The sequence below is a fragment of the Bombus impatiens genome, unplaced genomic scaffold (assembly GCF_000188095.3).
Source record: "Bombus impatiens unplaced genomic scaffold, BIMP_2.2 scf_3474, whole genome shotgun sequence".
NCBI classification, from domain to species: domain Eukaryota; kingdom Metazoa; phylum Arthropoda; class Insecta; order Hymenoptera; family Apidae; genus Bombus; species Bombus impatiens.
Window position 1 is genome coordinate 1,378,620 of NT_179893.1, and position 70,389 is coordinate 1,449,008.

The following is a 70,389-nucleotide window of genomic DNA, read 5'->3' on the forward strand; positions in this document are numbered from 1 at the left end:
CAACTCTTTCACGATTATGACTAATTTTTCTATGTTATGTATTTTTCTGTATGATTTTGATAAAACAAATTAAAAATTAATATTTAGTCGGTGTTCAATTTTGTTACCAGACCAATTTGGGCGACTAATTATTTATCTATATTCATATTCAGTGATACTCATATGGCGTTTATTTGAATTTTCAAATAAATTTAAGAGAGTTTTAGCGAATCTAATTTTATGAAGATTTCAATGTTATTAATTGTGTAAATAATACATATAGTCCTGTGTAATTTATAAGCCGTCCGTGAAACATTGACATGATAAATAAAATGTTATGCCATTAAATACCTACGTATCCATAGTAACCAATTCGAATTTTACGGATTCCATTAATTTTCATTAAATATTTGCTCACTTTATACTAATTATTTTTATTTATTATATTATGATGCAATGGAGGAATTAGCAAATTCTGATGTTCGAGTTGTACTGAATATAAAAGAAGGTAAATCAACAAGGATTACTTGTTAACCTTTTATTTATAAAATCTTTCTTGTGCGAAATAATGTAACATAAAATAATATACAAATATAGTAGAAAAACTAATTGTTTAATATATTTACTTAAGAATGACTTGTAGTGGATAAAATTCTATAATTTCGCATTATATATCTGCTTTTTTAATATTAATAAATGTATTTCTCTCTGAATTTCAACTTTGTTTTAATTTCAATAATTCCATGATATGACCTAAGCATGTTGCTTAATAAAAGTTAGAAGAACTTAACGTTTAATGTTAATAATCTTAGGTAAAGGTTTTGAACAAATTCTGCTACCTACATTAATTGTTGCAACTCTAAATGGACATTCCTTGGAAACTGATATAATAGAGCCAAATTCAAATCCTGAATATGATCATGATTTAGTTTGGGAAGTAGATAAAAACAGACTACGAAAGTATGTATCATATATGATGTTTATTACAAAATACTTTGTAATGTTTGTTATTAAAACAATTTTTAACTTTATAGGATGAGGTCAGGACAAGTTCCATTAAAAATAGAATGCTTTGCTGTTAAAAGTAATAATATCAAAGAAAAATTAGGGTATCTTCTACTTAGTTTAAGATCTGCCCAAGTTTTTGCTAAAAGTGGTATTGATAATGTAAAAGCTAATTGGCATAAACTATTAGGATTAAAAAGTGAACTCAAAATACATAAACCTGAGTTACTTCTTGCTTTAAGTATCCACGATCTAGAAGCTACATCAGTAAATGCTCAATTAGAGGTAAATCATTTGTTACTTTTAAATAAATGCTTAATAATGATAATACAAAAATTATGGTATGAAATTACAGTTAAAAAATTTGGAAGAATGTCAGCAAGCAAATGTTCAATTTAATAAAGTAACACCAATTTTGTTACGTGATGAACGTCTTATACAATTAGGTCCATTAGATATTTGTCATGAATTCTTTTTAATGAATATCACTGCTATATCTGCAGCATATGTAGATTCTTTGCTACCAATGAGATATTATACAGATATGAAAAACAATTTATATTTTTGGTGTAAGATATTAGAAAATGATGTATATTTTAATCAAAGTAAAAAAGAGTATGGAGATATTTGGACACTTAATGAAAAAATTGTTATAAGGATCAGAAGTTCATTAAAAGTTTTCAAAGAATATTTACAACTAAAGCCATTTCTGTTTATATATTTAAAATATAAAGATCATATATTAGGTCAATCGGAAGTAAATTTGCAACCATTAATCCCTACTGATAATATTGAAGAATTTCTTAAAATCACTGAAAATAATAGTAGTATTTTAAATCAGCGGTGTTGTTTATGTAAAGCAGATTTCAATGAAAATAATAAAGTAGAATGTAGAGACTCGTATCTCGATTTACAGCTAAAATTGCAATATGTAGGTAAAACAAGTGTAGCAATGGATACTTCAAATGTAATGATCAATGATTTCATCACTCCTAATTCTGTGGAATTAAAGAATATCTTAAGACAAGTAGTAAGCTTTGTTTGGAATAGATGGTAAAGTAGCAACATTTAGAACTAATATTCATTGTATTTAATTGTAATTTTCAGAATTATAGTGAAATAGATTGTCATAGAAATCCTGCTGGAGATTTTAGAAAATATGGAATTCAAATGTTCAATCCCCCAAATGGATGCAATAATATAAATAAACACACTTTAAATTCTGATCTTGTAAGAGATCAACTTGTTAAGGCTACTTATTCACATTCAGTTGACACACTGCTGTGTCAGTCTAATATTGATAATTCCTCTAAAAGTGTAGAGGCTTATCACTGTTATTATTTAAATATTTTGTTAATAGCAATAAAGGCAATATCTTCAAAATTAATTATTCCAAATATGGAAATTCGGTACTAATTACTAATTACTAATGTAACAGTTAAAATTAATATTTTATACTATGAAGGGGATTTTTTTATTTAAATATATATCTTTTCTTTAATATAGGTTCCATCATCCAAAAACTGAAGTTACTTCTGCATTTCATCCAAAAATACTAGCTTCATTAGGAGAAAAAGTAAAATTACAAAATATAGGGTGCAAATTACAATTTATATCAGCAACAGATGAAATTAAACAATTATTGCTAAATTTCCCACCAAAAATTAGTATATATAAAGTGGAAGGAAGTACTAAGACTTGTATATCTGAAAGTAAAATTAATACAAAAGAATTATTTTGTCAAAATAAGGTAATATATTAGAAATTATATTTTACGCTTACATACAGCAAATAAATGTATTTTAGATGGAGTACCAATACAATATACCATTGTATGATATAGAACATAATAATATTGGCAACTTGGATGTTATGCTAAATTTACAAGATTATGGTCCATATTATAAGATTAAAAAAACCATTCCTAGTAAGTCTTTAATGTACATGATTTTTTATTCATTTGTTTCATCTATGCATGAGGATATAACATTACAAAATATTTGGTTTGGAATTAGATGAAAACTTAGGGCCACCAATCTTAGATGATAGTTTAGCATATAAAATAGTGGATGAGTTAGAGACTTGGAAAGAACGACAGATGGAAATATTTAAAGTTGAGGTAAAATTACATCTAACTATAGAAAAGAAGGTACTTTTATTTTAGATATATATGATCTATCATTCATTTTTATAATTTAGTTAAAAAGGAAGGAAGATCGTCATTTAAATTTACTAAGTCAAGAATGGCAAAAACATAGAGAAAATTTAGAAACAAAACTTGCGTGTAGCGTTGAACAATGTAAAATGCTAGCAAATAGTTTAAATAATGCTACAGAAGACTTAAGAACACGAAGATTGAAAAGCCTCGAAAAAGAAACTAGGTTAATTAAAGCAAATGAAGATTTGCAATGGAGATATGATACAAAATTACACGAGCTTAAAGAGTCATTTCAAATGGTTCAAGAAGAACTTATGACAAAGGTTTATAAACACACTTGCGCCCTTATAAATAAGAATTAAATTATACAATCTTAATATTTTTAGATTGATGCTCTTGAAAAGAGGAAAACAGCTTTAGAAACACAAACTGAACAATTAAGTACTGAAAATGAAAAATTACAATTGCTTGTATCAAAACAGTCTGAAGAATTGGAAACTTATCAAAAAGGTTCTTTGACGCAGGATCAAACAGCAAATTTATTGCAAGAGTTAAAGACACTTGAAAAAAAATTACAAAATGCACAGGAAAGTAAATCTTTTTTCAAAGAACAATGGGCAAAAGCAGTTCGTGAGATACATCGTATGAAAATGGAACATCAACAAGCTATACAAGTCCAAATTAAAAATAGTAAAGAAGAATTACAAAACTTAGAGTATGTGCAATATGTATATTGGTACAACATGAGTGACATTTAATATGTTCTAAAAATATCTTATTTTTTTTCTTTAGCCTAGAAGAAATATTATCTGCAGATTCTACTGCCTTGACAAATGATCAAATATTGTTAAATGAAATTCAGAAAGAAATTGATGTAATCAAGCCAAAAGCATATCTCATTGAAAAAGACGTTTATTCTCAAGTATTTACACCAAATTCTGTAGGCTCTAAAATTTCGCAAAATGCTAATAAAGGCATATTAAAAAGATCAGATGAACAGGATGAAAGATTGCAAGCATTAGTTGAAGAACGTGATTCCCTTTTAAAAACAGGGAGTTATACAATTGACGATACAGTTATTATGAAATTAAATAATGAAATCAGATCTTTAATGATGAAGTAATTCTTTTATATAAACTATACCTTAAAATATTTCAATATCATAGTACAATATAAAATACTTTATAATCATTTTTATATGTATATATATACACATATATATTTATTGAAATAAATGTATTTTATATAATTGGTTTTTATCTATATTCATATTTAATTATGGTTTCATAATTAAATTATTTTGTACGCAAAATAGTTATTTTTATACAAGATAAGAAAGTTGATACTAGAAAATTATATCATAAAACAATAATATAAATAACAAAGTTTTACTTTAAAATGTATATTACAATTTATTTATACTAGAAGAAATCAAGTTAAAGAAAACTTTTTAGATCGAACATCTATCGCTTCTACAAGACCCTTTCCAAGAACATAAAAATCTTGTATGATTGCCGAAATATTTAAAGCTAGTTCATTATTATTATTACATTTTCTGCCACTTATATTTGAAACCTTGAGATCCTTAATTTCTAGCGCAGAGGGTCTCAATAAAACTCCAATTACTGTGCCACCATAGGTATCATGGAAAAATAAGGCAAATTCATCATAACCATTCTAAAAAAAAAATATGAAAAGAAAAATATTGATGATTAAAAAATCAAACTATATAATAAATATTAATATTATATGAAATATCACTTAAAAACTTACCCTAAGATCTTCTAGAAAATGTTGTACAGGATCAAAACCTACAATTGGTACCTTTTGGGCTGAATGATGTTTATATGGGTGCCATTCAACAATTGGACATGCATCATCAACATCAATTGCTTGTAACCTTCTAGGTACCATACACGGTTTTAGGTAAATCAAACAATCATATTCTGTAAGTGGTGGCCTAAATAAGGGCTTGAAATCTAACAGAACTTTTGTAAAATATTGTTGTTCATATAACTTTATACATTGTCTAGCCAGCATGGTAATACGATTTAAAATTAGAGTAGATGGTGCTTTTTTAGTCCATAATGATCTCTGATGATCATAAGGAGTAGAGATAAATAGTGGTGGTAAAGAATCACGAGATGATCCAAAAAGCGTTTCCACGGCAATTATTTCGTCTTCTATATTTAAAAATGATATTATAAGCAGGGATAATACATTGACAATTTTTAGTATCAAAATAAGTACTTACTAGACATTTCATTGTTGAAATTTACTATAACAGGATCTGTATTCCAATGACCCCTTGCAAAACTTTCTAAGAGTCTCAAGAATGCTATTTGAGGCATTTGAGGAGGTCTGTATGGTGCAGGTATTAAATACATTGAAGCTACAAGTAGTTCAACTACTATATCTGGCATATGAGAATTATCTAATAGCTGAGCGGATAACCAACGTTTTGCCAAACAACATGCGAGTCCAAAGGATGGTTGTTGATTATGTAAGCTACCATATAAATAATATCATATTACTAAATTAAAGCATAATAATTTTTTAAGATAAATTAACCTTACCCATGTAAAGCACTAGTTAGCTTTGGTAATTCAAATAGCTTATTTTCTAATTCGATTGATTTTTCGTTATCTTTATATTGTATAACTCCATTCTCAGTTATTTGCTGTTTCAAGCAACTAACTTCTTTTGAATGTGCCACTCTTAACCGAAACACAAATCCATCCTAACAGAAAATGACTACTTTTTAATGAATCATCTATGTTTAATATTACTTTTCTTTGTTGAAGAAATAATATTTAAAAATAATAACCTTATATACATTGATATGTGAAAAGTTTGCTTCTGTCGTTAACTTATATTGTTTTCTGAGGCATTCTGCAATTTGTATGTGAAAAGCGGCTTTTGTATTTCTAAGAGCTTCTAACTCATCTGGCCACTTTCCACTAGTTGATAATTGCAAGCTCACATCAAGTGGACAAACATATTTAGGTGCTGCAGTTATATTTCTTGATAGTGTCAAACCCTTTTTAGATTTCTTAATAAGTTGATTATCAGGTTGATAAACCGTTGCAAGTGGTGGGAAAACATCCGTATATCGAAAAACTGCGCTAGATCCTTGTACCCCATGTATTGATAAGGGAATGTCTGTAAGAGACATTAAATCTTTCTCAAGTTGATTGAATACGTTTATTGCTCTCAGTGCTGCTTCTTCTCCCGTTCCATAAGCGAAATGCGTTATTTTTACCTAAATGAAACAAAATATTTAATATATTTTTATAAATAAAAATGTACTGAAAATGATTACCTTTTGCAATTGTAAAAGTTCTTCCATTTCACTCGCAATATATATAAATTTTTTTTTAAGTATACCTAATTTTTTTCTTAGTAAAAATGTTACGATTTTTTTACATATTAATCTTTTTCCTGATAATGTTTTGCCTTTCGACCAAACTACTGCTTCTCGAGTAGTTCCATCTTGAAATCGCCGTAACTCTGATTTTTCACCCCAAAAATTTCTAAATTCAATGGCCTAGAATATGAAACTTATTATATCATACACACATAGAAAAAGAAGTGATAATATCCATTAATATTTAAAAAGCTTACATACTTCTGGTAAATTTGCTTCAGGTCCTTTGTCAACAATATTAAAACAATACTCTGGGTTTAATTCTAACCCAATAAAAATCTTCCCAATATTATCACGATTATTCTCTGTACATTCCCATTCTGAACTTTCATTTGGTAATACACAAATTTGATGTACTCTATTTGCCAGTCCTTCTTTAAGAGTATTACAAAGAATTTTTATTGCTTGGGCTCGATAATTGGGACCATAATCTAGTTTATCTTTATCACTTGAATTAACATTTACTAGATTTCTTAACATATTAGCATCTTTAAACCTATATATTTTTTTAACTTTGTTTGTTAATTAATATTGTTTAATTAATCAATTACATATTTTGATAAGCTGTAAAAATAATTACCATATAAAATGATCAAATGCCATATAAAATGGTACTTTTCTCATGAAAAGTGATTGAAAACTGTTTGCATGTGCATTGTCCAAATGATTTAAGGAAAGTTCTGCTTCTTTTTGTACCCATCTATATGTAGCTTTAGACAAATCTGTAGTAATATTGTAATAACCAGTGCTATCCAAAAATACACAATCATAATACTCATGATATTTCAAAATTCTATCTTTACTCTCTTCATTTTGATTCATACTTACTCCAGATTCACACCAATCAATGTGTACTGATAAAATAAGTGATGTCAGTTAATAACAATAAAAGTATCAAACCTATCAATATTTATACTTAAAGAATGTTACATACTTAAATAATTCCACACATTTCTGACTATTTGATAACTGCTCATAAATGTGTTTAACTTTTTTATGGATAACAAATATAGAATAAGCATTGTTATGATATGTCCATTAAAAGCTGCATAGCCTTTTAATAATTCACGTTGAGTTAACCATATTTTCAATAAAATAATGCCATCTCTTATATTTGGATATTCTCTTATTACTTTCATATTCTCTGCATGTATTTTTATAATTAAATCATGAAGAATTATTGAATTATAATGTGGTGTTGGCACAAAATTCTCTGCAACTATAATTATAAAAATATGATTATTGTACAGTATAAGTAAAAAAAGTAAGAAAAGAAAATCAGAAACATACTATTTTTGGTCTCTCCAAAAAACCATTGAGGTCTAACATTATTCTTTTCTGGTAAAAATCTACTTAGTCTAAAACTTCCTTCTTGAGCTGATATATGTATCAATACATTAATTTTGGTACCTAATTTTCCACTTGGTACAATTTTTAAAACTGGCTTTAAAGTGTCATTCATAAATCTCTTGCTTTCTGCAATATCATCAGCAATATTAGATGCTATGTATGCTAAATATATCATTTTCTTTTTTATATATCTGTAGTTTAGGTAATCTTGTTTTTGGAACATCTTGGCAGGCATTTCAATCATTATATCTACAGAGATATTTGAACCAACTGCAGCTTCTAATGCATAAGATCCTATAATAGAAATATCTGTTGGCTTAAGAAATTTAAAGATTCCTTTTGCTACTTTTGGTACATTAAGCTTTGAAATATGCATGTTCAATTTTTTTCCTAGTTCCTCATCTGAAAGCTACAAATATAAATTATAAATTACATAAAAGCTCTATTTCAAAGTTTTCTGGTTAAATAGATCTACATACTTCATATTCTTCTGTTTCCTTTATGGATTCAATAGTCCCTTTAAACTTTTTAAACCAAATATCAAACAAATTTTTATATTTATCCTTAAGTCTAACTGCATTTAACATTTCGTCTATTTGTAGTCTAAATAAATTGGAATGAAATAAATTTTCTGTCTCCCTAAGTTGATTTAGTTCTTCAGCAGTTGGTGGTTTATATAAATCATTGTCTAATTTTCTTTTCTTTTTCAATAAAATGTCTGCAGAATCATTGGTAACCTTCGTTCTTTTTCTGCCAGATACCAAGAGAAGATTTCCGCCTTTATTAATATCTTTGATCTCTTCCACTTCTTCATTTTCTTCACTTTCTTCATTTTCATAGTCTTTGTCTTCATCAATTTCATCGTTAGAATGATGATCATTTTCAAACGCCAAATTGCCAGAATGATTTAAAAAATCATTTATATTTGCCTAAGATACATAAGTTTATATATTTTATTCAGTTGCTTAATGTTCTTGAAATGTTATGACGTTAAATGTATATATATTTTAGGTTATATGGATATTGCTACATTTCTTTTCATAAATACTTACCTTGTAAGGCATTTTCATGTTTATATTCCACTTTTTTAATAACTGTTATTGCAATATAATGTATAATATAATATTATTATAATATAAAAGATTAATCCAAAATGTTTAAGAAAATATTTCGCTCACTTGGTAGTTTCAAACCTCGTTGGTCCACGTGAGTGGATTTACTTTCGTTACTATTAGCACCATCTTTGATTCACCGTACGTGCTAAATAGCCAATATTGTAATATCGACGTTTTTAAATTTCCAAATTAGATACAAACGACGATATATATTTATAACTAATCATTCCATTAAGTGAAATGTAGATTTATATCAATTATTAACAATAATCTTTATAAAAAAATAAATGACTAAAATGCCTTTTCATGAATAGATTAATACGTTATTCTTCTGGTATTTATTTTTATATACTTATCAAACATGTCAAGATATAATACATTTTAAGTTACTAATTATTATTGTTGTTACATCATGGGCAACGCGCACATTACAAAAAACAAATAATACATATTTTAAAAATTATACAAAATAATCAACAATCAGATCAAACTCATATTCATTGTTGATTAATAACTATAGAAAAATATATCATATTTGCTATATTATACGAATATATATGTATACATGTGTTGTGTCGACAAAATACTCTGGAACTAGTCATTATAAATTTGAACATGAAATTAGCAAAATGCAGATTTAATGAAATGTACCTATACATTATATATATGACATACTAGATATACAAATTGTATTGCCATTAGAAAAGAGAGAACTTTACCACAGATCTTTTTTATTTGCCAAAAATTTAATAACAAGAGAAATTATTATTCAATTATGAAGTAACAAAATATTATTCTTGTTCCTTGAATTATAAAATCAAATAACAGAAGACTGATCATTAATTTTGTATAAGAAATAATGTAATATTTTCGTGGAATAACAATGATCTTCACTATGGAAGCCCACTTTTATTTAAAGGAAGAACATGCATGAAAGAAGATATTTGTCTTAAAACAAGATGTCATGATACTATGCACATGCATCACTATACATATCTATAATAACATGTTATTAAAAATTTGTATGTAAACATATAATTTCGTAACGTAAAAGTTATTTTGCACCATTTTTGGAAGAGTTGATCGTGCACGAATATTTAACGCCATTACATACGTAGATACGTATATGAAAGATGTACTGCTGAATTCAATTATATTTACTCCATATTTGTTTGCGCTATGAATTATTTAACATTTTATGATTGAGTAGATAGGTGAGATTTTGAAACTGAATGAGACAAATCTCATACAATTAGCACCTTGTTAGATTATTAGATAAAATATACAACAATCATAATCATAATAATGTGCAGAGATACAATTATTATTAATGAAATCATTTAAATATTAATTTTCGATAAAAATAAATATTACATTTTGTTGAACAATGATTTGCTTGCTCTAAATCAATCATAAGTTTTAATATGTTTTACTGCATAATTTTTATGAAAATATACAATATGCAATTTTCAGGAAATTGGAACAATTTGACATTTTTCCAAATGCCGGAATACATATATTTTAAATGAAAAAAATTACATTTGTTTAAAAAAATTATGCAGTAAAAATATAATACAACTAATAATAACTAAAAAAATTATGCAAAAGCTAATTTTCTTTTAATATTGTAAAAATCTGACATAGCTAGTAAATTTATAATAAAGCTGCATAATCAAATAATATAAACTTTTGAACAAGTACATATTAAAAATTTCTTAGACAGTGTTATCAATATACATTAATGAGCTTAATGCCATTTCTAGATTATACAGATCAATATCAGTGCATTGATCGCATTAATTTTATTAAGCGAATATGCATGATATATTTGTTTCAGCAATAAGTTCAAACAATTTCCTAATATATATACAATTAATACAAGAGCATACAATTAAATTAGTCAATAACAAAACATAATACTTTAATAGATGTATACTATTATCTTAAAGCATATTCTGATCACATTAATTGTTAAATTATCGAATGTAAAAATTATAATAATTCATTGCACCTTTTCAGAGCAAATAGTATTGTTTTCTTTTCATGTATATCAATATTTTTACTGAAACACAGAGAGAGCTTATATATATTAATTAATAATATATGGAAGTCTTTTCCTATTTTTCAAGCAGTACGTATAATTTTATGTTTATTAGAAACTAATAATTTAGCAGTATTTGTAACGATGATTCCAATAACACATAAGAGGATATTTAATTATAATAAACTAGAGAGCACGCAATATTACTAAAAATTTGTTTAGAAATTCAACAGGATACTTAATACAATAAAACATAGTTAACATATTGAATACTAAAATGCAAAGATATCAATCTTTATACCATTATGTGATTGGTCCAATTATATACATGATCTTTTTCTATTTAGTATTTATCATTTTTAGGCCCTAAGATTGGAACTACAATATTTTCCATACCACAAATTCCAGAGGATTTCAGCATATTAATTTTTTATCCATAGAGTATTTGCCTTTTAAACACAAAATCAAAATTTATATTACGACAAAAAAACTAAAGCATGAGAATGTTGGCATATAAATATTATGCAGGTATGCATCAATTTTGTTGAACATTAATACTTCAACTTAGAATAGTACTGATAGCCATATAGATCTATAGATTCTTAATGTTAAAAGTTGCAAAAAATAGAATCTTTTAATATAGAAAAGATTTTTTTAACATTCTCCTTCAGATAATATAATTTCAAATGTATAGAACTATTCATAGAGCAATTCTGTAAGAACCGATCCTCTCTTCTTAGTCTTTATATACATTAATATAGTTGGAGGTTTTATAATTACGTTCATTTATATATTATTAATAACTTGACCTCTAATAGAGTGTAGCTTCATCTGCAGATATAGCCAATTCTTCATCACTCCAATCACTAACTCCAAATCCTGAAGATCCATGAAAACTGCGTGATCTTGCAACATTGCTAAAAACAAAGCAAATGATGTTTTTCCTATCTCTAATATATGAAGAAAGAACCAGTAAATTATATTATTGTATACAGCAATGTTTTAACATGCTAGTGCTTTATAACCTATATAATGTGAAACACTGTAGAAACTGTAATTTTCCACAGAAATTTCTATAAAAGTTCATAGATGTAATTAATTTCATTAATTTAATTCTTTCATAGTTATTTTTCTTTTAATTTTTTCATTCGGAAATTTTTGAACAAATACTTGAAGTGTTGAACAAATATTAAGAGAAATATTGGATATGAAGAAATTGTGCATAGATAAAAATTTTTCAATACATTTGGTTCTTTCTTGAATCATGCAATTAAAACAAATTAATAAATAACACACTAATCTAGCTGTATTGCATTAATAAGCCACAACAAACTATTCTGAAATTTCTGATTTGCACACTCATAAAAATGATACATATGTATGTATATTGGTTTACTTTCTAGCAATCTTGTATACAAATAACATTATTTTAGTAAAAGTAACCACTTTTTGCAGCTTCCACTAAAAAAAAACAATTATGAAATGATCTTACAAAGTAAACAATGAATAATATGGATTTTTCTAATGTATACAAGATTAAAACTTTATATAATGTATATAATAAAAATAATATATGTATATCTCGTGTAAGTTTTATATTAAATTATAACATATCCATAGTATTCACATATTAATGGTGTATTGTAGATGAACTGATGTAAACAATAAACAATACAAAAAAGCAGCATTATTGCAATAGGATTTTCTTAAGAGGTTATGAAAAGAACATTGAATGTCACATTTTTTTAGTATATCCCTTAAAAAAATCTACATTGCAAAATCAAACAAGTCATTTCCGTACCACTTGCTTGTATCGATGGTCTCTATCATTAGATTATCGATCGCTATCGGTCCTACCAACATAGTGAAATAATTACTTCTTACATTAACTGAATAAAATGTTTTCATATGAATTTTAATTTAAAAATGATAAACAATTGCTTACCTTGGAGAAAGATTGGGATTTGTATTTTTCTTAACCAAACCTGCTTTCCTTCTCCCTTCCATTGCCGCTTTCATAGGATCATAACTTTTACGACGTTTCCAATTTTGCATTTCAACTTCTCTTGCATTTGGCATGGCAGGCTTCTTTGTTTCTTTTGGTTTTATCTTAGATCCCTGTGATAAAAGGAATACTCAAGACTATGTGAAGATTACATACTACACATACGTACATGTTTTGTGTAAAAGATACATACAGTATTCGTAGTTCTATTTGATCTCATACTAAAACGCCCAGAATCAGTCCTACTTATGTTTGAAACAGATTCAGATTTTCGAGTATCTGATGTAACTGGTTTATTTTTATTTATATTTCCTGGTAACTTTGTTGGTTGCAGGTCTAATCTTGCTCTGCGTAAACTGTAAAGAATTTTTTAAGATATGTGTAATAATAATATCCATGAATTATATTTATAGATTTTTACCTAAATGCTCGATTATATTTAGTGTTTGAAATAGCACTTTGTGCATTTGGATGACGATCGTCGCTGCTCTCTGTGTCACTAGGTTGGTGTAATGTTTTTGATATACTTTTATGTAAACTATGACTAGTATCTTCATCGCTATCATTATCTGAGTCTACTAAAGGTGAATGGCAGACTGTGATACGAGCAGACATAGCTGACATTACATTTTGTGTTGTTTGTAAATAATATGATGTTTCTACATCACTATCACTTTCCTGTGTATAAAAAATTTAGTTATTATTTATAAAATTTCGTAAAAAAAATATGTTTATATATATTTACCAATTGTGGACTGCATGGTGGAGGTACTTGATTGTCATTCTGAGCAATGCTTAATTCGTTGTCAGACCATTCATTAGCTAATGAAAGAGCACCACCTGTCCCATGAAAACTTGCTGATCGTAATACAGAATTGTCATGACTAAAAATATATTAGACAAATCAGAATAGAACAGAATTACATTCTGTAAATATTTGTGATATTATATCTTCAATATATACGTACTTTCCCGAACTATCTTCTGTACTGTGATGTTTCTTTGAATTGTCTATTAATTTTTTTCTACCTTCAGCAGCTGCTTTCATTGGATCATAGCTTTTTCTTCTTTTCCAATTTTGGAATTCTACTTCCTTTGATGTCAATGTTGAATTACTTCTACCAGATTTCTTCTGATCTTTACTTGTTTTTTGTATAGGTCGTTGTGTAGTAGAGGCATGCTATAAAATATTTTAAGTTACTACTAATTATATAATTACATCCAACTTCAATAATTTTTAAAAATTTAGAAGAACTAAGATATAGTATATGAAAAGTAAAACATTGACAAATCTGAAACACTTACCTGAGATGATTTTGGTGCTCTCATACTAAGTCTTGTACTATCAGTTCTTGATATCGATGCAGCTCTTGGTTTTATAGGTTCTGATTTCTTTACAGATTCTTTATTGTGTACATTCACGATACTTGTACGACTTCGATGATAATTTTGCTGTTTATTTATAGGTGTTGGTTTTACTTCACTTTGTGCTCGTCTACGTCTTTCTTCGGGAGTTGTATTTGGAGTTGTATCAGATTCACAACTTAATCTATGCATTGTGCAGCATAATAATAAATACATTATGTCAAAAATTTATTTATTATTTAAATTTATTACTTATATTATATTGCATATATTTTTTAAATACCTTGCTCTTCTTATACTAAAAGCTCGATTTAATTTAATTCCAGAAGAAACTGAGCCTAATGAAGATTTTACTTGCTGTTCGCCAGTTTCACTGCTACTGTCAGAAGCAGCAAGATATCTTCCTGCTAAAGATGCTCTATCAATATCACTACTATTAAAGCTACTGCGACGGGATGACTGGCTTTGTGATTTTATATTTCTAATATTTGCATTGCTACATGATCTTTGGATATTTAAATTACGTTTAAGATTTGGACTATTTTGGAGAACACTATCTGTTGTTGTATTAAAGCCAACATTTCCTTCATGATAATTTGCAGTACTATTTGATTTTCTTAACATATATGGACTAAAAATATAAAAACAATATAATTAATACATATTAATATATAAATATATAAATGAATTTTTATGCATACCTATTTTCGACACATGTAAAATATCCAATATTTTTGGCTTGTGGAGAAGATTTTGTCAAATGCTTGGTTCTTTCCAATACTGGAGAGTTTACAATTTGAGTGACAGTTTTACGAGTTACAATTGGACTGTTTGTTAATTTTGGTGTAGATGGTCTTAGGCGATTTAAAATTGTATTATTTGAGTATTTAATTTCATCATCTTGATAATATTTCGTAGTACTTCTTTTGGACGTATTACTGTCTGTTATATTAGATGTATAATCCCTCCTACATTACAAAGGTCAAATTACAAGAATTATTTAAATTACATTTTTTACATATAAATGATTTCTTTATTTTTACCTGTCCAAGGAACTACTTCGTCTTCCTATATGAAGGGAAGTAAACTCTTTGGACGGACTACTTAATTCAGCATTTGTATCTTCAGTCTTTGATTTACTTGAACTTATATATTTGCGGATACTTCTTCTACTTTCGTTGGTATTAATTCTTCTAAAAAGAGATTCAGATAAACTTCCTCTTCTGGCCAAAACCCCATGTACTGGTGTTCTTTGTGAACTTTGTGGAGGTGTATTATAACTGTTACTGGTATCATCGTCTGACTCTCCACCAGAATCAATAAGTATATGTTGATTTGAAATTAAACCAATTCTTTCTTTTATTCGTAAATATGATTCTGCATCTAAACTACTGTCACTTTGTTCCTAAAAATATTTATCATTATGTATGCTTGTATGTACATCATATGTACAGTCTAAATATTAATACAGTTAATGAATATTTTATACATTGCGGCTACGAGCAAGTCGTTGCGATCTGCTATGAATAGGAGATGGTATTTTGGAAGGACTTAGTGGAGGAGTACGACCGGTTGGCCCACCAATTGCTGGCGGTAGCGAATTATGTTCTGCTACCTGAGTGGCCCATTCAGATATCCATGTATTATTATCTCTTGAAATACTCATCTTTAAAATAAAAAATATTTTATATACTATCATAGAACAATTATCATAATTATAATAAACAATGTACAATTGACATACTTTAAAACTATGAATACATGCTTCATTGCTGTCTTCTTCAGTTAAAACACCAACACTAAATATCTTATCAATATCCATTCTTGCTTTTTCCTCATCTGTATAATCTTTATGAATTGTATATGTTCCTGCTTCACTAACTGCTTCATCTGATCCTCCATCAACGTTACTAACATTGAAAACATCTATATCTGTTTCAGCTAGATCATCTGGGTTTACTTCCATTGTATAGCTGACACTAGATAAATTGGATCCCTTAACGCTTATGGTTTTATTTCTAACATAATTTATGTTAGACACTTTTTCAGATACATTATCAGATGAATGTTCATATTCATCATCTTGATCAATATTCTTTGTATATAATTTTTCAGCATCATCATCATAATTGTTTACTTGAATTCTACTTAAATCATTTATAGTAGCAGACTTTTGTGGTACCCAATATGATGTTGCATTTGTTTTCTCTGTATAACCAAGTTCCAGTGAGAGATTCTTATAAGGAAGTTTAGGTTGTTTTGACTGTTCAAAAGATTTACTCATTGTATCTTGTTTATTTTGAAAATTAGATACTTTTACATTAGATTCAGACTTTTTTAAAGCATGTGATGGTTTTAAAAATGATTTTGAACCTAAAAATAAGGTGATATAATTACAAAAAAATATAAAACTCAGTAATAAATTACAACTGTGAAACAGTAAAAATATAAAAAACAATATTAATATTATAGACAACTAAAATCTTTTAATCTAGTATAATATAACGTTTTAATATCATATGTGATATTATAATCATTAATGTTGCCAGCCTATATACTGTGAACATATCGAAAGTACTTGAGAAGAATATTAAAAAGCATAGTAAAGATGACTTCATCATGACTCATACATTACAAATATAGTCTTCCATTATATTCAGTTTGCTATTCAAAAGGAATTGTTTTCCAATCATGATAAAAATTTAAACACTTTAGACATTATATAATAAATACATGTTTATATTATACAAAATAATTAAATTATTCTAATAGTTAATGATACTCCCCTATATATTATTATTAAAGCATAAAATATATATTTGTAAAGAAAATTAATTACTCATTTTCTCAATTATTGCCATATATTATATTAAAAAACATTTTTCAAAGATAAAATTTATAAAACTTGCTACAAATTTAATTTTCCAATATTTAAATATCACTTTAACGTAATGAAATTACCTAATTGTTTCAGTTTCTCTGATAATTGATCTGTTTTTCGCTTTGTGTCATCCTCACTACTGAAATAGCCTTCAGAATGTGTACTAGAAACTTTTTGTTTTTGCATTAAGTTTGAAGAAACTAAAGTGCCAGGCTTTTTTGTATTTATTTCTACCTAAAAATTAAATTTACTTTATGCATATTTTAAGATACTTTAATTTTTTTTATGTTTTTATACAGGATATACTTACCTTAGATGTAGACAAATTTCTTTTATGTCTAGCATTATATCTTTCAAATAAATTTTGATATTTAGTTGTATCAATTTCCTTATTGCCAAAATCAATTGTGAAAGCTAATGGAGCTTGAGATACATAACCATCAGTAGAGTTTTCTGATGTTACTTCTACTTGTTCAGTCTTACAATCATCTTTTAGAACCTTCTCATCTTGTAATAATTCTTTTTCTTTATCTTCATCGCTTTTTTCTTCTTCCTCTTCATTTGTGGACACTAGGTTATCTCCTAAATTTTTCGCGTAAATTTGAGAATTTTCAAATTGTGCGTATATAATAGTATCATCACGTTTTTCGCTATCAATCGTTATATTTTTAAGGGAAGACAATGAATCTTCGACATCTTTAATATTTTCGTTGTCTTTTTGAATATCGTCATTAAATTCCATTGAATTGTTTGCCGAAAGTTGAGTGTCAACCTCTTTGGATGTGTTCTTTTCTACTTCCATATTCACAGCCATTGAACATTCCAGTTTTAAACATCCGTAATTAGAATGGTCACGTTCTCTACGACACTACTATCTATTACAATTAATTTATAAATGCCACTCCTATAATTACATCTCACTGCTTGACTGTAACGTCATATAAAATCCAATATAGTATAAAATTTTTCTGACACATCGACACAGGTGCATCTATTATACGCCATTGACGGCAAAAAGTGTCAACATTCATAATTACCAATGTACGAAAGGAAATGTTACCAAAATGAAACTATTATGTGACTTCTCGTAGTGGAAGTTTTAGCGCGGTACATATGAATTGTAAGCAGTGCAAAATAATTAATTAATCTATTAATTAAGTAAAATTTACATTTATTCATAACATTTTTTTTAAATTATTCAAAACTGATTAATTTATTAAAATTTAATTATTTGAACGTTTTTATTTATTTTAAATGTTTAAAGTATACGCGGGCATGAACAATGTGTTTTAGTACTCCAAGGATAACAACCCCGTTCAAATTTCCAATTGACTATACAAGAAAACTATGCCATCTCTGAAATCATTACAGAGATTTATATCATCCTTAATTATATAAAAGAAATATCACGATAGTGATACTTTATTTTTCTGTATAAATAAATAATGTATATTAATTCCATACAATATGGCATAATATTATTGGTTCGATATAAAACCAGGTTGATGAAATGACGTGCTGCGTGCTATACACTATACGCTACTATATCAGTGTTAATGTATAACGACTTTGGTTCTACGCGGTCTTCCTAGTTTATTGTATCTTGCATGACGTTAGATTTATCCTTGTTAGGAGGGCGTGCAATTTTCACGATCTCCATTTGCATATTTTCGTGATAATGCCAAAAAGGAAGAATCAGGCTCTTATAGATTCTGATAGTAGTGGCAGTGCATCAGAAAGTGGCTCGGACTTGGATAATGTAAATGATATAACCTTACATAAAAATCTCATATTGTATATCTTCTGTTTTACACATATAATTAACTTCTAACATATCGAAAATTGATCAAATCAAGTTTAATAGTAATATATACTGTCTTAAAATACCTTCTGTACCTTTGAGACATATTATAAAAAGAATAAACAAGCAAAATTTACTTTATATAACCTGTTAGCTACTCAAATAGTTCATTTTTAATTTCTAAAAATTTACACTATTTTAAGCTTAAATAAGAAAGAATGTATATACATTCTAGTTTTTATAGTAATCATAAATATTTTGTATGTCATATATTTAACAAATTATTCTTTTTATGAAAAACAATTGAATTCTAATTTTGAACTTTTATATATATATATACATATATATATATGTGTGTGTGTGTGATTTGAATCAGGACTTATTATCTCTCGCCAAAAAAAAGAAAGGCAAAGCCCAAGATGATTCTCAATCTAATGAAGAAACTAGCACTACTAGAAAAGATAATAAACATGATTCAGACACATCAGATTCAGATGATGATTGGGGTGCAAAAACTGGTAAAAATAAAAAGAAGAAAGTGCCAACTAAAAGAAGTAAACGTAAAATGACAAAGTCTAGTAGTGAAGAAAGTGCCAGTGAAATAGAGCCCGAAAAGATCTCTGAACCAGAAGAAGGTAATTAGCTGAAATCAGCACCAATATAAATATTTTGTAAAATTATTGTATAATTCTATAGCATTATAGAATAACTTTATATTTTCAGGTGAGGTTTCAGATTCGGATGCCAGTGTTTCTGACTCTAGCCAAGAAGAATTTAACGATGGTTATGATGATAAATTAATGGGAGATGCTGAGGATCAAGCAAGACTTGCCCAAATGACAGAAAAAGAACGTGAACAAGAAATTTTTAAACGTATTGAACAACGCGAAATTATGAAAACAAGATTTGAGATTGAAAAAAAATTGAGAATGGCTAAAAAACAAGAATTAAAAAAACAAAAGGAATCAAGGAAGAAAGAAAAGAGTGCAGAGGAAAAGAAAGTTGACAGAGCCCCAGATCCTAAAGAACGAAGCAAAGATCGTAAAAAGACAATAGAAGAAAAACAAGATAAAAAGTTCCATGCAATGTCTCTTCTAAAAGCAAGACGAGAAGAGAAAAAAGAAAGAGGTAAAATATTAAATAAAAAATTATTGTTTATTAAACTTAGATATATTTTATCTCTTTTTTCTTATTTAGAGGAGAAAGAAAAACAAAGGATAGAACAGCAGCAACAGCAATCAAAGGATATTGAAGAAGAAGAATTAGAAGACGACCATAAAGGAGGAGCAAACAAAACAAAACTTAAAGCATCTGATATTTATTCTGATGATAGTGGTTCATCAGATAGTGGTGAAGAAGAAGAAACTACTAAACCATCGTCTCATCGCAGATCATCTTCAAGTGATAGTAGGGATACTGATTCTGATACTGATAAAAAGTTGGTGACACTAAATATTTTTTTCAAAAGCATTAGTTGAAGGTTAATGATATTAATAATCAAATGTATCACTTTACAGATCTATTACCAGTAATAAAGCCAAACCGAAGAAACCAATATATGTCAGTACCAAGGAAGATCTCAACAAAATTAGATTGTCTCGTCATAAAATGGAAAGATTTGTACATCTACCTTTCTTTGATAGAGTGGTACAAGGTTGTTTTGTTAGAATTGGCATTGGAAACAATAATGGAAAACCAGTATATAGGGTAGCTGAAATTAGTGGTGTATGTGAAACAGGAAAAATTTATCAACTTGGTGGAACTAGAACAAATAAAGGATTGAAACTAAGACATGGAGCTCAAGAACGGGTATTTAGATTAGAGTTTGTGTCAAACCAAGAGTTTACTGAATCTGAATTTTTCAAATGGAAAGAAACTTGTGCTTTGCAAGGAATATCAATGCCAACTTTTGAAGAAGTTGAACAAAAATTAAAGGACATTAAAGAAGCTTTAGTATACGAATTCAAAGAAGAAGATATAGAAAAAATAGTCCGGGAAAAGGAAAGATTTAAACAAACTCCATATAACTATGCAATGAAGAAAGCGCAACTTATGCGTGAAAGAGATGCAGCTAATTGTAGAGGGGATGACGAAACTGCCAGTCGGCTTAACCAAGAATTGAGTGAACTTGAAGAACGTGCTTCCGAACTTGATAAAATGCGCACTGCAACAATATCTAGCATATCTTACATTAATGATCGTAACCGAAAAAAGAATGTTGAAGAAGCTGAAAAAGCAATCATGGTAAATTAATAACACAAATTGTAGAATATAAAATTATTAAAGTATAATAATTTTATTAATCTAGTACGTATTTTTTATATAATAGGAAGAAATTAAAGCCAATAAAGGTAAAAAAGTTGATGATCCATTCACTAGGAGAAGTACTAAACCAAGAATGGTTTTTAAACCAGAAGATGAAGAAATATCGTCTACCGCTCTAGTAAATGATAAAGCAAGTCCTCAACAAACTGAAGTAGTAGCAGTATCTAACGAAAAAGAAAATAGTCAAGAAACAAAGAAGAAACAAAGTACTGAAGATTTATTTAATGCTCACGACTTTGATATCACAATAGATTTAGAGGTACCAATTCCAAGTAAGTCCTACAAAAAATTCGTTTTATGTCTTTTTGTCAGTAAAAATTTAAGGTAGTTTAGTGTAAAATATAAGTACGTGTTATTTCTGCTTTTTTTTAGATAATCCCGTTAGTGTATTGCCGAAACCTATTAGTAATATCAAAGATACTGGACCTCGACGATCTTTAAATTTGGAAGATTATAAGAAAAAACGAGGACTAATCTAACGTTTTATTAGCTTTAGAAGTAAAAAAAATGAGTCCTTGATGATCTGATTAATTCTGAAAACAAGGATGAAGTTTTGTAACAGTTGACTGAGAAACTAGCTTATGTATAGTTCTCGTATAACATTATTTTTTTGTTATAAATAATGATTCCTCTTTTATAGAAAGAGTATAGATGGTTTCTACCATATTATTCTATTTAGAAAGACATAATTATTGTATTCTTTACTAAAGAATGCATTTCATTATTCGTTAAAACATTTTTTTTTTTTAACATTATTAATAAGTACTTAACAAAAGAGTATTACAATTTGAATCATTTAAGGACCTCATAACTGCATTTGTTTTCCTCTCTCAATAATACATCATTTTTTACCTTTTAACTAAAGTAATTTGACTCGTTCTCTTTTAGAGAGGAAATAAACTCAATATTGAGCATTAATAATTAATACTTTTCTAATACAAATATTGAATAGATAATTTTAATAACAAAAATCGCTATGGGTCATAAATATATCAATCATGATTTGCGTATATTAATATGTGACATTTTCCTATGTTCTGTATGTTAAAATAAACATTAATAAGCGGCCACCTGGCGATAAGAAAAATACAAAAATTTATACGAATTTGAATTGGTTTCTAATTATGTTTATGATGATCAATTGCTATATATGAGAACATTATAAAGACTATCATACGTATAGATATTTTTTTATTCTCTGCAGTGTTCTAATACTGAAACTGTAAACTACTGCCAATATAATTTGGCTACACAAGCTTCAAAATATGGTTTACTACAAAAATTTGTAAATATTCTCTAAACGATTCAAATAATTTAAATTGCTAAATTCTTATATATATACATATATACATACATACATATATATATATATATATATATATTTCTGTACGAAATAAGGATAAAAGAATATTTTTAGATGTATACTTTTCTTATGTCTAGTTAATCTGATTATTGTTAACTTTAATCTATTAAATTTGATAGATACATAACAAATGTATTATCGTATAATATGATTTTTATTGATACTAGAATGATTAGGTATCTTGCTGCATCTTCTGTCCATAATATTGCTCGTTAGACATAACGATAAAAGTTGATATCTTGAATAAATAAAAATTTGATATTTTGTGTTAAAGAATATCCATTTTTTTGTAATTATGCACTATTAATTAAGGAAATAGATTAATTGAAAGAAAACTAATTTTAAGGGACAAATTTTTATATTTCATGTATTTATTTCAAAATAAATGTTACTATACAAAATTTTATTTATCCAAGATGTCAAAAATTATTTAATATAATTTATCAAATTCAAAAATAATTATATAATCTGATAAACTATAACATATATGAATATCAAGTATTAATTAGAATCATTACTCTACTATCCAACCAGAGCATGTTTGCTTTTATCCAAAAATCTGCCAAAATTGTACATATATGTACCTAAACAGTACTATTAAAAAATTTTAGAAAAATTTTCATTTTTATTTATGTAAGGAAAATCATACACTTTACATTTTTGGAAACAATCACAACTTACTTAAATTATGTGTCAAGTAGAACAAATTTTAAAAACTTATGTTTGCTTACCCAAAGTATATTAAAAATTAAACTGAGATACTATGTTCATAAAAAAATACTCAGTTTTTATATTAGACACAATAAGTTATAAATTAAATTTTTATATACAATTAATGACTAGACTAAATTAAGATATATTTCAATTATCCCTATATGAAATGTTTAATTCAATATAGACTGCTTCAGTATTCCTTTATTTATAATTTGTTATGTTTATATATCATAATCTTGTTTATTATTTTAATTATATTATGTATTATAAATTATAATAATCTAAGATTTTTTAATTATATCAAAAACAATCCTTAAATGTATTTCATATGCTTTTAAACTGTACGATTGGCAACAATATTGTAATAACATACATGTATATGTATAAATGTACGTACATTTCTTCACCAGATACTTCATATAATATTTAATTGTATTTTTGGTGTATCAAGACATATATACTATCTAAGAAAAGTATATTTATGTCAATATCATAATTTATTAATTTCTGTGCTTCAAATAATCAAATAATGTCATTCCTTAAACATAAATATAGCACAACACTAATATATCTGCCATATACATTATTTGAAGCACCCTTATCAAATCTGGTTTACTTAATTTAAAAGAGATAATATATTTTTCTTATTTTAGTAATATTTTTAACAAAAAAATTCATTATGTCGATGATTTAATTTTTACCGATAATTACTCGAGGTTATCGGCAAATTGATGTGCTGTACGGTTCGGAGTGTTTTGAAACTGTCAACTACATTGCGCGTCGTGCGCACGCAAAGCAAGCGGCATGCGCACAGAACGACGCGCGACGTCTATATGCGATCGCTTGCATGCCGCTGCCCATATAAGGTAATTTCCCCACGTCCCATACTATGATTGGTTGGTATGACCGGCAGGTCACATCGATGATTATTTTCCACAGATTACCTATTATTGGTCCTTAGATGGTCTGTATAGTTGTTCTACGATACCAAAGAACTTATCAATTGTTCTTATTCATAAGATAGTCCGAGAAAAAATCGTATTCTAAACAAAATGGAATGCTATATAAGCGACCGGCATGACCGCATCACTCAACGCTTGCGCACTGGAACAATCCTACCGGTTCCAAAACAAAGTATACGCTTGTATGTATTTAATTCGTTGATTTACCATGGAAAAGGATAGACTGTTCAAAATATACGATTTGTTAATCAATTTTCATAAAAAAGGTATCGGTCTAATCAATTATGAATTTTTGTTAACCAGTGATCGGCCAATCAAGACAAAGTTAATCAGAGTGCGCGCGCGCAGGCGTAGGGATACAGGATTCGCAGAAAGCTAGCTAAGAGAGGAGCCTCCCTTCCCGTTCGTTCGTGAGCCGCGACCCCCGCGACTGGACATTGCGCCTATCCAGTTCCACCAGACCGAGGCTCTCGTGAAAGTGTAGGTTAAAAGTGCTTGTTTACGTGATTCTTCTCACCGGCTACTACATCACGAAATGGTAAATATCATACTGTGCATGTATCCAACTTCCAAAAAATGTCAGCGATCCTTCGGAAACCGGTACATGACTTACTTTGTGGTTATGGCCGAAGCAGACGCGCCGGTCGCCATTTCTGTCCCGGCAATACGCCGCGAGAACAACTGCTTTCTTCTTTTGGCCATACCAATCAACCGATATCATTTAGTCTCAATTATTTGTTCGAAATCGTTTGTGCGGTTGATTTTCATACCTCTAACAACAAACCAAACATAATTAAAATCTCTCACGTAGGTGCATTTTTATGTGCCAATCGCGATTCCTTGCTTCCAGGAAACGGATGATTCATTTCCAGTTTCACGATACGATAGTCAAACACTCGAAGACCAACTGTGATCGGTGACGGAAAAATGATCGTATATCATTGACGAGTAAAAGCTCGCGGTTGTGTTGTAACGTTTGTCGCATGGCAATCGTCTCGGTGAATTCCTTTTCAGTTGTGTTTAATTACAAGAAACGAAGAATTGTTTGCTCCTCTAATAGAAAGATGTTTTCCCGCTAATGTAGCATTTTTGATGGCTAGTCTTATTTTTTTTTTATCTCATGCTTCAGTTTTATGTAAACTGATAAAATATTTTAGTCTATTATAATTTCTTCGACCAAAACAAAATATAATAAAAACGCAAAAATAACATTTTTTTTTTTTTTGCTTGATTTTAATAGTGCCGATCATACAAGGACTTGTTCCTTTCTGTTCCCGTATATTTGACATCGATCTTATTGAACGCTATAAAATATATTTAAGTATTGTTATCGGTATGTAATTTCGCTCTCAGTTCAAACATTTCTTGGATTTTGTCGTAATTGCCAAAAATTTATATAACGAATAGGTTATGCCAGATTGAAAATTTGTACCAATTTTCTCATGTGATGTCGAAATATTGAACTTATTATCGATCAGCAACCGTCTATTTTCACTTGCATCGGTGTATATATTTTAACTGTTTAATTTTGAATCCACGTTATCTCATTTTGTTTATTGTACTCTGTTACTACACGTTTGCAAAAAAGGACATTCCCATAAAAATTGTATGCAATGTAAATTTCGTATTTCTATGAGCGTGGATTAAACACATAGGAACGAAATGTGCAATCCATAACTTATGCAAAGATAAACTTCTCGTATTGTAGAATAGTTTCATTTTGGCATTTTCGTTCAAATAAAATATTATTTATTAATTGCAATTATATTCCATATATGAAAGCTGTTGTGAAAGTCGCAGTTAATAAAACTGTCAGTGTTTTTTTTTTCAAATATCTTTAAGCTTTCTTTAACAATTAAAGATTCATGTTCATAGAACGATTAGTCATGTGTGCGATGCATCTATCGAAGTTCCGGAAGAATTCATTAAGTAGTCGCGTTCCGTTTCCGGCAAATTGGCGACAGAAAATTAACCATGTGAAACTGGCACAAGTAGTAACTACCGTTCTCCGAATACATTTTAAATATTTATGCTAGCTACCGATAGACGCTGTATCCTTGGTAATGAAGAGCTGAGTTTCCTTGCGAAACTAACCCTCTCCCACTCTTTTGCTTCGAGGATGACAGTGAACTACAAGAGTTCTGGTAGAGAGGGAAAAATTCAATGAGCCCGTAAGGAGGTCGGTTCTTGCAGGCCAGTGACTCTCAAAGTTCACTGACGCCTTCATAAACGTGATGAATAAGCTGATTATCCTTAGCAATGCGATGATTAATTTTACTCGGTATTCCTTATTCATAATCGTGTAACCTTTTCTCTTTCGTATTACCATTTAAAATGTAGCTATTAATCTTCTTTAATTAATTTATTTCATTGCACTTTTCATCATGCATTTGAGATCCTCGTGAAGAAAACGCCTACCATTAGAAATCAAGGGAATTGGGGTAATTAGAATCTAAAGCGAGTGAAGATGGCTGAATTTAAACATGTAAACGAACCAGATTTGTCGACAGATTTTATACAATTTACACGTCTTCGAGTGATATCCTACCTTTTTTGTAGTAAGGATTGAATATTTACTGTCCTTTTAGTACCGTTAAATCATTAAATAATATAAAGTTGTACATGTAAACGATTAGTATACTCAACAGTTAAACAATCGACCATGTCGCTCCTCATCGGTGAATCATCTTCCGTTTGACCTTGTGCCACACACAAGAGACGTTTACAACAACGCCCTAGAGGGAGCCAAGTCTGGCCCTAACCGGCATCCCCTGTCGTGCCAGAATATCGACCGAGGAATTGCATCCTCCATCCACTGGCTATCCTCCAACCACGTTATACTTTTCGTCGAACCCTTTTGCACCCCATTCGACCCTTACGTTCATTATGCCGAAATAGACAAAAGCTTTGACCATTCGTAAAGGATGTATTTACAATGAAACGTGGTCACCAATCGGAAGAGACGAATTAATCTTACATTATTTCTTATGTATATTTTTATTTCTATTTGATTATTAACGACTTCCGCGTGTATAGTAATCGTTATAAATAATAATATGAAATTTAGTCGAATCGTCATTCTGCATAGTCAAGATTGTTTATTTTAGTGAATAACAACGTTTTAGCAGGTACGTAGAAACTATATAGTTGATCTGGCAAAGTGTCTGTTTTATCTTCAAATATCAAATTACGTTTTACCCGACTAATTTTAGCGATCTTGCAATTTCTTGTTTATACCCGTGAAACTGTTTGTTTTGTCACGATTCCCTGCATTCATTGCAAGATAATCAAAGATTTTTTCACAATTACAGATAGATAGACTATTAAATTGAAAGCGTTGATCCTAGACGAAAGGCTGTTTCAAAAATAACTATCCCACTTCGAACTTTTTACTCTGTGCATGTCGCCCATCTGTGACGTTACCTCTCTTTCTGCTCTCCCTCTCTCCTTCCTACTTTTCCCTATTCTGCTGTCTTCGTCAGAATCTCTATCCGGGTGTCATGTCATGGTCGTATTTCACAAATTTCCACAGAGTGGAAGAAACATGCAGTCGGGCGGACCTCCGTACCGTGTGGCACGTGCCCGAGAGCAAGGGATAACTTTAGAAATGGACGTCGGATCTCTTTTAGCATCGAATTCGTGCGTGGGAAGACTTTATTTCGGTACGTCCCCTACGTTTGTCCGCGAAATAAGCTTAAACGGCCAGACTAACATGACGTGCGTAATACTGATAGTACCGATACTGGCACAATCTCATCGTCAGTCAACCACTTCGTCATAACATCGCAAATGCAGAAAGATGTCCGACGCTCGTAATCTCTGTTCACACTAATGCCGAAGGAAAAAATATTACTTATCTAAAGGAATGATGTGGTAGAGTTAGGTGGGAGGTTGTTGGATGATAAATCAGCGATAGCTTGTAATAGACGGAACGCATAGCGAATGCATTATTAATTTCCATTAATTTCTAATTATGGATATTTCAATTACGATTGGAATATTTAAACGAAAGAATTTCGCAAACTTCAGAATTCGAATGAAATTTCATATTGTTACGTACACAGTAGAAATACATCTCATAAGTCGTAAAAAGTCTTACAAGTTTCTTGTCACCGATATCAATTTCAACGAGTATGATTCAATCTTATAAACAAACTTTTTTATCGGTCTCTTGTATGCAATCTTGTGACTCCATATTACACCTGATTCGTTTATACGATATTAAAGATTATATATTAGAATTTTTGACAAATTTTCTATCTGTGAATAATCGGTTACTTTAATTATCAATCCTAGTTTTTGAAAAAAGAAAATGTGCTATGTAAATATGTTGTGAAAAACAAATAATTAAATATTAAATATTAATAATTGTTTGTTTCTTGTTTGTATGTTTATTTAGGCATCTGGAGTAACAGTGGCCGATGTTTGTAAGACAACGTACGAGGAGATTAAAAAAGACAAAAAGCATCGATATGTAATCTTTTACATTAAGGACGAAAAGCAAATTGATGTTGAAGTCATCGGACCTCGCGACGCAGCTTACGACGCCTTCCTTGAAGATTTGCAGAAATGTGGTAGCGGAGAATGTCGCTATGGCCTCTTCGATTTTGAATACACTCATCAGTGTCAGGGTACTTCTGAGGTAGTATTCTTAATACATAAATGGTAACGAATTGAAAATTATTAGTCGAAAATAGAGATTATTCAATTGGATTTTATTATTTTTCAGGCTTCCAAGAAACAAAAATTGTTCTTGATGTCGTGGTGTCCTGACACGGCCAAAGTTAAGAAGAAGATGTTGTACTCCAGTTCTTTTGATGCTTTGAAAAAATCCTTAGTTGGTGTGCAAAAGTATATACAGGCAACAGACCTTTCAGAGGCTTCTGAAGAAGCTGTTGAAGAAAAGCTCCGAGCCACTGACAGGAATTAGGAGTATTTCAGCAAATCCAAAATTATTAATATTATTGAGAGAAATCAAGTGAAAAACAGTACGCAAAATCCCTTCCCCAAAATAATGCTCTGTACCGTCGTCGCATTAAACGTTCACGTTTTTACACATTTTTCACGTTTAAACGAAAACGATTACTAAGTATTTGTGCTACATGTATTAGTCATTGGGGAGCGTAAACATTAGCAGAAAGGAACGTAAAAGGAACAAAAAAATATATAAAGAAAAAAACACTTTTCATACTGCGAACGTTGTGTGAATCTGTCTGATATAATATTAATATTATACTATTATTATAATTATAAGATAATTGTAAAAGAATAACAGTTTACAACCAGTCAGGCAGTAAGAATGAAAGCATTACACTTTTGTCATCGGCTGTATAATGTTTAAATTAAATTCATTTCATAATGACTTTTCGTGAAATCCCGTTAGTAAGTCCCATGTTTTCCTAATGTTGTGTCAATTGTTTGGTTTGTTATAAAAGTAAAGGTAATTAGTGTAATATCGTTTGTATATGATAAGTCATTCATCGTTTTATATATGAAATAAAATTTGCTTCTATTATTTTCTATAATTCTTTATACTGAATTGGAATGTAAAAAGCTTGTGTCTTGAATAATTTGATATACCATGTGATCATTATAATCTCTGGATTATATAATTAAATTCACCATTTTTAGTTATTAAAATTTTGTAAGTAATATATATATATATATCAGTTATTATTTTTTAGCATGTTTCATTATACAATTTGACGTGAAAGTATAGGAAAATTTATTAACTTCTTTCGTGTATGTTATATATATTTACAAGAAAAATATAAACAAAAAGATCCAATGTTTCTAACTTTGATATTTATTAGTCATGCGAAAGTAAATTATGTTATCAACTTTTTAATCTGCCGACCTTGAAATGTGGTGTTGGAACGTAAAACGTTTTTTTTGTACATTGGTATAGTAAATAAATACATATAGGGGCTTTATACAACATATTAGTTCCTTAAATGCTTAGTTAAAAAATAAATGTTCCGGATTTATCACTTTTCTATGTAGGAGATTTATTTTTTATTTACAGAGTATATTATAGCAATATCACATTTGTAATAGTCAATCAAATTGAATTTTGAATTATTGTTTCTAAAAACTATTTTTCAAATATACGTATTAAAATCGGAGAAATATTTATGTGTTTTTTTTCCTGTTCTATAAAGTGGTGAACGCACCTTATACTAAATAGACATTAATAATGATAACAAAATGCACACATCCTGAGTGCTGCGATTTTATAGTAAATTTACTGAATAAGTATGTATGTTTATAAATATGTCAATTTTTGTTCAATATCATTATATATAGAGCTAAAATTTAAAAAAATTTTTAAAAGAACGTTTTGGTAAATATATGTATGTGTGTGTGAACTATGTATTATTACATTTGTATTTCAAAAACATTATTCTTTGATAATATTTTTAGAATATATCAATATCCTATATATATATACGATATATATATTTGCTTTTATGCTATAAATATATTAAATCAATTTTATGTACATATTTCTATTTGACAATATGGATCGTTAAGATAAATCTAGAAAATGCAAGCTTCATTTTTGTCATAATCATATATATGGTATTCTATTCTATACATGACGTAGTTTATGGTACTAACTTGAAGGCGTGCACTGCAATCTTGACAGAATTTGCCGAACCATGAAATATTAAATGAAACATAAAAATGTTCGGTAAAGTATTATTATTTCGTGCGGTATGATAAAAGAAATGTGATTTAATTACTTTGATATTTTCTGCGAATCAAATTAATTCTATAAGAAGGTAATTTTATATATCACAATAAATTTATTATGACATAATAAAATACTGATTTCATATGTGTTACTTTTAGACTAACAATACTGTAGTGTAGTTCATCATTGATAATTTATGTACATAATATAAAATGTCATACGAGAAAAGGGCATTTTAGTTTATGTATGAATTATTTACGTCATTCTTATTAATTTGTTATTACTTATGTCGCTATTCATTTATTAAATGTATGGTTAATGATATGAATTATAATATAATTTTATGGATATAGCACTTACAATGACATCACCTATGTGTGAAGATGGTGGTACTTTACGAGAATGGGCACCTCTTGCTATGCTTCTTCAACAAATACCTGCGAAAATTCAAACTGGGCTCTTTACACACAACATTAATTTTACCTGTATTGATGCAGTGCCTGAATTTATAGCCATTGGAACTAACTATGGTTTAGTATATTGGTTTGACAGAGAAAAGCAAGACTTGCAAAGGCTTCGATGTGAGGTATCATACATAATATATACTTAATTTATGATGATTTTATATTTACACATGAGGTGCTATTTATTTTTTTAGAATGTCAATTCGAAAATTACATGTATTCAAGTGATATCAACAGTAGACTATATGGTTGCTGCTGGTAATGAACATGGTGTAGTAACTGTATTTCAAATACCTAAAAATCCACCAGATTCATTACCAGATAGTTTAAAACCAAAACAGAAAAAACAGGTTGAAAGGTATAGCATAAGTGGTTTACATAACAGCGCAGTAACTACAGTTGAGTGGTCTAAGAATGGTATGAAATTATTTAGTGGAGATCAAGATGGTTTAGTTGTACTTACTGAAATTGATTTTTATATGGTACGTAGTGCAAATTAAATAACAGCGTAATTCCATTATCCAAAAATTTTTATGTTTTTTTATATATGTTCCTATAGCATTTGTCAAAATCATCAGAATTGTTAAATGAGAAGTATGCAGTAGTGCAATTAAGTTATCAACAAGGTTTATTGTTAGTTTCTACAACATTACGTACGATACTGGTAAATAGAAATGAGAATGGAAAGGTAACACAAGTTGGTCAGAAAGAACGCAAAACGTTAGTGGTTAATTGAATTAACATCCAATTTTTAATAAACAGTAATGTTATAAATTAAAACATAACAATGAACATATATTTTAGATTGGGAAGATTAGGTGCTGTATTTGGTTGTAGACAAAATTATGTACAAGACTTAGTAATATATGCTAGTAGACCTGGATTACGTTTATGGCAAGCTGATAAAACAGGGACTGTGTTAAAAACACTTATTTTTAAGGATGCTGTTCGATCTGGGCATACAGAAGTGGAACTTTTAAATCCAGCACCAGAAAGTTGTAAAAAGAATCGCGGGGAACCTACATTTGGTGTCATTTTACCTTTTTGTGACGACTTACTAATTACATACAGCGATGATATTATATATGTAGTAAATCCACAGACTATTGCTATAACATCCATTGTAACAGATTTACGTCGTGTTACTAATGTTGCTTGTACTAAAGATGAAATATTTGTGTTGGAAGGGGAAAGGAACATAATACGTATTGCATATTATCCTGAAACTAACATGTTCTCATCAGGTAGATATTTTTATTGAATATTTTTCTAATATCTTATTCGAATTTTAACAACCGATTTTATTTGTAGAAGCAAAAAGTGCATCAGATCCATTATTGTCATTTGCTGAAATTAGTAAACCAGTTACCAATGGTATATTAGAGTTAACTTCAAAATTAATGGAAAGTACGATAGTGCCAGCTATTCCTTTTCACAAAATCAATCCAAGTAATATTATTCAATCTGTAGGGTAAAGTATCCCAGTGAAAAAGAAATGTATTTATTTTTGATTAATAAATAATATATAAATTGTTTAAAAGTATATATCACTTTTTAGAATTGTACCAATTGTTACTATTGGTACTGATGTAACATCAATTACAAGTGCGGAAGAAGCTGTAGAAGTACCAGTGATGCCAGATAATTTAAATTCTTCATTAATAACAGACAGTAGCAAAATAACAGAACATAATGATATTTCCAAAAGAAAAAGTAGTGAACAAAATGAAAAACATAATGATAGAAGGCAAATATTCGAAAAAATAAGTCAACAAGAATTTGAAGATGTTGTATTTACTCCAGAAAGGAAAATTAAAAAATCACATAATAGGCTATTAAATGGAAATGGAAATTGTTCATCATTATCTGACATTAATTTTGATTTATCTGCTTTCAATAAGGACAAAATAAATGCCAATGATGCAAAGACGATGCATTCTTCTTTATTAACACTCTGTGTCAATGATGATTTTATATCAAAAACTGAAAGAAATCTTGAATCAATCCAACGTGATGTAGAAAATAAAGAAAAACTTTTGGCTGATGTTTTGGATTTTGATTTGTCAAAGTATATGACGAGCAGTCAAATTAATACTACTAATTCAAATATGTCCCAATCTATTGATACAATTACATATATAGGTTGTGCAGTACATTCCAATAATTCTTTCACAGAGGAAAAAATTGAGCAAAATGAATATAATGATCACAGTGACCATACAGAAACGGAATCTGGAGATGAAGATGTCAGTTACCGTACGGAATTAAGGAAGTTAGAAGATTTAGGTGAATGTAGAAAAAAGCTTTTACAAGATAAATTAAACGAACCTTTACAAAAAGGTAGTTATGTTGATGGGAGGAAAATGTCACATTCAACAGGTATGGGTAAACATGAATTAGAAGTTGAATTCCATAGTAAGTATAATAAAATTAGTTCCTAACATACGATTACACTTTTGCAATATAAATGGAAAATATTTATTTCCAGTTGTACCGAATGAGTTTATGATATCAACTACAATTGAGGAAGAAGATTGGGTTTTAGTAAAAAATGATATACCTCCAGTTGCAATATAGAGCATAATTAAAGTATGAAACTACTTTAAATAGAAATTACTTCAATTTTGATGAATGTTTTCTTTTTCAAGCTTTATGCAGATGTGCCTTCAATTTTTTCTGCACATCCATCCAATGAAGTTATCTCACAATTAGGGTAAAAATGTGCGTGTACACTTTCTCACACTACATTCAAACTTTGATTAGACAATGTATTTTCTAGTCTTACTTTAGTGCGATTTATGTTATTTTTATCATAAAAAAAAAGATTACAAAATGCCCAATGATTACTGAGTATTTAGGTAAATATGCATAATATTTTATCAACTATTGTTTTATTTTTTAAATCTGAATTTTTTAAAATCTATTGTAAATTTGTAGGAAGAAAATTTATGATAATCAATTTTTTTGAAGGTTTATTGTTACATAGTGCTATAAATGTGCGGTTACACATTTTTAGATATATTGTAAAATGATATGTAAGCACATTTTTTTTTGCATAATCAATGTCATTTATAACATTCCATTTTAAATTTTTACGAAAAGTAGTCCACTTTTTGCCATTTGAAACTAGTAATAGGCATGATGATTATATTAAAACACAATGTTCTTACAATATATATTAATTTATAAAATGTAGCAATGTTTAAAAGTTGAACGTTTGTAAACTTCTCTGTAAATGCATATACAAATTCAAAACATTGTAAGTACTTAATTTTTCAAATATAAATACTTTTTAAATGGCACTCAAATTTTTGTTAGCATAAGAATAAATATGATTATATCTTACTATTATATAAGTAAGATCTTGTTTTTTTATCTTGATTGATTTTACTTACAAAAAAAATAAAGGTTACTTATATATAAAATGGTTTAATATAATAAAAAACAGATTTTCTTAATAGCAATAAGTAGATTCTGAATATTTTATTGTTTAATGACATACAGAATACTCATGAATTGTTCTATATGAGTACTTTATCTTTGCTCATTTCACTGAATGTTAGAAAGTGATCACACTGTGTTAGCAATAATGTCAGAATATTTTTTTATTTTACTGGCCACGCTCATGTCTACATATTTATCACCTATTGCTATAATCATACCTCCAATAATAGAAGGATCGACTTTCGAAGTAAGCAAAATAGATTGACCTTTACTTAAGAAGCCCTTTAGAGCTGTTTGAAGCTTAGATGTCATCTCAGCATCAAGTGGTTTAGCAGTTATAACTTCACAAGGGACCTCACCTCTATTGGCAGCCATAAATAATTTAAATGTATTAATTACATTATTTACATCCGAAAGTCTGCCATTTTCTGCCAGTAAACCCAACAGATTTACAGTTTCTTTACTTAGACTAACTTTTCCACCAATTGTCTGAAGTGCTTTTACTTTATCTTTTCGTTTTATCGATGGATTCTTCACAAATTCTGCTAATTGTTTATCTTTCTTCAGAAGATTCTAACATATATATGTTTTTATTAATAGTGAAATTATTTTTAGTTATAAATTAAGAATAAGATGTAGTATTTATCATACATACTTGAAATTTAAGCAGATCTTTTTCAACATTATTTAATACTTTTTGTTTTGAAGCTGCAGAATAAAGTGCTGTAGCATATCGTCCTTCTATTCCATATACTTGAATTGGAGGCTAAAAACAAAAAGACAGTGAAGTAACATTTTCATTACTGGAAATGAAATTAATAGAAAATATTCTAAAGTTTTTAAAAGTAATTCGCACAATTGTGACTTATTAAAACATATGATTACGAAATACTATCTGAAGTATTAAATATATATTTTAAAGTTATGTAATTTTATATCTAATATATGTTTGAAAAGTACCTTAACCATTTGTTGAGCAGCAGAACTGCTAGAAAGTGACCGCACCTAAAAAATAGTAATGTCTTTTGTTAATTTTGTGTAATATTCTTTGGTCTTAGAATGTTTTTATTCAATCAGTATCGTAATTAAATTGTCGGAATATTTCATTTCATTATCAACAATTCAATTTTTATACATTTTATTTGAATATTAACGAGTGTAATAAATTATATATTAAAATAATACTTACAATTATCCTACTGAAGGACATTGTCATATATTTCGAACAGCAAGTATCCAAATTCGAGAACGACAAATGTGGTTCTACTGATCTACCATTATATAATGTGAACTGTTTCACATAGATATGTAAGTGCATACACTTTTCGACTTAATAGCGACATCTCTAGAAGTAGTTTTAGAGTTACAAAGTTTTATTTAAGCAATAATTAACGTAAGATTATTTACTGTAATTGCACTTTTATTTATTATTAGCGGAACTTTTATTCATTACATGACTTCAATTACATTCATTACAGATTTATGTTCATACGTTCTTACATCTCGTTCGAAAATAGGTCGCCATTTTGTAATTGCGCGCTATACAGTTTCTTCCGATATTTGTAGGAGGGCAGTAGTGTATTGTAATTTTGAAAACATAGACGTCAGATCAGTTTGAACAAGAATTCGACAAAAGTAAGTGGGAGATGCCAGATTAAAATTTATTAATTTTAGTAATTCGATATGATATTAGTAATTCGATATAACTACTACATTTAAGGTATATCATGCATTTGTCTTATTCTCTCATATTTTCATTTTCTTATATATGTATCAATTGAAAGGCAATGAAAATTTTCCTATATCAGAACCAAATACAAAGTTTTAATATATAGTGATTTATTTATTATTCTTCAAATATGATGTAACGTACAATAAAATTTTTTGCCGATAGAGAATTTGGATGAAGGATTTAACGTTCAAGTTTCTTTGCACCGTCAAATGAAAAAGACATCTAAGAATTCACCAAAGTGACGAGATCCTTATGAATATAATATCGATGACACGAACGTTAACTTTTATGCTTTACATACAATGTCATACAACGTTTTATACTTTCTTTTACATATTTATGTTCTTATTTAGATCTCTACTCAATACCCAGATTGATTCGTTTTTAAATAAAAAAACGATAATTTGCGCCATACACTAATATTCTCCGTGTCGATAATTGAAGTCGAACGTAAATAGTAATACAAAAGATGTCGAAGCGTCACTAGCGGAAGGAGTCAATTACGTTTAATACCGTGAACAATGAAACGATGATAATTAATAATTATTATCGTTTATTGATACGTGGCCGTAAAACCAACATTATATATACTTTTATACGGTTCAATGTAACGTGTATACATATAGATGTATGTGTGTATATATAGATTTCACATATACATATATCTTTTTTCAATTTCATATAATAATACATTTAACATTAAAATGAACCGTTTATAGAACCGTATCGCCAATTTGTTATAAAAAATGACACGAGTTAAAAGCGTGAAATGTTTCATTTTTATTAACTTATGTATAAATAACGACCTTATATATATGACAATAATGAAAAGATACGAACGTATCATGATTTTTATGAAATATAATTAGATAAAGATGGAATACTGTCAGAGACTAATACGATTAAATTCTCAAAGTATAAATTCTTTTTAATTGCGTTACTCTTATTGTGCATATGGGCGATACGTGGTTCACATTGGTCCACTATTGGAATGATCAACGTCCAATTCAGTTGGCATTTATTTTCCTACTTTCCAACGTGATGCATAGTTTCTTATATGCTATCCGATCAGCGATAAATTTGAGCTCGTTCATCACAGTTCGGATTTCGAGTAGTAAATACACAAATAAACGACAATGTCACATCTATAATGATTGTTTTTACATTGACTCTTTTTTCCTTTAAATGCTAGATGCTATTATGCCGTTGGTGTTGATCGATGGACGAGAGAAAGTCTAATTAAATTTTATCAAGAAATCGATCTGTCTTCATAATTTTATGGAACCGAGTGGTCGATCAACAATGCAACAACTCACTTGCACCGTAAGTTTAAGTCAGATTTTTCAATATATTTAAACGATTCCGCAGTAAATGAAACTTTTTTATAAAAATACCCAATATGTTTCTATATTTAGAGATCCGTACTTATGAACTAAATAAAGCTTCAGTATCAGGTTTCTTATCGACTAATCGACTAGAGTTGAATATCCTTTTGATTTAAAAATATAGCGAAAATTTGTTCTCCTTTTATCGCTTATTCTTAAAATTTACAGATAGAAAATTAAAAACGAAAGGAAATTAGGCATATAAATTATTAAAAACTTTTGTGAAACGATTTCTTTAAGAGAAAAATGTGGGCAAATACGTTTAGTTCGATTAAACATAGTTGGCTCTTGCGGCGCAACAAAAGAGATTCAAAGCTCCGTGAAAGTAGGACGATTGTCTGGTAGGCCTGCTAGGCCTTTCGTGGCTTTGGTTCCATCGATGCATCCGTCTGCCGTTGGGACGGTTACCCCTACTTCCGGCACTCTGTAAAGCCGAGTACTTTTCTGCAAACAAAGCGTAGAAGAAATTTTCTTAGCTTTGAAAATTTCATAAACCAAATATATAGTCGAGTCAATATTTCTTGAACGAACAATTATTTAATGAAGGAAAGGAAGGGATGATTTTATTCGCTGGAAGATCGAGTCAATATACTCCTAGTCGAAGAAATTCTTCATAAGATTTTTTTTTAAATTAAAAATGCAAACAGCACTGTATATAACGAATTTTCTTACGTGATACCTAAAAAACATTTCTCTCTACTCCTTTTCATTTGATATCTTTCTTTAACTTATTGACATACTAATCTTTTCGGATTAAATGTGCAGATATAGATATCTGGATAGCATAGGTTTCACTGCAATTTTTATTCAGATGGTTCACAATTGGGGCAATTTTTCCAAGTCCGCGATTCTCACTTATCTGGCGAGCTGAAAACCATAGTGGGGTAAGTCAAGATTTTGAAAATTTGAATGTAGTCACATATTTCAATTCTTACAAGTTCTCTCTGCAACGATACATTTTCATGACTTAAAAATATAGTGAGTTATGTATAACAATATATGTAAGGCGTTATTTTATAAAAAAAGAAAATAGCTGCGAACTGACTTAACATCGTTATGACTAAGCATTTGTGAAGTACATAGAAAAATGAATAATACTCAACTAGCAAACCAGTTAAGTTAAAGAGAATAGCCACAATGTTTCGAATCACTTAGCAGATAGACTGTCCGGTTGTATCGATTTTCATAATGTACGGCTCTCGATGCTATTTTTTAATATCCAGTACTTTTCAAAGGAGCTTTCTTCTCTGAAAGAATATCATCTTCAGCGATTATACCCTGGGAACGTATTTTAGAGTGGCGAGAAATGAAAACGCGAAAGGGAGAAAGATTGCCGAATAAATTATAGCGAAATGTGATGTAAGCCTTCTTAAGCGGGACATATCATCGCCATTAGTCCGACAACGATCGGAAGCGGTGCTATTTCATACGATGCCAGGCAATACGGAAAAATCGTACGAGCTCGTATCGTTCTACGATGAAAAGACGACTTAACTCTACCATTGCTATGGCCGCAATAAATTGCGATGCCTGCTCGCCGAGATCTCTTCGCGTTCGACTTTGCATTATCGTAAAATCACGAGTGGTTTCATCGACTCCGAGAATCTCAGCGATAAAATATGTTTCGTGAAATTTAAGAGTGAAAAATATCACGCGAACCTTTGTTCGCTTTGTTATTTCGCGAATTGTAACTTAAATTTACTTTATCAAGGGACAGTCTTCGTAACTCATTCTCATATTTTTCTTTTCCCGTTCTTTTTCTCTTCTATTCGACACGCAACAAAACTTATTTCCAGTTACCGCAGGTGGCCTTTTTTTTTCTCGGAAAATCGTAGTTGAAAGTGAATTCCTCGCGTCCTTGACCCCGAAAATTGCACTCCACGCTTGATGGCATGCGACAGACGATACATATTAATTTTATCAGCAGAAATGGAGAATCCTGGTCTGGCTACGGGTCACCATAGGTAAACCATATCGGTAAACCATACAAAGGTTTACACGATCTTGTCTATCCAGATTGTTTCGCAAATCGTGACTCAAATTGCTTTATCGGTTCGCGGTCGAGCATATTTCCCTCTCTACCTTTGATTTTCCCACCCTATTCCCGCGCCTAGCGAATTCTCGTTTCCGTGGAGAACGGAGGGAACGCAGGAACGAACTTCCACGTTTCCATCTATCCTTGACCCGAAAGCTCTGTTTAATGTTGAATAATACTCTCGCGTTCTCCGTAGCTTTTATGTATTTCTGTGTTTTGTATTTCTTGTTTACGCGCTTCCACCGTATTACATTGACCGGGTTCCCGTGGCTCGAACATCTTTTGGAAATTTGTAAAAGCTGCGCATGTGTCTTGTTTCCACGTCGGCAAAGTCTTCCGCCTAAGTATTTCCACTCGGAAATAAACCGTGCGTTCTTTTCTATTCGCGCTCCGCTTCCTCCCATCTCGTTCCTCTCTCGTATCGTTTCGCGCCGTTTCCCCGACGAATTTTCTCGACACGCCGCGTGCACACAACACCACTCGACCTGCCCTTTTACGAAATTTCACCCGGAATCTTCGACCGACCGCGGCTGTTCTCTTATTCTATTTCTGTGACCGCGCGTGATCTTCCTTAAACCTGTTCGTAACGCGCGTTAAGGGAAGTTTATGTTCTGATTCGACCTTGACCTGGTTCTTGTTCAATGTCAAATCTCTCTCTCTCTCTCTCTGTTTCTCTCTAGTCGTATCGTTATTCCCTTGATAAGCAGGCAAAGTCTCGAATTGACGCTTAGGGGATCGAAGATCGTACATGGTAATTTTCGTGCTATCTCTCTCGGTCCTACCCCTAGTGAGACACAGGGGCGCATCCGAATTCGCTCATTATATCGGCAGATAATTAAGGTCGTCGTGTACTATCGTGACTGAGAAGTGAATCGGTATTATAGCTTGATAATTCTATACCGAGCTTCAGCCTGTTTAGAGCTAATACGTTTGTTCCGTGGAATCAATGGGAATTGGCAGGAGCGAGGAGGTAAGATATAGCCAAAGAGACGAACAGAGAGAAAAGGGGGATTGTGTTCTCCTTTGAAATCCAGACCTTGGCCTCTGGAGTAACCCGATTAGAGGCGGTTGAATAGAGAGAAGTCGCGAGAGAGCAGTAGAATAGGAAGAAGGATGGATAGTGAAAGTAAGGTCAACAAAGCAGGAAGAGATATTAGAGTGGCAAATAGAACGACGAAGCGTTCGTAGAACAGCGTAATCGAATTAACAGACGTGGCGCGTTTACGTTTCGAAGTGAATCGAGTGAATATGCCGTTCGATTCTCTGCTGTTTGAAAAACAGTTTAACCTGCCCCTTGGAAAATATCTCTCCGGGCGATAAGGGCTTTTATCTTTCCGAAAAACGTTCTTACCGCGTGTGCGCTCTTTGTCAACCAATAGCGTTTGTAATATTATCCCCTCGAAGCGTACACTCGAGAAAAATTCGAGCAACCCGTGAAAAACGAGTGGAAATATACGCAGGGAAAGAAACGGGGGCGTTGCGAAATAAAATTCTATAAACGAGAGACAAGGGAGGAAAAGGGGAGAATGGTAAACAGAGAATACGACGGTACCTATATCGCCACCCGACTGGGGCATAAATTCTTGCAGTTCGTTCATCAAGCCTCGAATTTCCTCGGAGTCCTTTTGGATGCTGCACAATTCTTCCTCGTAGAAATCCGGTGTGATCTGCTTACAGAGGACTATCTGCGAGATCACGTTGCCGATGTTGGATGGCCCGGCTCGAGTTTCTGTAACGAGAGCAAAAATAGATCTGCGTTGGTCGTTACCATGGCTGTTTGCGAAGAAAAAAGAAAAACGCGCGACGTACAAATAGACTGCAATTTAAGGGTGTAAAGATGCATAGAACACGCGAATATATAAGAATATATGAGATTATCCAAATTACGGTACTCGTTATAAAATTATTCTACCTACTTCAATAGGTGAGAAGAAAAATAGGTGTAGTTTCACCTACGTTAATAAGTGAAATAAATATCTTCTTGGATTCTGTTTCAGCAGTCACGCTTGTGAAATATGAATTTCTATAAAAATCCGCAGTCTGCGTTCATATAAGTGTTGGACCCTTTAGCAATGGGGAGAAACTTTATATATATACACATCTTAAATGTCTTCGTATATGTACCTATGTATAATATTTATATATAGTTGAAAATATTCTTTTCTTTTTGTGTGTCTGATAATAGAAACGGAGAAAATCTCGAGGATAAAGAGATAATACTTTTCTAAGTCGTTTATTCTGAATTAAATTATCTTCTTTCGCCGAATACCTTTAGATGATAGATAAAACGTATGTAACGCGTTTATCGCAAGTAAATTTACGAACTGATAGGATTCTTTATTCGTTAGAATGTTTAACTCGTAGAAAAATATAGGATGCTTAGAAAAGTTACCGTAATATTCCGTCATATCCATCGGCACGATGCGGATGAGGTTCTTACTTTTGCAGAGCTCGCGCAGGAATAATTGTACAACATAAAAGAGCAGCATCAAATTTGGGCAGTCAACAGGGATCCCGATATCCGTTGTTCTGAAAGCAGAACCCATTCGTAGGCTTATTATTTTTTGTCGTCCCAAGTTTCCTCGTTAGGGATTTCGTCATCTGACCACTTTTTCCCTCTCCAATTATTACTTCTTCTTTTTCTCTTTGTTCGTCTGCGACTTATTTCGTAGCCAATAATTCCATGACCTTTCATCCTACGTTCTACCAAGCTAATTACCCGAGAAACACGATTATTAACATTTACAAAGACTCGAAACACGTCAGTCGATAGAATGCGATAAAACGTGGGACGTGGAGTAAAACCTTTACGCTATGATTGTTACATGCGAAACAAAATAAATTTGATATATTAAAAATTTAGTTAAAACACCTTTGTTGCTGCAAATGTAGAATGTTTAATACCGTTTCTGTAAATGCTACATGAAACCAAGCGGTTCATTACGTAACGAGATTGTTTCGTGTTGGTTCGCGGCCAGCCACGGAATTTCTTCTTTTCATTGCGAACAGGCGAGACGTAATGTGAGATCGTAGAATTATAACGAAGTGCACCGACGTGGCGCGTTCAACAATCCTCTGACCGTAAATTTCTTTTTAAATTGTGCAATCGCCACAATGTAGCGCAAGGAGTTAAACAACAACTCCTCGACAACATCTCTCTCCTTGGCAGCATGTATTTTAATTGCAAAGTTACAGATAAATTGAACTGCAGTGATTTCAGTCTTTATATCGATTTTCTAAAAGCAAATATGCGATAATAAATCATTTTTCATTGCTAATGGATAAATCTTGTACAAGTATTTTATTGCTTAATAAGTTTTTTATGGCTACGTTCTATATTTTCGAATTATAAGTTCCCGATTTTAATGCAAGCGATGGTATTTAACAGTATGATATAGATAGTATATTTAATAGCGTGGTGTTTGGTATAGCAATTTAAATGTATCGTCTGATAATTTCATAAATTTGAGAAAATTCACGTACGTTTACTAAAAATTAAAGTGTTCAGATATTTATGAACTTTCGTTTCCACTATTTTTATAAATAATCTGTGAAAATTTACGTACATCAAGCTGGGATTCTAAAAGCAAGTAGACCTAAATGTAAATAATATATCGTTTTGCTTCGATGTTTACGAAGTTTCGTGGAAATCGTTGGAGTAATACCCTTTAAGGCTTTAGTCTCACGTTTTACTCTTGAAATTGTAAATGGTTTCTGCGTGTTCTCGACTAACTTTCAACCACAATTTTTCCAGGGCTGTAATTTTAGTATCGCAAAAATCTAATAATCCAGTTTCTTTCTTTTCAATGACCGTTTATATTATGATTTACGTCAGCGGTGCCTCGCATGCGCTTGCTATTTATCGCTTAATTCCCTGGCGGTCTGTAAGTAACGCTTAACAACAAACTTGCTTGATATCAAGAGCTATAACAGCGAGCGCGATTACCAGATGATGAACTCGATCCTCTTATGTTGCCACTCTCGTTTATCGCTATCTCGTAGGCAATTAGTAGGAATAAATTTTGAAACGAGCGCAGCGATCTGAAAGGGGAATCTACGAATGATACGTGATTTAAGTTGAAACCCGTAATTTATGCGTACACTGTGATCTGCTTCGATTAGTGGTATCAAACGGAATTATGCATAAGCGTTTCGGTGTAATATCGTTCATTGACGAAAATGAATACACGTGCCAAATTTCATTGAAAGAAGGAGCAAAGAAAAAGAAAACAGAAAGAGGAAAAAGAAAAACGAATGAAAAAGAAGGTAAAAAAGGTGAACGTTTCCGTGTTTCGCGTAATCGATACAGAAGTCGCGTGATTTCGTAAGATAAGGTACGAGATAGGCCTATTACATGGCACGGAAGTATTGGAAAAGTTGTTTGCATGATAAATTAGACGTTCGGTATGTTGCTAAGTGCTTCATTGTGAATCAATCATGCTTTCAGCCAGGCTTGATATAATTTTTAATTCCTTTTCTCAGCCTACGCAACTTTCTGATAATTGTATTGCGTTTCATTTTCGCGGAATAATTATTTAAGTAACACTTGATCGCGATTAGTGTGCGTTTGACGTTTAAAATGTAGCAGAGTTTACGCAGCAATGTGTTACGCGAATGGAAATGGGGGAAACGGAGGGCGAATATTGTGTACACGATGTGTCGCGCCATAATTAAGCAATTATGTAACGAGAAACGTATAATAAACGAATATGTAATATCCGATAATCTAACTGCAGGTAAGGAGTTGTTAAAGCCAGGTGAAAATTGATTACGAATACAATTTAACGGGAATAACAGTTTCTATTAAAACCAACAAGGATTGTCGAGCAATGCATCGAGCTTCTATCGAAGAAATTACCAGATAGATGACTTTTCGGACGTTTGTAATTTTGCAAAATTTATTCGACGGGTCGGAAATTCCGGCTGTTTCATTCGTCTCCTTGTAAATCAGATAAGAGGAGAATTAATGAGAATGCAGAAGAGGAAGAAATTTGTGAAACATTTAACTTTTCATTAAAACAGGCAAACTCGCGGAAGAGAATTGTTCAAAGGTGACGTCTGAGAATGTTTGGAGATTGGACGTTGGTCATCGTTCTTTATATCTTCTTTTCTCTCTCTTCTTCTTAGGAAAACCAATCCCGTGGAATCGATAACATTCTTTGCAGCACAGTTCAAAGTAATAGGAACTTTCGTGACGCTATTATTTCACCCTTTCCCTTATTTGATTGTAGAACGCGATATTTCCTTGTGATGCGCGGTTTGATTACAGCAACGAAAGGAATTTTGATATAAAAATACCAAATGGATAGCTTTCACTAGTATAGAGTCGATGACCCTCGGTTATACTTGTTTCAGGAATTCCGGTTGTCACACTAGGTCTCCCAGACCCTATTCAATTTTCAACTACCTGCTGTCCAAAAAATAGCAGTGATATTGAATCGAAAAAATTTGGGGATATAGTTTGAACATCCTAGAATATGCTTTGACAGAAAGAGGTTAATAAACGAAGTGACATCATTCTTAAAAAAAAAAAAATCTTTCTAGCCGTAAGCTTAGAAAAAAAGATATTTTTATGAAAAAAATGTCAATATTTTTACGTTTTGACATTTCTGGCTGAAGATTAAGGCTTTTAAGGTACTCGAAAGGAAAAAAGTAGTTTCTTAATACACGTTTCAAAAAATATATTTACTTGACACATCGAGGACGCATACTTATTGGATATATCGAGCAATTTTTGAACAAGAAAGGCGATGCAGTTATTTGAAAAAATTAATTTATTCACACACACACTCGTACGAAAATTTTTTACTTCAGTTACATATGTAGATTCAGGTGTAAAAAAATATATAATAATGGTTGACGAATTTACGTGAGATTTGCACAGAAATCAAATATGTTCCACTGTAATAAAAAATACGCTTGAATCAGCACGACGCTAGGACGTAACTAACTTTGGAGAGTTGCCACAAACTTACGGAATTCTTAGCAGCTCGAAATACTTCAAATTGATAGCAGATTGTAGACATAGCGCCATTATAAGCGACGTCTTGTAGATATTTCTTTACAAAGTGTAACTGTGGGTCACCAGAATCCATAATGATAACCGAGGGTTAAGAATGATTCGGAAGCGCGATAAGATTATCAGGGTAATGACGAAAATGCGAGCGACTAATTTGACTTTAAAAAGCCGTTTAGCGTCGTAGTTAAGAGATGTAATTTGGCGAATAAAACACAACGATAAGTGCGATAAATGGCAGATTTTTTGGATTTCCTTGAAGCGATACATTTCCGTGTCTCACCGAGGAAAATCTTTGGTCATATTGCATCGCTGCATCAGAAGCGGTGAGTACCAACGTACCAAACCACAAACGTGGTAGCAACTGTACGTACATATACGTATTGACTATCGTGGCTGGTTCGCTTCTGTTATAGCAATCTATTTATCCCGTTAATTGGAATCTCATTAACCGGAAGCAATTCGAGTTCGCTCCGCGCGATGTCTTCGTTTAACGCTCGTTTCGGAGTAATTGACATAAACTAGTTAATCAATCGTTCTCGGTTTCCCCCTTTCTTTTTATTTCTCTCGACTTATCTTCCAATTTCTGACCTCCCTTCTCTACCTGCTAATTAGCAAGTTTAACGGCTTGTTGACACGGTAATTCTTCCGTGAGAATTTCGTACGATTCGAAATATCGTGTCAAGGACGTAAATCGTTTTACTTTTTCCATTAAATATTTCTTTTATTACTACCCGTTCTGGGAAGCAAGCGAGAGAGAAAAAAAAGAAGATTGTGAGAAAGTTTACCATACCTTCGTACTTGTGGCAGTATGAGCTGGGACGTGTTTCTACACGCTTCTACGCAATGTCGTCGTAATCTCCGAATTTTCTCTCGAAGTTCCGGACAGTCTCGTGGTTGGCCGATGTTTATCAGCAGATCGCGGAATTGCGCCACTTGGTTGTTGATCTCTTGAATTTGCTGCGAAATAAAACCGAAACTCGCAATTAACTCCGTTTCCCTGGCATTCGTCGCGATATTCGCGAAGTATCGGTACCTAAGTTTCTTAGAATCGTAAACCGAGCATTTTGTTACACGACCGATGATTATTCCACGATACATCAAGTAACACGGTGTTACTGTCCGTTCGAACGATCGTTTTCTCATCACGGTCTACGCAAAACGAGAATACGTGCAACTTCGCGACGAGAAAGAAACGTATTATCGTCGGTTTTAATCCAAATAATATGGTAGACTCGGTGTTCTAATAGTAAAATAAATAGCAATAAATTACCAAAAGAACAGCCTTCTCCGTTTTCTCGTTCTTGTCATCTTGAATTTGCGTTTGAACTTGAGACTGGCTTGCGGTATGAGTGCGACTCTGAATGTTGCTGACCGACGGTATTGGCGAATCCGTCATTATTTCGCTCTAATGAGTACCGTTTGATTGCTAATTGCCACAAGGCAATTAACAATATAGCCGTACGATATCTGCGAATGCTGCAAGTTGTTTTCTACGTAAACACTAAGGGAACACCGTAAATACCGTGCGTTTTATAATATAAATATTTTATAATATCCGTCTGGGTAACAAGGATCAGCTTTACATCGATACGAGATTCCATCGGTTTTTCCTTTGACTTTGAAGGAATGACTTAATCCGACGTTGGTTTGGAACAAAGAGTATTGGAGAACGATCAAACACGCGAACAACATTTTATACTGAACGCCACGACGAACGAGATTTTCTTCTTTCATCAGGATTTTCATAGGAGATGGATCGACGATATTCTTATCGTTAAATTAGGAATATCGAGCGAACGATATTCACACGATCTGTATTAGTCGAAATACAACCGCACGAACCGCTGACTGTGAGCTGCGAACACAATGTCTCTTCATATTCGGGGTAATTGCGGTTGGCTTTTGTCTTGTTTCCAGGAAAATTATCGAAAATACTGCTTCTGATTGGCCACATTCCACCGTAACACGAATTATGACGAATGATACCGATGCAGCCGGTGGCAATAGATTAAAACGATTCACGACGCAACCAAACGGTCGACGATTGATACAGAGTTCGGAATCATTCGTGTTTGCGACGGCAGATTGTACGGGAATGTGACATAATACGTCAATTAATCGAACGAAGCTTATTCTCAGATTATGAACCTGATAGATGTGATCGTGCTTCTGTATTTTCACGAATTCGTATCGATATCGCGATTGTATCGTGTTCGATTTTTGTTTCCCCTCGATGATAGCTTTGTCTTCTCTCCGCGAAAATTCACGTGAAACGAAACGCATGAGACACGTACTTGTCGGTCGAAACGATCGCGTTGCACGCGTTTTTTTTCGTCGAAACGATCCACATATTTCTCGACATCGTTTACCGAGATTCGCGGAACGATATGCGCGCCGTGCCAGCACACGCGACAAACTGAAACGTGGGTTTTGCTCTCGAGCTCTTTCACTGCCGCGATTCCCTCTTTAAGAGCGCATGTCTGACTTGGCTTGTCAGTCTACTACTGTAGTATACCTATTACATATCTTTTCTCTTTTTCTGTCTGTCTGTTTGTCTGTCTCTCGTTACATTCATCCATGCACACACATACGTACGTATGTGTGTCGTATGGAATTTTTAGTTATTTAACGTAAAATATTTTTACTACGCGTAAAAGATTCCTCCACTGTGACTTACGGAAAATTTTAACTTTACGTGATTAACATGTTTCGCTATTTGCCCTTTGTATTAAACGACAGTTTGATAATGATCAGTTTTCTCTGTTCTTATGTAACTTGCCTCGCCTTTGCTCTTATACGGCTGTGTATGTATAGCAGGAGTGAAAAATAAATACAATACAGCAGGAAACGATAACGCGATGCAAAAAAATTACGCCGTACCATATTGTACGGTAAGAAAGGAACAGAGAGACGGCCTTTATGCAGAAAGATTAGGTCTTCGGTCAAAGAAAAAGTTAATACAACATCCGCTGTACCCGAACAAAATCATAAAACGTGAGTGGAAGACAGTAATAATGCTTCAGTCCCTTTCATCTCTCTCTCTCTCTCTCTCTCTCTCTGTGTAAATGCGTATTCTTTGAAAATATCATTAAAATGTGTATGGATTTACGGTTCTCGAAAATATCCAATTTTTGCTCTATTATTCGCTAACACTTGTAGCAAAGATGAATTTCCGCTGTTCTAAGCGAATTTTTAATTAAAACGCGCTACGAATTCATTCAAGATCCTGTTTTATATAGGAAGTAATTACCCAGAGAATTCGTATTATTAGCGAAAGGAGTCTCGCGTGCCATAGTAAATACAGTACAGGGAACGTCGAGATAAAAGCAGACATTTGTGCGCCAGCAAACATTGCGCTAAACACTGCCATACTGTTACAAACACCATTTATGCTAATAGCGTTGACATTAAATCGGATAGAAAAGTTTTTGCGAAAATGTATTGAATTACGTTCTGTCTACTTCTTCGTTTGAGCAATTCGGATTGACAATCATGTATATCCGATATATCACGTATACGATAATTATCACGATGATATAGAAACAGTAAATTAACATAATTTTCGATTTCGAAATGACCCGTACGTTGTTATCCATTTCGTATGACATTCAATTTCTTCAATCTCTGTTAGAGCAAACGATGAGAATATCGAAGGTGGCAGGTAGATTATAACAAACGGAATATATCAGATATAAAATGATTTCGAATGAAGATGATATACCTTATACAGACTATTGGTAATCGAAAATCAGACCCTTTACCTTTTATATCACTTCATTTCGTTATTATTGAAAAAGCTAATTGGAAAACTGATTGAAACAGCTTGCACTGATCAGCAGAAACAATTAGTATTAATTAATTGTAAATAATTTATGTAATTATAATTATAATATTATTTATAATTATTTTTTAATTATTATTTATAATTATAGTATTATTATAATTATAATTAATTTAAAGTATATTTTTTATTGAATCACTTTTTCTGTACAATCTGTGCTTAAACTGAAAGCAATCTGCATGTCGAGAGTTGGTCACATTCCAATTATTAGGAAATTATCAAAATTTGGGAGTCTAGATAACAACAACTTTTTAATTTATTTCCTGTCGATAAAATATAGCGTGAAAATTTATAAATCCGTTTAATTTAAACGGAAAATAAAATAATGGAAGTTCGATGTAAATGTACGAATTTGTTGTTAATCGTATCGCAAATAAAACTAGCATCCAGAGTTTCGTTGATAAAATGTTACGCTCCAGAGACCAGTGCATAAGCTTTGCCACAGGTTGGTTGCCTGACTCGTTTCGCATTATACTACTGTACTACAAACTCGTTTCGTTAGTACACTTATAACTTGTTACCCTGCACAAATATCAAAATCATTTTAAAGCCGAGATTAGAACATCAAGTTCTAGTATAATCTAAACTCTGCGATGTTCCTGTTCTGAATTTAAAAAATTGTACTGTAAGTTGGAAATACTTTATCCTATTAAATTTTCGTTTCATTCAGAGTACGAATAATAGGTTCTTACAAGACGTCACGTAACGGTCAGTGAATCCATTGATAACTCGACAATAGGATCTTCACTAAATTGTCACATGAAAAACAAAATAGGACAAGGACGCTTTCAGCTCTTTCTTAAGGATCGTTTCTCTACGGCTGACTTGTTCGGCACTATGCTACTACAGCCTTTACACTCGTTAAAGATGCACAGATTGTACGAAAGGGAAGCGACGATACGATAAAAATATAGCAATATAAATATAGCGAACAACACAACGAGGTAAAAACTATATGTCATGATCAAGCTTCGAAAAGGTAGAATGACTCTAATACATCGATCGGTTCCATAATTTTTATCAGCTTCTTAACGATCTACTATGGATCCTCAAATTCTATCGCTCTCTTCCTTCCTTCTCTTTTTTCTTTTTATCTCTAAGCGAACGAAATAAAGCCAAGTATCAAATACAATTACGAAAGTAAATGGACGATGATGAGCATGAAACAAAGTTTGTGCGATTCGTATGTAATGTTAACACTATTTATATTTATATGTTTTACGAAGTCTATGTACGTGAGGTCTAGAGGACCACGTAACGAATTAAGACGTAGATACGATAGATAACATAGATCAGGTATAGCACTAAGAGGTAAATGCTATACATGGTAACTAAGAATATTCACTTGCGATCGTGTCCTTTTAAAAAAAACCAACACCCTCTGCTCTTCCGATCCAAGACGCTGATCGAAAGCAACTAAACGGTTGCTCTTCGGAGTAACAGGCATACCTGCGTACGGAATGGAGGGGGCGAAACTGTGTCGTTAGCAACAGGCGCGATGAACTGACAGGCCAATTTCGCGTTAGAGCAGCATCACCGGGTGCATGCGCGATTAAAAGCACATATCAAATCATATAGCTCCGCGCTATACTGATAAAGTGAAGGATTCTCTTATCGATCGACCCGATCGCTGTACGACTACCATGGGATCATCGACACGAAATTTAAGGACTTTGTGTTACCGGAACACAGTGTAACACGTATTAACGCGCTTTTGCGAGAGATCTCTTTTTACATTTTGTAGCATCGAGTGATCGACTTAATGGCTACTGAAATATCCTACGTGGATCCTTAAAAGCAGAGATCCTTGGTATAAAGGAAATTTCTAACGTGATTTTTTATTTTAAATTTAAAAAGTTTTTTAATCGAATTATGATTTTACTCTTTGATATTTATAATCTGTATTGAATCGACCTAATGAATTAGAAATACATTTCTAAAGTAGAGGAAATTGCTAATATAATTTTTATTTCATTTAAGTGTTTAATTGTGAACACTGGCCAGTCAAATTTTATTCTTTTCTAGTATATTATCCAAGTAGTAATTGATATCGATTAAATATCTGTTAAGATAGAGTTCCTCAATTGCGAACATGGTTGCGTAAATGTTAACTTCGGACAAACTGTATGAAGGATTGGTCGGTCGGCACAGCATTAAATATAGGCTCCAGTTAAATGTACCAATCGCATCGTACTACGTAAATACAGCAGGAAGATTGATTTTACCGCGATGCAGCTAACTAACCAGTAAATTTAGCATAATGTCTACGAATCGGGCAAGTAAATATTTTTCTGGCGATTTCCATGATATCAAGCGATAGAGGTGTATCGATCGCGTTTGTCGATAAAGTTATTACGCGAACGAGCTTGATACCCGTTTAACGCGGCGGATCATTCCGAAAACGTTTAATTAATTTATCAAAGTGGAACAATTAACTTTAAAATGGAATGAAACACGTTCAACTTCTAATCGAGATGTTAATTAATATTTTCTGATCGCTCGTCGTTAGACGATTCACTATTTGATTTGCTTAACAACTCTCTGTCTTTTTCCTTTTTTCTCCCCTCTCGAAACGATATTTGTACCATTTTTCCTGCGTTTATTCACACGATGGTAAACCACGACGCTTTCTACGGCTGTCAGAACAGCCCCGATAACGAGCGAAATCTGCAACGCGGTTCTAGAATTTATGAGAGCCCTTGACATCAATCATCGCTAAGTTTCGCGGGCGAAAGTACGCGCGGCAAGAATTTTCTTCCTTATTTCCGTCGCTTCGTTCCGTCGGCGTCAAACGAGGCTTCTCTTTTCACCTTGCTAGAAAAGAAGGTTATCTCTCTTAACGAGTTAAAGAGGTTTTCTCTCTTATCTGAAATATCGAGATTTTCCTAGCTCTGCGATGAGATAAGGAACAGGACGTTAGTCGTTCGCAATAAAACGGAGTTGGACTTTATCGCATTACATGTACACATATATGTAAGTCGGTCTATATGTACGTATTATACTCGTACAGGAAATTAGAGTGAACCACGTTGTACATTACGTTCGCGTACTCCGAAAAAAGCAAAGTGCGTGACCCATTCTTTCTTCGTTATTAAAATGTTTCCATTTACTCACTCTATGCCAGTGATTTTTAATCTCCGAGAGTATGAAAACATAAATTGTACCAGGCCGCGGGTGAGATTCATTTCTAAAATAGGTCCGGTCGAAGGAGCGTTGGTCTTCCCTTTTCCTTGGTTAAACTACTTGATCTCAGAAGTAATTTCATTTACATGGAGAGAAGCAATAAAAAGTAACGAAATTTTTCGTGTCTTTTTCTAAATACTGATTACCCGACAGAGCGGATTTTCACGTGAAATTTATGAGAATTTTAAAGCTGCAAAAATATAGAGGACACTGTTGTATATTTGCAAGGATACATACACATAAAATATCCAATGTAGAGAATGCTCGTTATGATATTTATTACGCGAAATAAATCTCCGTTTAGATTCTATATTTCTTAGTTACGCGTGTAAAAATATGAATTTGCATAAACATGCATAATCTGCTAATTAAGTTTCTTCGTGATTAATGCGCATTAATCATACACCCAACATAAATATAAAAACTGCTAGATTTCATATTCTATAAACGTGATGAGGTTTTATTGCTCCATCAATACGAGATGGCTTTCCATTTCACGGTCATAACAGAGATGAAGGCTTAGAGACAAACGCTGCCGTTCTACGACCCTCAGGAAAACGGATATCTGCAGCAAATTTCGTGTCGTAAACGTCCGGCGCAGAATAGAGACTCTCAACCTGTAGAGTGCTAGTTGCGGCACGGTATCTGCCCCCTTCAAATATTAATCTGGCCTGGTGGGCGGGCCGCACATTCTTCGTGGCATTTCAATCTTTTATCTTTCAATAACGAGATACATGCACCGATTCGAGATTAAATTATAAGCTTCGGACGTATATGGTCGTGGTGAAAAGAACGGAAGAGAACGCTCGGGGAGGAAGGAAACGAACGGAGTTACGAGGGCGCGAATGATTGTCGTTTATTGCTTAAAGTCGAGGAAAAGAGCTGCTTAGGTAAGACCAATTCTTGGATATGGACATTAACCCTTAAAATTCGAAATTGCTCTGCTCTGGAAGTGAACACGTTTCTGGCGGACATGTCGTGCATTAAAAAAGTTTATATTATTAGTGGAATATTCAATATGCCGCTACTTTTATCGAACTAAATTCAAATTTTAATCAGTGCGCTGTTTTGGCAGGGGCGCGCGTCTAATGTGTATTTTTTAATATATAAAATTCTATATTTTCATTCTATTTTTAATTTCTCTACGATTCAAGGTACGTTGGATTTGTAATAAGTTAACTACGATTAACAATATAAAAATGGAACGAGCAGATTAATCGAGCAAGCTTTATCAGTAAGTTGGTAAGAAGCGTTTCTGACGCGAATTTGTCAGTGAAATTCAGACTTTGGTATCGTATGAACGCACGCTCTGACCCTGCGTAGCATATACATATAACAGGAATAAACGGGACAGTAATAATTCATTCTGAGTCTATTAACATCAGTCCTAATTTTCGGTGCTGGCGTTGTTTCGTTGACGCATGATACATTGACGCCAGATGTCAATTTACATTTACATAGACCGATGCGTCTTGAGGTTGTGAGCATTTACGACGCCTGACAAACAGAAACCGATAAAAGGGGCGATCGTTGATGTCCATCGGTTCACTTGCTCGTCGATACGTCGATAATTAGCAGACAGAAAGCGAGAAAGAAACGCGACACCTCTGATAAAATGAAGATTCTCGCACGAGAAATTGTCCCGATAACGAGGAAATCCCGTTTAAGTGGCATCAAATTTTCACCGAGATATCCCGGTTTTCGTTCTTCCTCGATCTAGTCGCTCAGTCGTTCGGCTCACACACGCTGAGCGAAACGTGACAACTGCGTTGTATTCCGTGATTTGCATGCCGCTTTGCATGTATATATGCATTCGTTTTGCATCCATTAAAAATCAGAGCGGTGGTCAACGATAATAGAGAATTCCAGACTACATGATGGAAATGTAAATCGAAGAACGTCTCGACCGAGTGTTTCGAGAACACGAGCTCGTTTACCACTTTAACTTATTATAATTTTAATCATACCTTCCCCCCAAAGGAAGCAACGTCAGTTTAAAATAGCGTAGAACTAACGTAGGCTAGTATGCTCGCCTTTAAATTCAGAAGTAGAAATCGAAGTGCGTGTTTAAGAAACGCGAATATATAAAATGAGATATTCCGTGAATTCCTAGGAATTGATAACAAGCGAAACACGCGTTTATTTTTATCGTTTCGAACTTTCATGCTTTGTGAGTCGTAGAAAAACTGTACTTGCGTATTTCAGGTGTATCAGTATATTAACAAATGCTCTCACAATGAATTCATTGCGCGATATTAATTCCCCAATTAATTTTTTCAATAGGTTTCCATGAACAGAAGTTATTCGTGATCACGTACAATGAATAAAACTCGTGCATAAAGAACGAATATATTGTCACAATTTTATTGGACCTCTACTGCGAAATATGCATTCGTAAAATTCTTTTTTCAACGCTGCTACCAGCCTTCTATTTGAATATTTTACCATCGATCATACGTATGCAAATGCGGACGAATTTCCACAGTACCGATATTCAAGTATCTACGAGTACATAGAGGTGGATGGAGCTAGAAATCAAGATCGGACACACAGATGACGTGTTACTTGAAATTTTTAAGCAAATCTCTGTCTATCGCAAAATTCTCTTCAACTCGCGTCTATTTTTTTTTTATTTATTTATTAAAATTACAATCAATTCTCGCGTTGGGAATTTTCAGTAATTTTTCTGGCGTGGCGCAGTGACATGGCTGATTATTTATAATAAGTTAATACTTATTATAGATAAGTATAATTTATAAGCGTGTATTTTCACAAAGTAAATTATCGTATCGTAATCAAAATCTTGAATACCAACAGATGTAAGACTAAGTATAATTGAAGAAAAAAGTAGGGGAAAAACGCTGTCGAATGAGGAATGCGAGTGAACAATGAACGATAGGGAGAACGAGGTTCGTGCCTAAAAACGATAGCGTGAGGAGGTTAATGGTTAAGTTATATATCTCGTGAAAAGAAACATGAGAAAAACTGACTGAAAGTGGGCTATGGAATCAGGACTATGACGCGTAGAGTCAGAAATGCCAACTTAGCTCCTAGGTATATGTAAAAAATGATCTAAGGAGTTTTAATGATCTTAAGTGATCTAGCATTGCAGATACCACGTTGCATACTCCTGTATGCCATCTTATTGTATATTACTATACAGGGTGCCTTATATAATTGAACGGATTATATCTCGAAGTCAGTAAGAAGAATAGAAAAGAACTGTCGAGGGAAAAGTTAAATGATACGGTAAGATTTATGTTCGTAGGTGCTCATTTGTTTTTAGTATGCAACGATGCACCGCGAAAGTGCAATTGTACTCTTTTCTTAAATGGAGCTGTATGATTTTATCAAGCTAATTAAGTCGAAAAATGCTTGCTTCGAAAGATATTTTAATTTTAATTTCATATATGTATAAAATTGTGTTGTTTCTCGTATGCAAAGTTTTACAAAATCAAAATTGAAATATCTTTTGCTTTTTTCGACCTACGTATCCTCATACTTTCTCCTAGAAAATTGAAAAATGCGTCGAACAGTTAACGAAAGCTTATAGAGTTCCATTTAAAAAACAGTACGGTTACAATTTCTCGGTATATAAAAATATGTGAATACCTACGAACATAGATCTTATTATACTATTCAACCTCTACAGTTTTTTTTCTGTCTTTTACCGACATCGATATGTAACCTGGCCCAATTGCGTAACGCATTCTATATATACGATGTAATACTACTCTACAGAATACTACTATACTGTATGTGACATCTAAAACAGGCCATCTGAACAATTCGCCTGATCAATCTTGTCTGCTTTCAAGGAATACATAATCTGATGTCAATAGGGTCTTTGTAGGCGGAGACGTCGAGGAAATACGAAGGTTAACATCGTTTTCTTCGATAGAATGATACATAGTAATGTATTTTGACTCTTCTACATATAATAAAGTGTTCTTACACTAGAAATATCGAACTACTTAAAATAGTTGGTATTAGATTTGTTGTTCCTGTAATGACCAAGAAATATGCAAATGTGTTTCTAGAAATATTAATGTATATTAATTTTATATGTACGCTTATATAACGCTAACTGTGCGATAACTGTGTATAATATATTTCGACACATATCAAGACATACAATAACCTGTAATTAAATTATTTAAGTTCGTTGAAGGTCTACCAAAATTGAAAATGATTTCCTTACTTCGAGAAACCGATTAAACACTTCGGTAACTTAAGTATTTAAATACGTATGCTCCAGCAGCGTAAATCTTCAAAATTTGTATCTTGTGCATCGATGAATTTCATTCGTTAGTTCCTTAGTTTGGTAATACTTAGTTTCGCGTTATATCCGAAAGATTAAACTTTCCTAGGAAGAGCAGAATGAAATTTGGATTCGGTTGTAAAATTCAGTCTCTGTGGAATAGTGTGCAGTTAACCGAACGAACGAGTTAAAAGAAAGAGCGGAAGTTTAAATTTGTGTGTCAGTGGGTCAATCGAGGGTAAGAGGAAAGGATCATGGTCGTTGCACAACGTTTTACTTTTCGAAATGAAAGGAAGTAGGTGGAAGCATGCGAGACAAAGCGCTTGGCTTAGTAAAAATAACAGAAAGGCAAGGCTAATAAGGCAAGATGTAGATGAAGCGGGTGGAAGGAGAACAATGTAAGGAGTTGAGGATGCGATGATCGACAATGATAATTAGAAAGCGAATGAAAAATGCTACCGCATTGTCGCCAATAATATCAAGATAAAACAACGAAGACAAACTCTTTGAAATCGAATAATTACGGATATCTTTGCAATACATTAAGCTGTGCTTATGAACTTTGCGCCATTCGCGATTTTATTTTCTCTTGCCTCCACTTTAAACTTTTCCCTCGAGCGTTTAACAAGCCACTCGAAATGTTGCGCGATCTCTGTGTTCTTCTTTATTCCACTTTTTTCCCCTTGTATCTTCTCCCGTGATCCTTCTTTTATTCTCATTTTAATTTCTTTCGCTGGCGTAGAATATAAAGTACATATAAATCACTCGAAGGATTGCACGACTTGTGTGTTCTGTCTCATTCAACATCTCCTCCCTTGTGTTTCCTTTTCTGATTCCTGTCTTATTCTCCTTTTAATTTCTTTCGTTTGCTATGGAATCCAAGGTGTAAATATCATACTAGTGATTTTCTTACTAAAATACTAAACGCACAGAAACAAATTGAAGATACGTTCCTGAACTCATTTTTCAGTTTTCAATGAAATAAGCGTAAAACCAAATAAACGTGATACATGTGTATAAGACTTCTATCATGTCGATCAAAACACGTCAAATAAAATAATAATTAATAATAAGGAAAACGACGAAGAATGTTCTTGAAACGTTCAAATCTGCTGTTATTTCGGATCTAGACCGAGACGACGACTCTCCTGGGAAGAAGTTTTTCATTATTGCAGGCAGAAACGTCTGAGAATGACATTAAATTATTTCGAAGGACCTGAGAGTCGCGGCTAACTGTGACCAACGTTTCGTTGCTTGCCGTAGCAATTTTCATCGTCCGAAAGCACGGATATACAGGGTAGGACTGTATTCGTGGCACAACCGGCGAGGGGGTGATTCTACGTGAAAAAAATAAGAAAAACGATGGTACAACATTTTTTCATTCCAAGCTTCGTTTTCGAGAAAAGCTTCGACTTTAAAGATTTGACAAGCAAACTTTAAACTACATTTGAGAATAAGTGAAAGACGTAGAATCAAATTTTTCCCAAAGATGCTTCATTTTTGAGAAAAATATATTTGGAAATGTATCATGCCAGATCAGTTTGTAATTAAACACGTTCAAACTTTATTTTCTTCGATACGAAGCCTTAAACAACAAAATTCTATTTTACAATTTTTATTTATTTTCACGGCTATAATAATCTCCTAGTGATTATTTACTCGTATCTAGTCGATAATTTAAGCCAAGTTTTCAGAAATTTTTAAACTCAATTCTCTCAGAGACGGAGCGTCATACAAAAAGATTGTTTTCCATATTTTCGACTCGCATTTTCTCATAGAGTCACCCTCTGCCCGATTGTGCTACGATTACCGCTCCATCCTGTATAGTTAGCCCATCTGATCGCAATTAAATCGACATCTACGATTGTACATTCGATGGCCGTGTTAAATTGGGAAAAACAAGTAATTAACAATTTAGAAACTCACGCGCCAGATTATTGGAGCGAGAATATTCTCGTAATCGGTGGAGATTGGTGCTTGCAGTTCAAGACGCGAACGGAAAGTTCCGTCGTTAAGTTTATGCCGTGTCAGTAAGGAACTTCCACCGAGGATCTTTCAACGAGCTGAAACAAATTCGTTAGAGAGATGTCTCGTTAACGGATTAGCTGTACAAAGACAATTCACGGCTGTTGGCCTGTAACTACGCATAAACTTCGTTTACCGATTCGTCCTGCCAGTGAAATTACCGATTTACGGAACAAGGTACCGGAAACATATTGTTATTTCTGTCATTGGTTTGTTTTAGATTACCAGAGTTTCTTTCGCCTCTATATAAACCATGACGTCGCGTTAATTGGATTTTCGTCGTCTCGTTAATCTGCAAATTTTCATCCCACGTGTGTCACGATTTTTCAGTCAATGATATTTCTCATCGTGGTTCTACGTTCTAACGCGACATCGTAATAATTGAAAGATTTGCAGCAATGAGAACGTAAGTTCAATGGAGTAAGGTGAAGTTATTCGAGTTAGAGGGATATTTGAGACAAGTTGAGTAATTTGTTTTGTAATTCACCGAATTGATCGAAACTTAAGTGATTCGAATAACCTTATTATATTTAAATTGTATAGTTATGTGAAAAATTCATAGCGTGTTTAACAGACGATGTTTAATCAATGGTATTCAATTCTTGCATTCCTGTGGATTTTCTTATGGGAAAATGTAGACAGGATCTGAAGCAATCTCCTAGACAGTTTACGAAAAACCATGAACAGTACGAGAATCTACGAGATTACAGAGAAAGATACTTTAGTTGATAAAGGAACAGGTCTCTCTGGAGAATCTCTACGACAGTCTTGTCCTTCTTAGCGCGATCGATATAGTGGCTCTTCGTTACTTCCCGACAATACCATTTAGCCTCGAACGATCATCGAAGATTTTGTTTATCATCGCGATACCCGTGAAAGAATCATCAGGGAAGAGTGAATGATGTAACGATCAGTCGACTGAAAATAAAGGATGTCTGATTATTCTTCGTTACTTCCACATCTTCACGAATGAAAGATGATCAAAGTAATTGAAGAGATAAGACTTTTGATAAGATATATAATATTGAGATTTCTAATATACTCGTTGTGTTACTTCAATCACAATTGGATATTACGGAAGGAACCACCGTGTTTACATTGTTCTTTGACGATTACAGTACAGCGGCCTGCATTTGCCATAATAATCTTGCCTTTATTATGCCGTAAGCCTCTTGCTCTGGTAAACTTGAACATCGCAAAGAGTCGGATTAATCATCAGCCACCGTGACTTGAATGCATTGTTGAGTTATTCAGGAACGACAATAAGTTCGAAGGCTTTCAAAACTCTGCTCACTTCTACTCTTTTTTCCTACTCTGTTCTCAATTCGACAAGAGAATGCATCTCAAAAGTACATTCACTGAAATCCTCGTTCAACGTTTAATAGATTTATTGCGTGTTCCAAAGTAGGATAATTAGAGAATTCGTGAAACCGTTGCTTTGAAACTTCTGCAAACTTTCGAAAACGCATTAGACGGTATCAAGCAGAAAAATCGCAGGACAAACCGCACCGCACTCGTTATGTTCCGCGTGAAAACGAAACTTTCCTGCGCTTTCTGTTCAAATCGGATTTCATCTCGAATCTCATTAGTCGATTGGCTTATAAGTCGAGTTCACAGGACCGTGCTAATGGCTTTTACAAGCAAACTCGCAACGATCCCGAAGCTTCCATAGAGCCCAATACTCTGACACGAGGTCACGCACATCGCCCACTTAACTGTTTTAGACATTCTCTTTGCCAGAATTAATACCAAGCGAGCATTAGAATAAATATCACGAACTGGTAATTATACAAAATATGGCATACTTTACAAATTTCGATTACTCTGAAATATGTACATTCACCGTTAAGGTCAAGGTAAGGTATCCGTATGGTCTCCTAATTAATTTCACCAATACATATAAACCACTGCTCGATCTTACAATTAGTAGACAGACAGACGCATTAATTTCAGAGATATACGCTAAAGTATCTTCGATACTATGTACTAGCTAACTTATCTACGTGTAACTGATGCCTGTAACTCTGAATTACGCGTAGTATCGAAAATACTTTTGCGAATATCTAGCGGGGTTTACACGTATCGGTGAAATTACACACCGTGGACATCGATCTTGGCAAAATATCTCAAGATTATTTCAACGAGGTATACTCTGTTCCGTGCAATTATACACGAGCCACTCCGTCTCCTGTATTTTTCTTTAATTTATGACGTAATACGCGGAATATACCCGTTGATGAGTAAATAGGACGAGTGACATGTTCTGTCACGTAGACCAACATGTGAGCTACGATGTATTCGATAATGACATCGTCAAAATTTCATCCAATACCTCTATACTCTACTCTGTATTGCGATAGTGACGTAATCCATGAGAATCTCAATATAAATAAAATATTACTAAATACAAATGGAATTTCGATACCGATCAATACTATCATTGATTAATATGTCGGCTCCGTATTGCGTTCTAACATCGGTGGCTTAATAGAAGTCCAATAATAGAGGCACGCTGTGACCGCCCATCGCTCGTGCATGTAATTTTTACAAGTACTTTGAGAACTTTAGAACTGCGGTCTGATTGAAATCTGTCCATTGGGAGTACTTTTAAAGTATTTTAAATTTTGTAATATGTTCTTCAGGATTTTAAAATCGTTTTCGATATAGCTGCTAGTGACACATACATTGCATTTCGCCAATGGTTTCAATAATGTTCTTGTCATTTAACACTTCGTATTTAAAAGTGTCATACGTATATTAGTTTATATTGTGTCGCATTGATAATTATCTCGTGTCGTTACTCATTAATTGGTGTAATTCGTCCAAACTGATTTGTCCAAATAACGGTTAATAAGGAAGTTAAGTGCAAAGATACTTTGATAAAATAAAGTATGTTGTTGCTCACAAGTATGTGATATTTGTTTTGTTTTTTTTTCTTTTTTGTCTTCTTGATAAAGTGTAATTTGGTTACGAAATTACAAATAGAAAAATCCCAGACGATGACATTTATTTTTAGAAGTCAATGTACAATAGAAGAAGTTTGCATCTGTACGTGTGAAACGTTGCAACAGCGAAAGCTTTGAACGTGTCATCGATCCCTTGTCCACTAAATAAATGATGAAGTAGTGGATCCTGGATTACGACGATTGCGCCGATATCGAAGATCGTAAACAGGAAGATCCCGCAGATAACTACAAAGATAGATTAATCAAGGCAAGTACAAAGCAGACAATTGAGAACTTCGTAAAGGCCGTTTCGAGATATTAGCCGGTATCACGAGTAATCAAATCTCGAGAACAATATCACGACGTCGTTGACGATTCATTAACGTCCATCGCATATTCTAGTGGCAGTGGCTTTGCGCGAGAAATTATGCACTTCGCGTTGATGTGATGCACTCGAGACATCGCGATGCCCTGTACACGAGCTTTAATGCACTCACGTCGTATCTTGCGCTGATTTCTGTTCGACAGTCTCGAATTTACGGTCACCGTGCATCAAAGCAACATTTTGTTGCGGTAGGAAGATTAAAATGTCAAAAGCGCACGGTAATTCATGAAAATATTCTGCTACTTTCTATAGAAACCTTTTACGAATATAATTAGGTGATTTGTACGAAACTTTTTGGAATTTCATTAGCACTGTAACGAAACTGTCATGATCATAGTAGTATAATTTGAAAACAATATGGAAATTAATATAAAAGTTACAAAACGTTACAACCATACCATAAATATATAATTAATGTTTAATGATTCTGTTTAAATAATTTAATTATAAACGAGTTATAATTTAACAAACTGCTTCCCATGTATTTGTTTTCGTCGACTAAAGTCTTTTATCGCGCTCCAAAGATGATTCAATGCTTTTTCATATTTTCAAGCAGAATTAATTTTCCGATAACATCAACGCGACAACTACGAAGACAAACAGCTAACGAGTTAATTAATATTCCATTGACAGTGCGTCGCATCTTCGAAATCACGTTCGTTAAATTCCCATTGCCCATTCGACAAAAGTTCGCTTTGCCCAAACGCTTAACGATTGTTTCATCGGTATAAGCGTCAGTATAATATACCTACGTTGATCTTCAAATCGTTTGCAGCTGTGTATCGTGACATAAGACGGCAATTTCTTTGTACTGACCCCTTTGCTCGCTGATTTTCCTGTATTTTCTTCGTGTTTCGAAGTTTCACCCTGAAAAGTGTGCCAACCTTCCTTCGTTCTCCTTATCTTGATTCACCGTTGCATTTTCCACCTTGAGCCAAATAATTCGATCAGTATGCTCTGCTTAAAATCTGTACCAATAGATAACGTACATATGCGCCGTATAAAGGAAGAAATGCATACTTAAAAAATGGAAAGTACTCAAGTTGAATAATTTTATTAAACCGAAGAATGCTAGAAATTTTATTACATTCATAATGCGATAACTAGACTGTGGATATCATGCAAATTCATATGTTTATGGATATAATTGGAAAGATGGAGCATAGTTAGAAAAATGTTACACTCGCTTAATATTACAGAAGTTATTATGCTTCGAATCTTTTCTATATTTATTTATGCATTATGTGCATTATTGCACCTTTAAATACCTTATAAATATATTATACAGCGATGACTTTACGTTAGGAAAGAAGATTTTAATGGATAAGACTATCAGTCGAGAGTCTGTAGGTTTGTTTTAAATCACCGTCAATTAAAGTTAGGAAGATTGCATTATTCATGGGTGTGCAACATTTCTGGAAATATGTCGAGGTTATTCATTTGGTACGCAGTTTTATTTACGCGTTTGCGTGTGCTTTCGGAATTGCGGTCGACGAAACAAACGATGCATCGCGTACACGTAGTACAACTCGAAATATCGTTCGTGTTGCCACACGTACCAAGTCGACCATTTAGCGTGGAACGTTGATAAAATCTAGCTACACAGGATTGCGTTAATTCACGGCAGGAAATTAATTGGTTCGTTTTCCTCAAATATTTCATGTGACCTGCTAGGAAACAGCGTTGGTCTCTTCGACCAGCTCGAACATCCTCCTCTTTTCCTCTCAATTTAAATTAATATTGTTTGCAGTAGATACGATATCGTATCACGCAAATATAACGATGCTCGTCGAGATACAAATTGAAAAAAGCCTGCCAGAAAAATGATAACTATACGGGTATCATTTATTTCATGTATTCCCAATTTGCGTCGTGCTTAATGGAAAATCTAGTTATAGGCTATCCGATCGATCAAAATTAAACGCGTTTCATTCGCGTTTTAAATATTTTTCACTTAGTGAGAGTTTTTCATACTCGTGGACGTATTTTTGTTTTATTTGATATTTGTAACATTCGAAAATGCTTGTTGAGGAATCGGCGCGTAAAAAATTTCCGGTGTGCCAACATGACCTGCGCAATTAATCCCATTTCCGACCCTAACTAGCAGATATTCCTTTGAGCCCTCTGTAAACACGCTTCAGCCGACGATGGCTCGCTTGGGGTTACCGCTTCGGTAAATTAGCGTTAATTAAACCATGAGTTTTTAGTCACTGTCTGGTCTCGCACGTATACTCGATGACAACATACAACTTTCTGTGCAACTGTCAACCGCGAAACGAAACGCACCAGGGTCAGAGAGCAGTATGCGAATAAAGTATTTTCCAAGACGACTACGACAACCGAAGCTTTAGCCGATATTTTTAAAAGCGTACGAAATGCAAATTTCAACATTATTTAAATTATCGTTGGATTGTATATTTTTAGGCATTTATGGGAAATTTCAAAAAATGCGAAAATGTACAGAATATTACACAACGTATGAGACTATACGATAAAATATCTAAAGTGGAGTACTCGTTGTAGTATTCAATAGACGAAACAAATTTCTGCATAAATTCTATTTCTTGTGTTGACAAAAATATGCTTTGTTTGTAAAAAATATTTATCGCTGTTCTTAAATGATAACCATTAGAATAAATCTCTATCTCTTGTATTTATCAACAATCCCTCAACGTCTCGTTAAAAATACGCAACTTCGAATTCATTGACCTCTCAGCGAATTTCTCAATCAACTTAACAGGCCTTCTATGTCACTTTAGTGAACGTATCAGATAATTGAGAACCGCTCTAAAGTGTCTTCTTCACGTTGGATTAAGCATATTCACATGGATTCGTACGAACACGCGTGCAATCATCCCAAGCCAAGAGGGGAGGATTATTCTCGCCCTACGTTTCACCTTCTCGTATCTCTCTTCCTCCAACGAGGCCAAACATTGAATCGAAAACAACTGCATACAGTCTACAGGGTCCAAGATATTTCCTTACAACCCTTCCGCCGGAAATATCGAATATACGCGGGATTATTTAAACGTGCATAAGTAATCAAAGAACCCTAGTCGAGCGAATATTTCATATGGGTGCACAAAAGAAATTAAAAGGATAAACGTTTCGAAAATTTGGACGGAAGAGGCGAACAACGTGTGCAGCGTTTGAGGATTGATTTAAAAAGCCATGAAACGACGAATTATCGAGCGAACTACAAACCGATTTTCGTGTACACCGCGTGCATTATTCATGAGGTCAGATTGCACGAGCCACTTATTACGTGAAAGTACTCCGACCAGTTTTTAATACTTAGACGAGATACGTGGAAACTAACTCCGACTGGACGAGTTATTTCGATTATTACAATGATAAGCGCGGCACAATAAAGCGGTTAAAGTGCACGACACACGTAATTCTGTTAAAGGTCTATTAAAGCACGAAGAGACCTATTCAAATTCGAAGTTAAAAAAAGCATCGTTGAAGGAAGATGCGGGAGAAACTTTTTAACATCCTCGTCCATCTATTCGACGATAAATCCGCCGATGCCATCAAAAACGATAAAAACGCGCGATTACGGGTCACGTTATGGATAGTGGACAATTGAAAAAATGATCGACAGCGTGTCAGTAAATCGCGTGCGGAGGAGAAACGCGTTGGTTTTCGGGGCGAGAAAAAAGCGAGAACGCGTGTCGCTGTAGGCGATTTGCGCAATTTGTCAGTGGCAACTGGATGGTACGTCGAAGAAAAGGAAAGGCGGCGACTTCGCGTCGTCTGACGGTATTTGTTCAGCTACGTTTTGTGGCAACGAATTTCATTGAGACTATGAATATTTATCAGCGAGGAACGCCTCGGGATGTTTCGCGACAAGTATCTTTGAAACAATGTCTTACCCGGAATATTCGTTGTTTATAGAGGTACAATTTATAGTGGCTCGTGAAAGTATATATGTTACAGTAGAAGCGTCAGTTGGGTAAATGTATACAGCTACTACCTATATAAATTATACACAAAAGACAAGGATTAGGTTGGTTTGTATAACATATATAATAGTATGAGTAAAGTAATATAAATGTCTCACTGAATATCGAGACTTGTTAATACAGTGGATAATCAATTATTTATGTACATTTTCAGATTTATTTCAAACTTTATCAATATAACCATGATAGTCGAGTCCGTTATAACGATAATGAAGTATCAAAATGTTTCGTATAACATACGCGATATATTCATAAAAGAATCTGACTATTTTCCAAAGTTACTGTATATCGTAACTTCCAAGAAAAAGTCGTGGAAATTCGTTAAGATCCTAGAAAGTTTCGACCTCTGTAGAAGACTTAAATTGAAATATCCTAAACGAGTTTTTTTAAATTATTCAGATGCGATAATAGTTCCGAATAACAATATATGGTGGAAAGATGGTCATATCAAATTTTATTGTATTTACATGAAAAGGTTAAGGCACATAAAGCATCGGGGAAAATGAGCGTAAAAACTTACCTAAAGAACTTTCATGTCTGTGCATAAAATATCGCTCACGAGTTTTGAATTGTAAATTAAGATCGATGTCTAACGACGTTTTAATAAAATGTAGGTTGCCGTTGAAAATCTGTTATCCCTCTCCGTGTACTGTACCGATTTATCATGCTATTTACTTGTTCATTGTTTTTCTTTTTTTTTTCTTTTTTTGATAATACGCGTTTTCAATATCAATGTATGTCCGTCAGAATGTGAAAAAAGGATCAGAGACTTTTCGCCAGCGTTAGCGAACGACAAACTCTATGCTATTAAACCATTATTCGGAATTAATCTCGCGTTGCACAGTTAAAACGTATGGCCAATTTAAATCTGTCACTGGAGCGCGACGTGTTTGCACAGATCTGTTCAAAACGTTCCGAACGCATTGAGTGACGTTTATCAAAATCTTCCGTTAATTTTGCGTTATTTGTAGAAGTCGACTGGCCATCGTGAACGGATTGCCCCGTTTACCGATAACGTCAATGCCTGAATGAAATTCATTCTGCCTAACATAATATTATCAACGCATCATACTGAGCGTTGGTTAGCTTATTACCCGGTCTATAATGCGTGAACAATGCGATGCGGTGGCATTATCTGCGTCGACGATGCCCATTAAACCAACCACTTTTATATCTTCGATAGGTACATACAATCCCCTGCCTTTTGTCCTTATATTCTTTATTATCATTTCAATGGTAGAAAAATATCACAGAAACTGGCAGACTTCAATGAATACGAGTAAATGGTACAAAAGATACAGATAAACTTTGGAACATCCAATTTTAATGGACGATATGAAAACAACGAAGCGTTTAATACGATTTTCGTGGAAATTATATACCGACCTGTTATTTGGATAGAAACGGAAGATCTACAGGATTGCTGTCAGATGCGGGAGAAACCGTCACTCATAATCAATTATAGAAACAAATATCGTTTCAGTGAATTTCGTTGTCAGATATATTTCGAGCGAACAATAAATTAATGTATCTCGAGATCAAGGAAGATATGATAGTTGATAAAATAATAAAGATATGACAATTTTCTAGTTCTATTTCTATTCTAGTTCTATTTTGTTCCGATGCGTAAATGTTACGTGCTCGTTTTATGATAGAGAACAGCGTTAAATAATTAAGAACGTTCTATGCAGGTCCCGGTGAGGCAATAAGTCGTCAAAGCAAGAATAGAGGAAGATTAAAATGCAATTAGACATAATCTCTATGCAAAAGTTTCGTTGTTAATTCTTTATGATTCCGCTTCAAAGTGCCTCGAAATGGTCGATTTCCTCCTTCCTTTTTTTTCTTTTTTTTTTCGTTGTTCACTTCAACTTCTTTTTGTTACTCCTTCCATCAGGGGAAAGTAAAATCAGCCTCGCCGATTTATTGGATTACGTCGGTCACGTTCCCAACTTACGCAGTTCAAAGTGCACTTGTGAACGACTTTTTGACAACCAACAAAAAAAAAAAAAAAGAAAAAATAGAAAAGAAAGAAAGAAGAAAAGAAAATAAAGGGAAAAAATGTTATTACGTTGAAAGCAGAGAGCTCATTTGTTCTGTGAATACTCACAAAAGACAAATCATCCCTTTTACCCTCAACTGGAGGGTTAATTTCGTCCCTGCTTAAGACTATTTCATGGGATTAAGGCGTAACAGTGACGATGACATTTTCATTTGTTTACGATCATGACAGAGTACACGGTTTGTCGCTTCCTTTTAAAACGGGCCGTCGATTCACATATTAGATTAACGATTTAATGGATAACTCGATGAATGACTCTATGTATGGTACGTGTCGGTGCGTAAATTGAACAAATTATAGAAGAATGCCTTTGGTGTTGGTAAATGGACACCCTATGCATGTGTGCACATAGTGGCAGCGTTGCAATAGGGTGTGACGGTTCTCAGTCAGAATAGAATCCCTTGTTCTAACTTCACGCGCATTACCAAGCGATTTCATTTTCTTATAAAAAAAAAAATCGATGTTTTGAAGGTATAAAATAATCTTCAGTGCAAGACACTCGTTAACCATTTAGGAAGAAAAGTATCATTATGCCAATTTCTATAAAATGATAAAATGTAATTTTAAAACGATGACTTTAATATTTCGACGATTCCTTTCAAAGGTTTCGTCCGAACATCGTTGCTTGAAACGCTTCTAAACGGTCAAGCGGAGAAGACAAATTACTTTATGGGTGACGATATGAGCATCCCTGAATCGCAGAATGGCCCACTGGTCATAATTACGTTGGACGACAAGTGTGCGTGAGCGTGCGTGTGTGTGCGTTAAGATCGTAGGAACACGATCACCATCTTAGTACAAGATCAGTGTCTCGTGAAAAGTCGAAGAGTTCGCGCATATACCACGGACATCATTCTGAATCGTTTCCTGTTCTCCGTATATCTCGCGGTTCGAGGGTGGTGGAACGTATATGCATGTTTTTATAACATGGTGGTCTTTGGCTGGATGTTTTGCATTTTTATCATAGGTGAGCAGTAAATTTCACGAAACACACGTATTTTTCCTTCCGAGTTGCGCTTCCACCTTTCTGTAAATCTATATACACGCGTCCATGTTGTTTGTAAAAACCGGTACATAGATTTAGTTCGAAATAACTGAATAATTTCTTTCATTGGTTTTATTACGTAATCGGCTATTTGAAAACTGTTTGCGTTTAAGCATAATTCTCAAACTACAGTATTTATCTTCTGTTTGTTCTTTGACGATCGTTCATGCACAAATCGAAGAAACCATCGTCGAAACGTGAAAACGCACCTGAAAAAGATTAAATTTCCATCTTTCGCTGCCACTGGCGTTGTTTTAATTGAAATCAACAATAATAGAGATCAAGCAACTGACTGTGAAAAAGCTTTGACACGCGTAACTCCGACAGTACATGGATTTTTCTATCAGTGGGTACATCGAGCACAATCGTACGTATTTACATATACACGGTGCTCAAAACTTATTTTGATTTAT

At 32.6% G+C, this 70,389-nt stretch overlaps 9 protein-coding genes across 15 annotated transcripts in view; 5 read left to right on the top strand and 4 right to left on the bottom strand.

Moving 5' to 3' along the window:
- Positions 1-4,318, top strand: part of LOC100746042 (centrosomal protein of 120 kDa) — a 4,444-nt gene extending 126 nt beyond the window's left edge. The window contains exons 1-11 of one of the 2 annotated variants that reach the window (XM_012393569.3): positions 1-487; positions 792-939; positions 1,014-1,269; positions 1,340-2,014; positions 2,092-2,393; positions 2,491-2,734; positions 2,791-2,911; positions 3,000-3,103; positions 3,184-3,465; positions 3,529-3,857; positions 3,935-4,318. The exon at positions 1-487 is cut by the window's left edge and continues 126 nt beyond it. In XM_012393569.3, the coding sequence (XP_012248992.1) occupies positions 436-487; positions 792-939; positions 1,014-1,269; positions 1,340-2,014; positions 2,092-2,393; positions 2,491-2,734; positions 2,791-2,911; positions 3,000-3,103; positions 3,184-3,465; positions 3,529-3,857; positions 3,935-4,265 (2,844 nt within the window). In that variant the 5' untranslated portion in view covers positions 1-435 and the 3' untranslated portion in view covers positions 4,266-4,318. The remainder of the gene's footprint in view (positions 488-791; positions 940-1,013; positions 1,270-1,339; positions 2,015-2,091; positions 2,394-2,490; positions 2,735-2,790; positions 2,912-2,999; positions 3,104-3,183; positions 3,466-3,528; positions 3,858-3,934) is intronic. The other variant, XM_012393572.3, reaches the window with a different exon arrangement.
- A 193-nt stretch (positions 4,319-4,511) lies between these two features.
- Positions 4,512-9,170, bottom strand: LOC100740685 (nucleolar protein 6). Of its 2 annotated transcripts, none has more exons than XM_003494722.4 (12): positions 8,972-9,169; positions 8,399-8,848; positions 7,860-8,328; positions 7,504-7,788; positions 7,150-7,423; positions 6,771-7,065; positions 6,465-6,689; positions 5,970-6,404; positions 5,719-5,882; positions 5,397-5,650; positions 4,916-5,325; positions 4,512-4,819 (listed from the first exon to the last, which is right to left on the bottom strand). In XM_003494722.4, the coding sequence occupies exons 1-12, from the start codon at positions 8,987-8,989 to the stop codon at positions 4,574-4,576; spliced, it is 3,525 nt and encodes a 1,174-aa protein (XP_003494770.1). In that variant the 5' UTR covers positions 8,990-9,169; the 3' UTR covers positions 4,512-4,573. The 2 variants fall into 2 exon arrangements, with proteins under 2 accessions (XP_003494770.1, XP_033180422.1); XM_033324531.1 differs by lacking the exon at positions 4,512-4,819 and having other exon boundaries at positions 4,947-5,088; positions 5,167-5,325; positions 8,972-9,170.
- A 2,134-nt stretch (positions 9,171-11,304) lies between these two features.
- On the bottom strand, positions 11,305-18,353 carry LOC100743047 (putative leucine-rich repeat-containing protein DDB_G0290503). 2 transcript variants are annotated; one of them, XM_033324530.1, is made up of 15 exons: positions 17,637-18,353; positions 17,407-17,560; positions 16,190-16,818; positions 15,935-16,111; positions 15,489-15,850; positions 15,147-15,413; positions 14,729-15,076; positions 14,386-14,629; positions 14,049-14,260; positions 13,826-13,964; positions 13,502-13,758; positions 13,274-13,436; positions 13,021-13,193; positions 12,877-12,928; positions 11,305-11,992 (listed from the first exon to the last, which is right to left on the bottom strand). In XM_033324530.1, exons 1-14 carry the CDS (start codon positions 18,138-18,140, stop codon positions 12,910-12,912), a joined length of 3,648 nt encoding a protein of 1,215 aa, XP_033180421.1. In that variant the 5' UTR covers positions 18,141-18,353; the 3' UTR covers positions 11,305-11,992; positions 12,877-12,909. The 2 variants fall into 2 exon arrangements, with proteins under 2 accessions (XP_033180421.1, XP_012248986.1); XM_012393563.3 differs by lacking the exon at positions 12,877-12,928.
- Positions 18,354-18,864: 511 nt separating this feature from the next.
- LOC100743167 (RNA polymerase-associated protein Rtf1) lies at positions 18,865-22,518 on the top strand. Its single transcript, XM_003494660.4, has 7 exons — positions 18,865-19,085; positions 19,504-19,762; positions 19,851-20,255; positions 20,325-20,565; positions 20,645-21,371; positions 21,457-21,724; positions 21,825-22,518. Exons 1-7 carry the CDS (start codon positions 19,005-19,007, stop codon positions 21,929-21,931), a joined length of 2,088 nt encoding a protein of 695 aa, XP_003494708.1. The 5' UTR covers positions 18,865-19,004; the 3' UTR covers positions 21,932-22,518.
- A 2,278-nt stretch (positions 22,519-24,796) lies between these two features.
- LOC100746164 (cofilin/actin-depolymerizing factor homolog) lies at positions 24,797-30,006 on the top strand. Its single transcript, XM_033324494.1, has 3 exons — positions 24,797-25,029; positions 28,891-29,133; positions 29,221-30,006. The coding sequence occupies exons 1-3, from the start codon at positions 25,027-25,029 to the stop codon at positions 29,419-29,421; spliced, it is 447 nt and encodes a 148-aa protein (XP_033180385.1). The 5' UTR covers positions 24,797-25,026; the 3' UTR covers positions 29,422-30,006.
- A 999-nt stretch (positions 30,007-31,005) lies between these two features.
- Positions 31,006-34,954, top strand: LOC100743287 (WD repeat-containing protein CG11141). 3 transcript variants are annotated; one of them, XM_003494661.4, is made up of 8 exons: positions 31,006-31,276; positions 31,542-31,774; positions 31,847-32,134; positions 32,212-32,372; positions 32,457-32,896; positions 32,964-33,123; positions 33,211-34,067; positions 34,141-34,954. In XM_003494661.4, the coding sequence occupies exons 2-8, from the start codon at positions 31,550-31,552 to the stop codon at positions 34,227-34,229; spliced, it is 2,220 nt and encodes a 739-aa protein (XP_003494709.2). In that variant the 5' UTR covers positions 31,006-31,276; positions 31,542-31,549; the 3' UTR covers positions 34,230-34,954. The 3 variants fall into 3 exon arrangements, with proteins under 3 accessions (XP_003494709.2, XP_012248984.1, XP_012248985.1); XM_012393561.3 differs by having other exon boundaries at positions 33,211-34,031; XM_012393562.3 differs by lacking the exon at positions 31,006-31,276 and having other exon boundaries at positions 31,640-31,769.
- A 147-nt stretch (positions 34,955-35,101) lies between these two features.
- Positions 35,102-36,441, bottom strand: LOC100743648 (ATP synthase subunit O, mitochondrial). Its single transcript, XM_003494664.3, has 4 exons — positions 36,286-36,441; positions 36,057-36,101; positions 35,752-35,862; positions 35,102-35,669 (listed from the first exon to the last, which is right to left on the bottom strand). The coding sequence occupies exons 1-4, from the start codon at positions 36,412-36,414 to the stop codon at positions 35,223-35,225; spliced, it is 732 nt and encodes a 243-aa protein (XP_003494712.2). The 5' UTR covers positions 36,415-36,441; the 3' UTR covers positions 35,102-35,222.
- A 790-nt stretch (positions 36,442-37,231) lies between these two features.
- Positions 37,232-48,697, bottom strand: LOC100743769. Of its 2 annotated transcripts, XM_033324527.1 has the most exons (6): positions 48,110-48,697; positions 47,538-47,743; positions 47,058-47,224; positions 42,641-42,777; positions 41,801-41,977; positions 38,485-38,657 (listed from the first exon to the last, which is right to left on the bottom strand). In XM_033324527.1, the coding sequence occupies exons 2-6, from the start codon at positions 47,661-47,663 to the stop codon at positions 38,485-38,487; spliced, it is 780 nt and encodes a 259-aa protein (XP_033180418.1). In that variant the 5' UTR covers positions 47,664-47,743; positions 48,110-48,697. The 2 variants fall into 2 exon arrangements, with proteins under 2 accessions (XP_003494713.1, XP_033180418.1); XM_003494665.3 differs by having other exon boundaries at positions 37,232-38,657; positions 47,538-48,697.
- A 21,023-nt stretch (positions 48,698-69,720) lies between these two features.
- LOC100743883 (limbic system-associated membrane protein) overlaps positions 69,721-70,389 on the top strand; it is a 9,963-nt gene continuing 9,294 nt past the window's right edge. Inside the window, exon 1 of the mRNA XM_003494666.4 lies at positions 69,721-69,898. Coding sequence (XP_003494714.1) covers positions 69,859-69,898 — 40 coding nt within the window. The 5' untranslated portion in view covers positions 69,721-69,858. The remainder of the gene's footprint in view (positions 69,899-70,389) is intronic.

Bases quoted from the DNA above. Each gene is read 5' to 3' on its own strand.
- LOC100743047 (XM_012393563.3), bottom strand. From the start codon at position 18,140: ATGGCTGTGAATATGGAAGTAGAAAAGAACACATCCAAAGAGGTTGAC. The intron at 16,819-17,406 runs GTAATTTCATTA...CCTTATTTTTAG, and splicing joins AGAGAAACTGAAACAATTAG to GTTCAAAATCATTTTTAAAA. The intron at 15,414-15,488 runs GTAAAAATAAAG...TTTGTAATGTAG, and splicing joins CGAAGTAGTTCCTTGGACAG to GAGGGATTATACATCTAATA.
- LOC100746164 (XM_033324494.1), top strand. The intron at 29,134-29,220 runs GTAGTATTCTTA...ATTATTTTTCAG, and splicing joins AGTGTCAGGGTACTTCTGAG to GCTTCCAAGAAACAAAAATT.
- LOC100743648 (XM_003494664.3), bottom strand. From the start codon at position 36,414: ATGCACTTACATATCTATGTGAAACAGTTCACATTATATAATGGTAGA. The intron at 35,863-36,056 runs GTACTTTTCAAA...TTTTGTTTTTAG, and splicing joins CTGCTCAACAAATGGTTAAG to CCTCCAATTCAAGTATATGG. The intron at 35,670-35,751 runs GTATGTATGATA...TATATATGTTAG, and splicing joins AAGATCTGCTTAAATTTCAA to AATCTTCTGAAGAAAGATAA.
- LOC100740685 (XM_003494722.4), bottom strand. The intron at 7,066-7,149 runs GTAATTATTTTT...AAAAATATATAG, and splicing joins GCATTTGATCATTTTATATG to GTTTAAAGATGCTAATATGT. The intron at 5,326-5,396 runs GTAAGTACTTAT...TTTTAAATATAG, and splicing joins TTTCAACAATGAAATGTCTA to AAGACGAAATAATTGCCGTG.
- LOC100743287 (XM_003494661.4), top strand. From the start codon at position 31,550: ATGACATCACCTATGTGTGAAGATGGTGGTACTTTACGAGAATGGGCA. The intron at 31,775-31,846 runs GTATCATACATA...TTATTTTTTTAG, and splicing joins TGCAAAGGCTTCGATGTGAG to AATGTCAATTCGAAAATTAC. The intron at 32,373-32,456 runs GTTAGTGGTTAA...CATATATTTTAG, and splicing joins GGTCAGAAAGAACGCAAAAC to ATTGGGAAGATTAGGTGCTG.
- LOC100743167 (XM_003494660.4), top strand. From the start codon at position 19,005: ATGCCAAAAAGGAAGAATCAGGCTCTTATAGATTCTGATAGTAGTGGC. The intron at 19,086-19,503 runs GTAAATGATATA...GATTTGAATCAG, and splicing joins GTGGCTCGGACTTGGATAAT to GACTTATTATCTCTCGCCAA. The intron at 20,256-20,324 runs GTAAAATATTAA...TTTCTTATTTAG, and splicing joins AGAAGAGAAAAAAGAAAGAG to AGGAGAAAGAAAAACAAAGG.
- LOC100743769 (XM_003494665.3), bottom strand. From the start codon at position 47,663: ATGACGGATTCGCCAATACCGTCGGTCAGCAACATTCAGAGTCGCACT. The intron at 47,225-47,537 runs GTAATTTATTGC...TTTATTTCGCAG, and splicing joins CGGAGAAGGCTGTTCTTTTG to CAAATTCAAGAGATCAACAA. The intron at 42,778-47,057 runs GTATGGTAAACT...TTCTGCTTTCAG, and splicing joins ATACTGCCACAAGTACGAAG to AACAACGGATATCGGGATCC.